The sequence below is a fragment of the Filicampus tigris genome, chromosome 8 (assembly GCF_054856515.1).
Source record: "Filicampus tigris isolate MCC_2025a chromosome 8, RoL_Ftig_1.0, whole genome shotgun sequence".
NCBI classification, from domain to species: domain Eukaryota; kingdom Metazoa; phylum Chordata; class Actinopteri; order Syngnathiformes; family Syngnathidae; genus Filicampus; species Filicampus tigris.
This window is the reverse complement of record NC_141224.1, coordinates 9,640,881-9,702,172: the sequence shown is the minus strand read 5'-3', so window position 1 is coordinate 9,702,172 and position 61,292 is coordinate 9,640,881. Positions and strand designations below refer to the sequence as shown.

General features: G+C 41.1%; 2 protein-coding genes and 1 pseudogene across 3 annotated transcripts; 2 read left to right on the top strand and 1 right to left on the bottom strand.

Moving 5' to 3' along the window:
* Positions 1 to 1,064: 1,064 nt before the first annotated feature.
* Positions 1,065 to 9,283, top strand: rab11al (RAB11a, member RAS oncogene family, like). Its single transcript, XM_086038762.1, has 5 exons — positions 1,065 to 1,350; positions 4,023 to 4,218; positions 4,495 to 4,688; positions 5,435 to 5,515; positions 7,218 to 9,283. Exons 1-5 carry the CDS (start codon positions 1,311 to 1,313, stop codon positions 7,355 to 7,357), a joined length of 651 nt encoding a protein of 216 aa, XP_085894888.1. The 5' UTR covers positions 1,065 to 1,310; the 3' UTR covers positions 7,358 to 9,283.
* Positions 9,284 to 10,231: 948 nt separating this feature from the next.
* On the bottom strand, positions 10,232 to 24,226 carry mex3a (mex-3 RNA binding family member A). The gene is made up of 2 exons (XM_086038760.1): positions 23,638 to 24,226; positions 10,232 to 18,678 (listed from the first exon to the last, which is right to left on the bottom strand). Exons 1-2 carry the CDS (start codon positions 24,140 to 24,142, stop codon positions 17,543 to 17,545), a joined length of 1,641 nt encoding a protein of 546 aa, XP_085894886.1. The 5' UTR covers positions 24,143 to 24,226; the 3' UTR covers positions 10,232 to 17,542.
* A 15,309-nt stretch (positions 24,227 to 39,535) lies between these two features.
* Positions 39,536 to 59,908, top strand: LOC147143459 (lamin-A-like; annotated as a pseudogene). The gene is made up of 13 exons (XR_015087850.1): positions 39,536 to 39,596; positions 42,364 to 42,728; positions 52,889 to 53,045; positions 53,507 to 53,632; positions 53,708 to 53,878; positions 54,072 to 54,199; positions 54,462 to 54,682; positions 55,790 to 56,120; positions 56,515 to 56,622; positions 57,082 to 57,201; positions 58,142 to 58,198; positions 58,285 to 58,452; positions 59,657 to 59,908. The product of XR_015087850.1 is annotated as a lamin-A-like (transcript).
* The last annotated feature ends 1,384 nt before the right edge of the window (positions 59,909 to 61,292 follow it).

Here is a 61,292-nt window from a genome sequence, read left to right as displayed (position 1 = left end):
TGCATTTGAAGAGTGTGCAAGGAGAGGCTTTTCAAAGTAAAGGTTTGTTTGTACTTCGCTATTCTTTCTTCAAACATGGCTAGCTTATGACGTCTGCTTGCCGGAAACTGAGCTACACTGTGTTTGTTTACAGATGAGGCGTGAGCAAGTTACACTGCTTGTCCCTTACCTAATATGTAAGAACCCCAATAATCACCCCATCATTTTATATAATTTAATTTTCCCTGATCATCCGTTTTTAGGCGAGGAGAAATCGTGGCAAGCTTTTGCCGCATAAAATGACACGGTGTTTGAGAGTGCTATTTATGTTGATTTATTTTAAAACGTTTCAAGCACTTGACCAACATATGTTTCCAATATTTCCAACTGGTTTGAACTTGAAAAAAGTTCTCTGAAGGTTTTTTTCATTCAGAAATGGAACAGTAGAAGTGGCATGGCTCAGATGGTTAGAGTGGCTGTTTCTCAACCTCAAGGTTGTGGTCTCATTCCTCAACCTTTGAGTTACTTAAAAAAAAAAACCTAACACTGTGCGCGTAGGAGTTACTCAAAACCTCGTTGTAAAATTTGGTTAGAATTTGTGAGTGAATTTTTTTTTTTCAAGTAAATATCACTCCATTTTTTTCAATGTACTCACACTCTGTACCCAAGTAGAGGTATACTTGTGTTAAAACAATTCAACTTTCTACTTTCTTTTCTCAACTCATTTTTGGTGGATTTACGAGTACCGGTAAATTGAGTTAGGTTGGTGACGGCACGAATTAAACTCGTAAATCATGGTACTACAGGGAGTGCCAGTAAAAGGTCGGCAGAAGAACAAATACAGTACTCAAGTAAGTACAAATACAAGCTGAAAACAGTGCTTGAGTACTTGTTTGTGCGCTCACTTTGGGCTGCTGCCTTGTTGGTATCACCTGTTGAGGTTATGAGCCACTACGTCATCCACAGGAACCCAAATCATAAGTGACATCCCAGCTGACCAATCGCGTCGAGGCGCGTGACAGGTGTCTGCCGGCCGCGGACCAATGGGAGCCGAGTAGAGGCGTGACGATCACGTGACGTAACGCCGCCGCTGCCGCTCCGGTTTGCGGCAACTAGTGGTGATAAGAAAACAGACAGAACGAGGAAGACGACGACAAACTTTGCCTCACACTTTTGCCTTTTTCCGAGGGCGAGAGAAGACTACGTCACCGCTGACGACGTGTAGTTTGACCGGCTTGACGTTCGCCTCCCGCTGCCGTTGTCATCATTTCTCTGGTCATAGAAGTTCGCTCGACTTGGACGACCGCGAGCGCTTCGAGTGAGCCGAAACTATGACGGGCCGGGAGGATGAATATGATTACCTCTTTAAAGGTGAGTCGCTCCATTTTGTCCCCTGTCCGCCCCCATTCTTCTAGCTGGCTACGTTCAGCCTACCTGCGTTCCAGTGACGATGAACTTGTGTTCTCCTACAGCTTTACATCTATCAGGGGAACCGCACCTGTTGTTACACTTAAGCACTTTTAAAGCCGTCCCCGGCACGTTGCTCCCAACGTAAGATCACTTTTGTGAAGCTAAGCTAACCAGCGGTGTGATGTGGCAAGTAGTCATCTTGCCCAAGCCGGTAATGATGCCATCTTTGGACGAGGTGACGGTCACACTGAGAGGCCAACAAAACGCAACAAAAAAGAAACATCAAAACTGCCCCCCTGTATTTAGGGTTAGGACACATCATGTGACAACTGTCACTTACCTATAATAACATTGATAAAGCACATTATATAATATTAGAAAATTAAAACTAACCAGAAATAGTCTCTATTGTTTTTTTGTTTTTTTAAACGCGTGTGTTATGTACAGCACTTGTTGTTTTTAAAGTGCCCTCTAAATAAGTGAGCCGAGTAACAAATTGCTGTCCATAATAAACGTCTGATATAAAACACTATAAATCATGAAATAAAATATTGTTTTTGAATCAAAATGTACTGAAATTTACTTAAAAAAAACTGCAGTGCCTCCCATGTTTCTGTAACAGTCCTCGTGTTGGCAGCATTAGATGAATCAGAAAGAAATATAGTCTTGACCGTTGTTTCCCTACCGTTTTTGAGTCAAGGCACATGTGTCACACTAGATTAAAAAAAAAAAACTCTCATTCCACAAAAATTGGATACACGGGTTTAAGAACATTTAATAGGTCTGCCTATGTGTCACTGGCATATTTGTAATTAAAAAGTAGTAATTTTTGGACAAATTAGCAAACTTCATATATCTTATGGGACTCTAGAAATCACTGGTCTTAGACAATGTTAATGTAAAAAAAACAACTACAACAACAATATTTTACTTTAAAAATGCAGGCGTTTTCCAAGTGACCACAAACGTTTGAATGGTATCTCATTTGCATTTAAGTAAAGAGCCAGGGAGTTCATACTATCACCATGACACACAGCACTATCTTAACTTTTGGCCCCTCTCACATTTCACTCACTCAGAATTTTGAGAATGAGCTTTTCTCGGATAAGGCTTTTTAATGCCTTTTGTTCAAATGCTAGCATGACCACAGCTGTTACTTGGCTTACGCCACACAAAAAAAATGTTGTCCAAAGGAACAGGCTGCCATTGGCCGGTGCAAACAGTCGTTCATAGTTGTACCTTGACATGAACAAGAGGAACTACAGAGCCTTAAACAAGCCAACGTTGTCAAACTGGAAATACCTGCATGAAGTGTGTGTGAATGTGAGTGTGTGTGTGTTCACTTAAAGCCATATAAAAGCTTTGTCACAGAGCAGAGAGAAGATGAGATTTGAGTCCAGGCCGACTAGCATCAGCAAAAATTATAGTGACCAAGTGGGGATGACAGTCAGGTGCCTTAGGTTTTATTGCTTTTGAACTTTTACCGCTTCTCCTTTTGTTCTTTTTTTGCACCTATGCTGTTTGCTGCGAGTCAAGCTGGACAAGCTGCACACTGAGTCACACTTCCACCGCATTTGGCCAACGTCAGCACAGGAAGTTGTCCACAGTTGTCCAATTCAAGGCTTCTTTTGCTGCTTCTTCCCGACAATTGACCCGACCTAAGAAAAATCCAAAGCGGAAACGCCACATTTGTCTATTTCCATATAAGTATGCGTCAATATGAACCTAAATGACAATAAAAAGTCATTTTAAGATCAAAAGCGACAGTGTCCCGCAGGGATCAATGCTAGAACCCTCAAAGTGCATCCAAAAAAACTGTCTGCTTCACATTGTACAGCTTCTATTTCTGTTCATTGACAGAAGTGACATTTACTGCCTTTTTAGTCATTTATAGTAGTTTAACAAGTCATTTGTAGAGTAATATTAACTGCTTCAATTTGTCGTACTGTGAACTGATTTAACCTTCTAATCATTTTCATTTTTAAAAAAAATCATAGGGGATTATATAGTGCAGGCTCCGATCAAATCCAACCAAACAGGTTCATCCTCCCAGAATTGCCTTCATAGCTCATGTGAGCATCCACAGGCTTTGGGGAAGGCTGGCACCTCATAAGAAATGGGTGCAGGGGTTGATGTTTTGATACAAGGGTTGTCTTTTGTCGGCAGAAACGTTAACAATGTGCTTCTGAATGGGTGTGGAACAGACATAATTGTATCACTCGTCTTAATGGTTGCCTAATGATTTTTCTCCTCCACCCAACATTCGGAACAATTGGTGGTAACTTTTCAAGATAAAGGAGACTGCTCATGTCTTTTACACCATATTTGCTCTGACTAACACATTGCAGCGGTGTTGAAACATGACTTGGTTTGTTTGTCAATGCAGTTGCTGCAAGCCGTAGCTCTAAACGTCCTATTTCGTAAAGGTGGTTTGGCATTAGGCTGACTCACTTGACAAAAATCTGAATATGAGGAACTTAGTAGTACCGAACTAAGTCATGATTGAAGCTTCTAAGAAATGTCTTCCTTTCCTGTGTAACAAAATTGATTTTTTTGGAATTCATAGCAGTGAACAGCAGCGGCCTATTTTGATGCTGATGCTAACACTAGTATTCCTCTTTGTTCCCCATTAGTGGTGCTGATTGGTGACTCGGGCGTCGGGAAGAGCAACCTGCTGTCCCGCTTCACCCGCAATGAATTCAACCTGGAGAGCAAGAGCACCATCGGCGTGGAGTTTGCCACCCGCAGCATCCAAGTGGAGGGCAAAACCATCAAGGCGCAGATCTGGGACACTGCGGGACAGGAGCGATACCGGGCCATTACTTCTGCGTCAGTGCAATGCACATATATGATATTTGATCATATTCATCGCACTACAGTGAACCCCAGTTTATGGCGGGGGCTATGTTCTAGACCCGCATTAGGAGAAAATCTGCAATATAGAGACAGTAAAAACTTAACGGAAAAATCTATAAAAGCCTATACAAAATGATCTCTATGTACCACAGATTTCCACAGAAAAATATTGTGATATTGCCAGGCCACAGTATAGCGGGAAAACACCAGCATGGGTGTCCTGAATGTCCTCCCGTTGGTATTTTCCAGGTACTACCGCGGCGCGGTGGGAGCGCTGCTTGTCTATGACATCGCCAAGCATCTGACGTATGAGAACGCCGAGCGCTGGCTGAAGGAGCTGCAGGATCACGCTGACAGCAACATCGTCATCATGCTGGTGGGCAACAAAAGCGACCTGCGCCACCTGAGAGCCGTGCCCACCGACGAGGCCCGGGCCTTTGCAGGTGCCTAAATCAGATCATTGGTACTTGATTGCGTCATTGTGTCAGGGCTGAAGATAATTCACTCACATCTGATGTTCTGTACCAGCGTTCTTTTTATTTATGCTCCCATCTTTTTTGTCGCTCTCAAACTTGCACATTTCTCCACTGATTCAAACATTCCAACTTCAAACTGTTAAGATTATATATGACATCTTGGTAAGTATTTCCATGTTCCCCAAATTCCTCCTTTGTTTTCACAATTCCATATTTTGCATGAAAATAACGGAGACGGTTTCCAAATTGAACTCGTATTTGACTTCATATTGAATCGATTCAAACCATCCAAATGTCAATCTGTTAATCTCATTGCAAAACGTCCCCCATTTTTCATTAGTCAATATTTTCCCTGATATGCCCAAAACAATGCCGACAGTTTACATATTTGTATTACTCCTTCTGAATTTCTGAGCCAATACAACCCATTTAAATATTTTACACTGTTCAACCTATTTGGTAATCCTTGATAACTATTCATATTTCCCAAATTCCCGCATTATTCATATTCCACATTTTCCACGCCAAAGTTCATGAATAAAAACATTCCAATTTCAACTCACATTCTACATTTCATCAGTTCAATGAATTCCACAGCATTTCTCTTCACCATTCACACACAGTTTAGACAGATATTGCATTCTCTAGTTTTGGTTACTATTGCAGGCTTCTGATGGGACTGTGTGTGTGTTTTTTTGTAATTGTTTTTATAGAAAAACATGGCTTGTCTTTCCTGGAGACGTCAGCCTTAGACTCGTCTAATGTGGAGCTCGCCTTCCAAACTATCCTCACAGGTGACTTTTTATGTATTATAGTTTTTGGAAGGTCCTTGAGATTTGTTTGGAATTACAGAATAAATGCAATGATTTTTGTGGTGGGCAGAACGTTGGATAAGCGCTTGGAATGTCTGCCTGTCAGAGTTTTGTAGTTCGAATCTGGGTTCCAGCCTTCCTGTGTGGAGTCGGCATGTTTTGCCGGTGTACCTGGGGAAAATCCCACACAATTGGGTACTCTCATAACAGAACTCAAGTCTGAATGACTTATGGCCAAAATTGAATGGCCATTTTGGCTCGATGCAGCCATTATGAGGGGAATTCCAGAGCTTCTATTTTGACAAACTCCAACTAGGGAATTTTCCCAAATAAGACCCAATTAAAAGCAAGTACCCAAGACAGATGGGTCATTCTAAATTGCAAAGACCCCCCCCCCCCCCCCCCCACACACACATATGGTTTATTTTACAACAAGCAAATGGCACTGATGCGACAGAATGGACTTGATTTGAAGAAAGACACATAAATTATCATGAATAATAATTTTTGCTTCAATTAAGTGAAACTGGATCATTTCACGTGCCACACCTGGTGACAGCACAGTAGTTGGGAATCACGACACTAGCCAAAATCCCCTGATGTCAGACACTATCTATCATCTGCCTGTAGATGGCAGCAACGACCACGTAATCGTCCTCTTGCCTCAATGGGCGCACTGGGGAGACCTCCAAGCACCTTTCTAGCTCTCTGTCGGCCTCCTGCACCTGCTTTGTATTTGTTCACATCAATGGATAAATGTGTTGTATAGCTGAGCTGGGATTGAGTTAATGACCTCCCAAAATGCCTAAAATGGACCACCTTGCTTCACTTGACGCTAAAGGTTTTGCTCCGCCTACTGTTTGAGAACTTTGTAATACCTCAACTTCAATTACAGCGTCCAGTCTTAGCTCTCTAGAATTAGAATTGACATCAATGTAGCAACCAGTAGCAGCTGATGTTGCTCAGGGGCTCACCGGAAGTTCAAAAGAAAACATGAGCGTATATTTAGTGGCGGCAAGGTCAGTTCTTTTGTTTTTGTTTCTTACCAAAGATATTTAGGTTTCAGATCAAAAGAGGAATATGAGACTAAAGTCCAGTTTGGATCATAAACGCATTCTTTTTTTCTCCATACTTTGGTCGAGGTTAATCTTGGGCTCATCATTCAATAAACTTTGTCCCTAAACTTTTGTGGCTCATCGCCATCAGTCCCTTTCTTTTTGCTGATGAGTGGTTTGCATCTTGGGGTACGGTCTGTATATTCTCTCAGTCTTCTTTGAACAGTGGATTGTAATACTTCCATTCCTGCCCTGTGGAGGTTGGCAGTGATGTCACAAATCCAAAAACCAGCACCATCTAATGTTTAAGCAATCACTCGAAAAGGCGACACGGGAGCAACTAGAAACAGCCATAAGTCAAATGGTCTAATAATTTTGCTCACTTGAAAAGTGTGTTAATTCAAACAAAAGGTGCTCTGTACTGAGTTGTTCAACACATCTAAACGTAAATACCATGAAATAAAATCTGGAATTTTGAACTATTGATCTGAAACCCAAATGTCTTCAGTATACAACAAAAACAAAGGAATTGACCTTGCTAACAGTCTCCAATCTCTCTCTCTCTCCCTCTCTCTTTTTCTCTTTCTCGCTTTCTCTTTCTGTCTCTCTCTCTCTGTGTCCACTCTCAGCCATCTATAACATCGTGTCGCAGCGGCAGATGTCGGGACGTAGCGACTCTGACTTCTCGCCTGCCTCCAACGTGGTGCCCATCACGGTGGAGCCCACCCAGAACGCATCCAACAAGGGCATGTGCTGCCAGAACAACTGAGCCGCACAGCGACAGTTAGATGCAGACAGACAGACAGATAGACAGGTGGGAAGACCAAGAGGTGGGTAGAGATAACCACTTCACTTCTTCACAAGGACTATTGTAGGGAGGAGGTGTACGTACATTATCCATGTTTAACCCTCCTGTTACTTTGGTTTGTCAGGAACAGCATTAATGTTCCTGAGTCACTTTGACCCATTGCGAAAAAAATACATTTTATGTGTAGGGTTGCAAAATTTCCAGTAATCTGCCAGACAATTTCCGTGGGGAGTTAAAATGGGAACTTTTAAATTGGAAACTTTCCATGGGAATTAATTGCGAATTGAGAGTAATTTGATGGAAAGGTATCATAAATCTAAACATTTTATTTTGTCATTATCAGACATCCATACAAAATATGAAGCTAGCTCTCCTTGCTCACCACAGTACCTTATTGCTCCTTTTTTTTTCTTTTTTTCTCCTCTTGGCTTGAGCAGTGTTGGTGTGGCTCGCATCAAGGTGCAACCATCGCTACCCCTAAAAGGGTTCATGATTATCTGCAGATGCCACAAGAGAGTGGCAATGCACAACTTTTGTCCAAGTGAATCTCCTCAACTCACATCACCATAGTTCCTTGGTAACGAGGGACCATAAAATGTCACCAAAACATTTTATGTCAATTAGACAAGGCTATGGCCTGGCAAATAGATGCTCGTCCCTTCACTATGATCCTTGGCTCCAAAATTCTGCAACATGGCGGCAAAGCCATATGCCTATTGGAGGGGTTCACTAATTTATTGACAGGGTATTGAAAATAAACCATTTTGTTTTGTCATAATCAGGCATCCATGCAAAATCAATAGCGTCTCCTTGCCCACTTGTAAGAGCATTACCGTCAATCGAAGTTAGGCTAAAATATGATTGTGTTTAGGCTCCAACTTTCAATTTTCTAAATTTTCAAAGGTTTCTAAGTTTGTTTTTGTTAAATCCCGTGCTAAGTTTCCAACTTTGAGAATTCTATGAATTTTGCAACCCTAGTTTCATCTTGTGGTTATGCACCATTGCCATCAACATTTATAGTTGAATAAACCACTACACTTATTACTTATTAAATATCTTTCCTTTAGAATGTCGGTTTGACATAAAATGAGGGTTAAATGGAGGAGAAACTGAGGAAAATGTGGTGCACATGAAGGTTAAAACTGGCAGATCTGTCAAAATTAAGATTACTAGATTAATAATCCCCACCAAAAATCAATGGAATTTCCCGCCACTTTCACTCAAACCTTCCCAAAGACTGTCGCCACTTCCCTCAATTACTAAATGTTTCATCCAGAAATATTTATTGAACACTAGGTTTCATCCTTTTAATTGCATTGATTTTAAATCCACGCTTATTGTTTGTGAGGACATCCGCCTCTCCATGAGGGGCGACATGGAGTCGTATTTCATAAATGCACACGTTGGATCCTGGTCTGACTTTTTCTGATTCTTTTAGGGGAGGGATGGGGGGTTCAGAGGCACACATCTGCCTTCTAGGTAAATGGATGGACCCCCCTCTGTTTTTTTTAAATTTTATGTAAATACTGCTTTCTGTCTTAACTGGACCAAGACTTCAAAAAATATATATATAAATATATATATATAAATATATATTTTTGCCTTGCAGAGGTCAACCCTCTCCCTTGCTTATCTTTCCTGCGGGAGGTATTTTAGTTTATTTTTTTTAAATGAAGGCAGACAGGTTGTTAGTGTTTGTTAGTAAGGGCTTGATTTAAATTGCGCACAATCAGCTGTTGTGTGTGCACGTGTGTGCTGTGTGGCCTTCGCAGGTCTTTAAACTGGGTGGTGCAGGATAAGGCTTTTTTTTTTGTGAAAGGAAAAGCAAACCATTATTCTAATATGTATATTGGACTGCATATGTACAAATAAATCTGAGATTTGTAATAGAGTGTCTCTAATGTGTTTTTGATGATCTTCGAAACGAGGCGCAGTCTTTTATTTGAGGTAATTGAATGAAGTTTGTTCTGAGCGCTAATAAGAGAATATTAACTTTGTAGCCAGACAATTTCACTTCATGTCTTCTCCTAATTTGATGACTTAACGTTTTCCACTAAACTGACTGATTGTCCTTTTGATCGCTTCGAGGAATGCACTTAATTTTAACGCTGCTCTTATCTCGTGGGTCAAATTGACCAGGTATGAAAGTAGATTTTTTTTTTTTTTTGAATGAGCTCATTCACTACTGCGAACTTTTATATTTGTTCACTGGAATCCAACCATTTACTGCCACTGAGGAATATATTCTTACCAACACACCGTTGAGCTATGCGCTTTTCATAGTCATATGACTGAAAATTATTTTCCCATCGAAAGCCCTTTCTCAATCTGGTTTTTGTTTTGTAGTTTGAGGTGTCACAAAAGCAAAAAATAAATAAATAGCCTAAAATTCGCTGTTCCGCTTGACATGTTTGTTTTCCCCAAAAGTTTGTTTTCTCTGCTTTTGGGTCAGAAAGGTTCTACTACAGGTCACTAAAGAATGCAAAAATATAGAAGCATTTTCTCTGGTTGGTCAAGAGTGATCAGTCAAAATGCTCTAAATTGACTGGCAATATGAGAAATTCTGCTTTGGAAACGGATGGCAACAAATGAATTAAAAGAAGAAAATATTTTCTGTTGGCCTTGTTGTTCAATGTGTAATACGGTATATATATTTTTTTTAATATTTAGGAATTTTCATGTTTAGTTTGAAGTATAAAATGTTGGTTAAATATGTTACACTGCTATTTTCTTTAACTGTTTAACTAATGTACCACTTTTGTTTTAGCAAATCCTTACAGATTCTTGTAGCAACTCTCAAAATGACAAAAGTACAACTCATCTCTACTACTGGGATCATTTTCATTTTGTTCTTTTTATTAGAAACATTTACAATACATTTTGTATCTTGGAAAAATAACAAAGAACCAGAACTAACATGGAGCAGATACATTAATAATAATAATAATAATTAATCATAAAAATGTCTTCCAAAAGATGTAATTCACCAAAAAAAACGTGTGCTATAAGAAATAAACCTGCAATATCACATGCCTCGTCGAGGGCATGGCACACTGTAACAGAGTGAAAATATTTTTTTTTTCCATTTTTCATTTTTTTCTTTTGTCATTTTTGTTCCCATCCATCAAAAAAAAAAGTTGACGGTCAGCCACAGAGCGCCACACACACGCGTGAGGGGGTGGGGGGTGGGGCGACCCTCTTTTCACCGTTTACAGAGAAACCAGAAACTAATGCCAGCTGGATGACGCTGGCCCGTAAACTAACGCACTACCACCACTATTAGACCGGCATGAAACACACACACACACACACTACTTGTGCTGCAAATATTGGAAAACGCTACCAAGAGACAAACTGTCGACCGCATCGGCCGTCTTCGGAGGAAGATTGCGAGCTTTGACCTCTGGTCCCGTCACGTGCAGCAGGAACTTTGTCAAGTTTTGACCAATAAATACATAAACTACATGAACTTCAAGTCGATTTGTTGTGAGGTGAATGCAAATACGGTATACTCGTCACCCAAAAGTATTGGAACAGTGAGGCCAATTCCTTTGCGTCTACTGTTGACCGCAAAACTCAAGGCCAGGGACGTCATTTTTTTGTAGCCTTCCAAAGCAAATCAAGTGAGTCAATTTCATGTTTCTTGCTAAATGGATTTCTTTTCATTTTGGCATAAAAATCTGTACAAAATGTGCAATTTCCCTTCACTTTTTACAAATGACACTAGTATTCTTTACACCAAATATACCATATTATAATATACCATAAGTCAACTCAAATTTATATGTCAAGTACAGGTCGGCATGGAAGAGCTCCCAGCTTGTCTTTGAAATTCAAGCTTGTAACCCACTGTAATGACTAATAGATGCCTGTAGATGGCAGCGGTGCATTGCTTTGGATTTGAGATCAGTGTTTTTGGTGATGCCAATCCATATTCTTCTGATAATTACTAGAGAACAGAAAAAGCTTGAAACAAACTATCTTTTCTTTAGGAAGGTCCAATGCTTATACTGTCACAGAAAACAATATTGAGACACACTAACGAGTTAACATAAACTGAACAATCATGTTTATATTTGATAGTTGGTTGTCACTCTTTTCCATGACTTCTGATCTCAAATTCACCTTGTAGTCAGTAATATATATGTATAACCATGAGCAGGGAAAATTTGAGTACACGTGGTAATATGCTGAGGTGATTATATAATTTTCAATCATACACGGCTCTCTGAGGGAATCCAGAACTGGCACTTGGCCATGACCAAAATGACTTTGACACCCCTGCTTAGACTGAAACATTTGACACATTGACATTGATTTTGATGTATTTGCTATTATTTCCAGATATTTAACAAATACACAAGCAGCATTTGTGATTATTTTCAGCAAAACTGAAGGAAGTGGTCTCACTGTTCATATATCCGACATGGGGACTGACCGTCATCAAAACTCGCCACCTTTTGACCTCCGAAAATGCTCCCAACTATGAAAATCTAGCCTAAGTGACCACACGACATACATGCAAACTAGTACAGTAATGAGCCTGTTGTGTGTAATGTGTGCTATCTAGTTACAGTACATAGATCTACTAACGCAGTGCGCCCTCTTGAACACCACCGGGCCTCAGTTTTGCCGTCGAGGGCCCGCCTAAAAATCGGCCTTTGTCAAGCTGCTCTGTCGCTGTCAATCAATAAAACTAAACAAAAGTGGAGTTGGAGATGTCCAAAATGAAAAGTTGTATGCAGTCAAGACCTAGACCTTGATTTTGGATTTTGAATCACAGAGGAAATAATGTAATGCAGTCAGTAAGTCAGTACCATGGGCTTACAGTTGAAGGCATATGTGTGTATGGGGGGAGCGGCAAGGGGGATTTACTAATGCAGGACATGAATAATAATAATAATAATAATTAATAGTCATAATAATAATATAATCGAGGCACAAGATTGATGCTCTGTGACTAAAATATCTCCAAATTCTTAAAAAATAGTCTATTCTGTCGTGGGCGCGGCACGAGTGTCGGCCGGCGTCCATAACTGTCATAAATAAAACTTTTTTTTTCTTTTTTTTTTTTTTTTTTACGTAGAAACTGACTTCCCCCATCTGGTTTAGAAATATATTAACTTCTTGTCATTTGAATTAAAAAACAAAAGGTCTTTTAAATAAGTTTGTTTTCTTAAATAACATCCAGATACTGACTTTTTTCCTTACCCCCCACTCTCTGCGTTCTAAGAAATAAAAACCAATGTTAGCAAAATAGATTTGACAAAACTGTGATGTTTTTTCTTTGTCATTTTAAGTTACTTTCTATAAATGTATGCGGAAGAACTCAAATATATTGAAAACTCGTCACAAATTCTTTCCCCTAAACTCCACCCAAAAAACAACAAAAACTTAAAGCTTGTAATAAAAAAAGGAGTGCATTAGGTTGAGTGTTTTCTTCATACATTCAAATGCATTACTTGCTCGATTTTTGTAAAAAGTTGGTTACAATTGCTTAAGTGCATCCATTGAGAATAAGGATTTCCTATCACTCCTTCGAAGGGATTCTATATAAATGCATAAGTCCATTTTCATAGCAAGAAAAACATCAACAATTCCTATTTTGACTAAAACAGAAAAAATCATAATACAATATTGTAAAAAATAATACTAAGGAAAAATTAACGACTCGAATGTCGCCGCGAGTCGTTTCCGCCGCCCCCTTTCAAGTTGCTCATGTCTCGATCCAAAGTATTTCATACCGGCCCGAGCTGCACAAATGAAACTTACGTACATTTCTTAATAATCCTATTTTTGTGTATCGATTCAACTACGCTGCAATACTGTATACCATTTTGAAAACCCCACGTAAGCCTTGAGGTCATAAAACGTTTTGTATGCGGATAACTCTTAGCTCTGCGGTACGATACCTTGCTAGCATGCAGTGAAAATTGTCACCCCTATTGTGGGGATTGGGACCCACCCATAACCAATTTTGGGGCATACCAAACCTGATATGGTTTCACAGATTCGCTTTCACAATGTACAATATCGCATTGATAACACTACTAAGTTGGCTCTGGTCGTACGTTGGTCTTTGGCTACATGTGACCGTGATACAAAGCAGAGGCGAAGTTTGGAAGCTACGCTGAAAGCTAAGACGCTCATTGGTGCCATTAGCATTGTTAGCATCCACTTTCGTCTTCTCATTGCCGCTCAGAAATCCTGAAATGAGTGCTTAAATATTCAACATATCACGCAAAGAAAAGACCCTGAAGAGCACAGCAATTATCCTGAAAGTTTTTTTTTTTCATTTTTATTTTTACTAATCAAAGAGCTGCGATGAGCTACCAAATGCTAATATGCTAATAGTAAAAGTAGTCTGAATAGAATATTAATTACCGTTTATTGCTTCATCTTAATGTACATAGAAACTTGTCTTCATTCAGGGGTTATTATTATTATTATTATTATTATTATTATTACACATACAATTCATCGGAACTTTTACGTATTTCGGATTTATACAGTAGAGGCTTCATAAAGGATATCATAGTAGCGTCTGATTATTCATATATATTTAGATGAAATACTAAGTTAATCCCTTGAAATAATATTTGTTAAAACGTATGGATCTATCTCATAAAGACAAATATTCAAGTCAAAAATGTGATGGGTAACACGTATAATAATAATAATAAAAGATTTTCTCTTCTTTTTTTTTTCCTGTGCTAAATTGGCGTTGTAATCCAAAAGCTTTGTGGAAGCAGGACGTCCGATGCGCAAATAAATGTGTTATTTATTTACAAAGAGTCTTTGAATACTCTTATATAAAGAGGCAGCCCTCTCTCGTCGTGATAGCAACAAGAAATACAACATAAACAAAATGATAGGGAATCCTTATGTGCATGTCTTAGATTCTAGGAAATATTTCACCATCAGTGGTCGGTTTGGTATTCATCAAATGCGCTTTTTCTCTTAGTAAATAAGGTGCTTTACTCTTCATATTTGTTTTTGTAAGTGTTTTTAACCCTGCTGTTAGGTTTGTTTCTCAGGAACAACAATAATGTTCTTGGGTCAGTTTGACTTGTGGACATGTAATGTAGCCAAAAGGGTCAGAAATGGAAAAACAAAAAAAGTCTTCATTATTAGCTCCATTACAAACATTTCATAGCCAATATGTGACCGATCATAACCCAAAAAGTACTTTTGTTTTTCTTTCATGTTATAAACCCATGACATAAGAGTCGGGTTAAGGGTGTCATTTCCTGAACCCCCTCCTTAGCCAAGTACGATTCACATTCTTTAACTTTGAAAAGTTGTTGTAAGGGGACGGTGCAATGGAAGGCCAACGCGTCAGCCTAAATGGCATTATTGGAATAAAAAAAAAAAAAGTAACATTAAGGCATAAAACAAAAATACTAAGATTTTCTTTTGACTGTGCTGTGCAATTTATGTATAGAATGATACTCTTTATTTCTACTATCTTGTCATAGAATGTAAGTTTCTTTATTTTGTAAGTATTCCACATGCTTTGCTTTGTGTTTGGCTCTTAAGAGGAGGCCAAGGGGGCTTGGGGGGGGGGGGGGGGGGTGGCTCTGTTGAGGGAAGGATTTGGCTGGGGAAACAATTTAAAACAGGCCAGACGTCTTCTCTAGGGGCGGGAGAAAATATCGATATCATGATACACCACATCATTATGATTTTATCAATAGACTAACAATAGGTATTCACACCTGCTACCTTAAAAACAGAATTGAAAACCGTTTAAATGCTCAAACTGAGGCGATACATGTTCTCTAGTATCGATATCGCGATACAGAGAATCACTATCCGAGTATTGATACTTGATACCTTTAAAACAGTTTGAAGCCTCAAGATGAAGTGATATTGCAATACGTTTCATCATCTTAGTGTGGATACAACGGTGGGTATCGATACCCAATACCTTTAAACCAGTTTGACGCCTCGAGCCGAGGCGATACATGTTCTCTTGGGATAGGATCATGTATTGATACATTTGCTCCATTATGCAGTATGGATACTCCGATCATCAGTTATCGATACTTTATATTTTACTCATCGAAGTACTACAGCCACCCACGTAAATATGCCCCTGTATGTCTGAAAGCAGCATGACAGGCGAGTAATCTGATTGGACATTGACAGTGAATTCTTCCGGCAATGCTTTGACAGCAAAAGTTGGAAGTTTTATTTTTAATTAGCGTCATTATTGTGCTGTAAATATCATGATGCATTGTGGCTATCGATATAGCCCTTTCCATATACATGTAATAGGGATAGTATCATTCGGCATAATATGGACTCAACCGTGGCCTCCCTTACCCGACAAGCCACCCTCCCTCCCCTTTAATTCAACAGCTTAAGCCCCCACCTCCTTACCCTAACCCGTTTGTCCACCCCTCCCCCCCCGAGCTTTGCCTGAGCATAATTTGATTCAGAGTGAGTGCTGGTTAAATGGGGCGTTTCCACCGCTTTCCTGTCAATTACAATTGTCTGATTTCATTCAAGCTAGGGCGGGGAGAAGTGAGGCTGGCGGAGGGGGACAAGGGTCTCCTATTGGCTGGGGCCTCAGTGTCCATGGTGAAGGGGCAGCTGCTGGATGTACCTTACAGTAGCCAGGGAGGGGTTGGCGGGTAGGCCTTTTTGGATCTGTCACGTAAACCCTGTTTTGAATTTCACAGTTGTTGTGTGCGTGTGTGCGAGAGAGAGAGAGAGCAAGGGGGGCGGAGGGGTATAATAAGGGGGCTAGGCTCGGGGGTCACGCTACACCTCGTGATAGGGCCATTTTTTTTCAACATGGCCACATGGTGTGGCTTTCAAATCTTGTATATTGGGGAGGAGGGGGGGGTTGCAAAAGACCGATTAGGGGGCAGCGGGGGCTTGAATTCTCCCCTCCGGTCCGCACCTGGACCGGCCCATTTGCCTAATTATCAAAAGAACGCCCGCCAGGCCACGCTGTCCGAGCGCTCACAGACAATAACGCTCCTCAATCCAAGAGACGGTCACACTGTAAGCCGCCCAAATAAGGGGAACATGTGGAGGGAGGCATTGAAGGGAGAGAAAACTGGGGGGGGGGGGGGGGACTAGTCGAGATATCCACACACCTGCTCCAGCCAGACGCCCGATCCCCCACAAAAAATTTCGTCTTATTTGCATGATGTTGGCTCACATTGTCTAGCAACGAATATAATAGTGAGAATAAAAAGACAGTGACTTGGAGGGGTGTTCGTAAAGGCCAACTGGTCCTATTTCAATGTCGTTTTCTGGGTGGGGGGCTGGTGGGGGGCGGTCCTGGGCGAGTGAAATCAGTCCTTTAAGCTACGAGGGGAAGGCGGGCATCACTGAATCTTTTCAGCAGATCACAGCAAGCCTTGCACAATCAATGCCCCCCCCCCCCCCCCCAATGTGATTCGCTCATTTTGGGAGCCGGTGGTCCGAACAATGGCACCGATAAAATGGCGAATAATAATGTAATGTCCCTCCCCAATAAAGCAAAATCAAGAGTATAACTGGAAGAAGTGCTTTGACTAAAATCCATTCACATTTTCTATTGTCAAAGCATAATAAAAGGATTCATTTACCATCAAAAAGTGTGATTGACAACCCTCTTTTAGACCCGAGATGATTGTATGGTGCGGTGTGAATTGAACCATCCTCCTTCCATATAAACACACTTCATGATAATGTGATAATACAAAAAAAAAAAAAAAAAACTTGTAATAATAATAAAATATTCACATTATGTCGGCCTACACTGTGATTCTGCGTTTAGGAATAACAGCAGCAGTCCCATCGTAAAAAACAAAAACCAGAAAAAAAAAAATCTAAACCTGAAAAGGTACTATACTTCTCTTATAAACAAAACTTTTATAAAATATATATGCATATATATGTATATAAAAGAAAAACTGAAAAATATTTCTTATACTTTTTAGTAAAGCAAGCAGTGCCTTCTAAAATAGCTGCTTGATTGTTTTAAAATTTTTCTGAAAAATGAAAAATGTATCGCAATAATAGGAATAAGAATAATAATAACAACCGTAATAAGAGCAACTAATTAGCCGACCGACAAACGAGAGACCAAAAAAAAAAAAAACCAAAAACAAAAGAAAAAAACGAGCTGAAAAGGGACGCGGTTCCTTAGGAGAATATTCGGATGGCCTGCGAGACCTGCGTGTGGCACACGGGACACTCGGGGTGGTTGAGCTCACAGATTCGGATGGCGCATTCCATGCAGAAGAGGTTGTGGCCGCAGGGCACCAGGGCGGCCGTCACTTTGCTCTCAAAGCAGGTCATGCAGTCCCGCACGGCCGGCGGCGAGTCCGGCACGGGGAGCCGCCCGGCGAATCCGCCCTCTCCCGCCGAGGTGGGCTCGCTGTGGGCGCGGCGAGCCTGCGCGTGGGGCGACCCCGACACCATGCCGCCGACGGACGAGTTGGCCGGCGGCTCCGGGAGCCCCGGCGAGAGTCTAGTGAGGGGCAGCGGGAGCCCTCCGAAGCTCTTGGATCGCTGCTGGGCATAGAAAGCCATCTGCTTGGGGTAGTCGGGGTCACCCCAACTCTGGGTGCCCTCCGAGCCGAAGAAGGAGCAAGGCTTCTCTCCGGAGCCGGAGAAGTTTCCCTTATTGTAGATCCCCACACCCTCGCCGCCCCCTCCTCCGCCGAGGGCGTCGGAGAAGTTCTGGCGGTAGCTGCTGGTCAGAGGTTTCCGCTGGCCCCCCTGGAGCCCCCACACTTGCTGGAGTCGACTCTCCAGGCCGCCGCCGCCGCTCCCGCTGCTCCCCGCCGGACTGCTGCCGCCGTTGGGGCCCAGGCAGTCGTTCTCGTTGTTGTGGTCATGCAGGCCTCCCGTCCGGAAGGCGATGTGCGCCTCGATCTCCTCGCGGGCTCGCTCGGCGTTGCTGGGCGAGCCCGTGATCTCGAAGACGGGGTCCCGGTCCCGGCTGGGGGTGACGATGTACGTGCAGGTCTGCTGCTGGATGCGCTTGATGGTGGAGCCTTTGGGGCCCACCACCAGCCCCACCACTCGGTACGGCACCCTCACCTGGATGGTGGTCTGGCCCGGCAGCGGGGTGGGCGGGGAGCCGCTGAAAGACACGCCCAGCTTGTTGCGCGACGCCCTGAGCATGGAGAAGTGCTCGGCGGCCGAGATGATCTCGCGGCGGGCCAGGGCCACGTCCTCCTTGCGGCCGGTGATCAGGAACACAGGCTCCTCGCCTCGCACGGGGGTCTTGATGTAGGTGTTGGTCTTGGCCCGCAAGGCTTTTATCTTACAACCTGCAGACACACCGACAAACACTTTAAAAACTGCTTGTGGATATTCTCATTCATCCAGGTCAGTCCCTTGTTGTCTTGCTGCTGTATCGGGATTTGTATATACTGTAGTTGACTGTACAGCCAAAATACGGTCTAAAGCCAGTGGTTCTCAAACCTTTGAAACCAAGTTCCACCTCAAAAAATATTTTGCTCTCCAAGTACCACCATAACTGCCGAAATAAAAATACAGTGGAAAAAATAGAAGCTCAGTTTTTAGTCCTAAAAGGACATTTACCTTACCAACGTTAAATACAACTGAACTATACTTAACGATTAGGTTGTTGCACAGGTGCAACCTTTACTCAAATATCTTTGATTGTATTTCATGTTTTTAATTCAGTGATTCTTTTACGTACCACTAGAGGGAGCACACTTACCACTAGTTGTACCGCACCTTGACTACTGGTCTGAAGTATGTTTGTTAGCATTTGAATTCCTATGAGCCTCTTCCCAAGTATTTGGGGATCATAGTTTGTGGTATATTTATCGTTTATAATATTAATGTAGGCAGTTGTCACAAAACAAAACAAAAAATCTAAAAACAAAATTCCATCCCTTGGATGTGAACAAAGACAATAAAATTCAACAAGGCCTGAGAGTTAAGTAGAAATCGATGGTGATGTTTACTGAATTTATGAGTTTGGGGTGCCTTTTTGTCGCTGGAGCCCTGTTTTTTGCTCATTTCCATTAGCCTCTGTATGGCGTTTTACATTCTATGTTAGCTTTAAGCTAGATTTCTTTCGTTAGATGAAATCACATGGTTTGGTTGAACTTTTTGGTCTTTGAATATACGTTTGATTTGTTTTCTAGCAATTTTACAGTAAACTTTACTTGGAAATGATGAACAAAAAAGGCATTGCCTTTTATTTAGTCTTTTCCTCTGTGATGTGCTCTATGATCGTCTTCCAACAGGCACTCAGGAATACGTTTTAAAATTGTCTTTTAATAAGTTCAATTGTCTTCTAAAATGTGTTTTAACCCATGTGGGAGGGGTAGAACTATATTATTGTTATTATTTAACATGGTCTCTCTATATTGTGAATTTTCACCAATTGTGGGTGAGTCTGGAACATATCCCCGGCGATAAACAGTACCCCGTACCCTTCTGTGCTAGTCACACCGAAGTCATCCAGAATAGACTCTAGGTTACCCTGAACAGCATACACATTAGATTATTTTTTTTTGTACTTTTACTGACAGCAAACAAGCTAACTTTATGATTGTCAGGTCAAACCCTTTGAGGTATGATTATTGAGAGCTGCCGTGTTTATTTGTGCACCTCCAAAGCAAACGCTTCCTTAACTACTGATGTGATGGTCCTGAGGAACCACCGCAGATCTATTTGCAGAATCATGGTCATCCTTCGAAGTTTTGACCTCTCCTTGAACTTGTGACCGGGCCATTCGCTGCTTGCTTTTTGGGCCCAATTGTTACTCTACGTTCGCTCCTTCTTTTGAGGATTCACACCTATTTTTTGAAGCTGTGGTGAGGCCGGACGGATGTTTTCATGCATCCACTTAGCCGGCCATTGAGAAACAGAGGGAGCCAGCGCCCCGTTTATTGACCAGTCAGTGAGGCCTTTCTTAAAGGGACCTGTGCACGAATCAGCAGATCTTTTTATACGCCAGAAGGGATGGGACGCTTTGGGTATTTGTTCGTTTTTTTTTCGTTCTTAACCCGACATCTGCAAACACCCGTGGAGGCAGCCCTGCCGGCCGCGCTGGTGGTTTAACGAGGCTAATAGACGCGGCGGTGTCGCAGAGGATCACGGAGCAACACATTCCTGCGCGCCGCCTTTTAATCAGTACAAAATTAGTGTCCCAATTAGACAATTACAGGGGCAGAGATTAATCAAACACACAACAAGAATTTACAGTTGCCCGAGATGCAACCATGGGACCGTTCCAAATGATGCAAGTGGGAAGTATGCCCTGCTAGGTGATTCTTACGTTGACAACAACATACTAGTAAAAAGTAGGTTGCTCAATTTTAAGTTTTGACTTGGGAAATTATCCATGGGAGTTACAAGAATGTATTTGAATGAATGGGTTTAAATAAGGAATTTACAACTTCGAAGGTTGTCTCTTAATAGAGCAATATAAATATAGAGTGGCTGGATAATCCATTTTAGCATAATTGACGAAAACAATATTTCCAAACGTAAATAACTGAGACGTTTTCTGGAAATTTATTTGCGTGATGAGGACAATAATAACTGAAAATGCTGTAATATGCATGCCAGACCAGTAGATGGCCATGCACATTGACACTTTGTTTGCCTTAACTTTATTTACAATTTTTTAAATAACTTCGTAAATGTTATAAGTAAAAATGTATGTTCCACCCTTATTGTTTTAGTTGCGACAATCAATTGCGTGATTTGTATTTTTCATGTTAAAAATGACTGAACATGTTGAAACGCGCATGCCCGGCCACTAGTTGGCAATATAAAGAAACACATGTATCGCATTTTGTAAATACACATTTAGCAGCAAAAAAATCGACAACAGCTCTGTCATTATTGTTTTGATTGTAATGATCTTTGGCTATTATGGTAATCATTCACTAATTCCCTAGTTGTCTTACTGCTGTATCGGGATTTTTATATGCTGTAGTTGACTGTACAGTTCAGTCACATTAAAAAACATTACCCATTCTAAACCAAACATTCTCTGGAAATTAATATTCCTCGACATGACCCTGACCACCATAATACAAAAGATGTTAGCATATGGTGCTCTATTGCGTTGTACAATTCTGTTTGATTTCCAAATTATACGACGCGAAAGAGCACCATGTGCCAACTTCTTGTGTGAGGTGACAGCTGGAATCCTTTTTAGCAATACTTTTTACTAAGATTGTCGTTGGATCCGAATGGATAGAGGGAGGCACCCGTGTGACTTATTTTGACTCATTTAACAAAGTACAGTACAATTATCCTAATAACTTCGGTTGGTTGCCGAATTTTACTGCATTTTTGTTGTTTGGGGGATGCCAAAATCACTCAGACTTTTTTTGACTAATTGCTTGATGTATGGAGAATCCCAAAAGGGTGGTAAAAAAAAAAGATATTGAGTTTCATAGCCACATGGCATTTAGTTAAATCAACAGAAGGATGCCCAAAAAACACAATTGAGGCTTCTTTAACTAATCTCTTGAAGTATGGTGAATCATAAGGGTTAAAAAGGTCCCATAAAATGTGTAGTGCTACTTTGCCGTTGAGTTACTTGCTAATATGGATTTTGTTTTTTCACAAAAGAAGTCTGTTTTCTGGGTGTTGATTGTCCCAACTTAATTATTGATGAATGGCATTGTGCACTTCTAGGCCGTGACCAGCAGAGGCGCTGTTGAATCGAGACTAGTTTGCTTAAGAAGAACCCAACATCAGCTTTTGGAAGTTGAGCTCCGATGGGGTTAGTTAAAGGAAGTCAGTTCGCTAAAATTTTGTGCAAGGCCGCCAAAATTCTAAGGAGAGATATTCCTCCCCAAATTGTAGAAAACTTTCACATTCAATCACCGACAAGACCAGATTTGTAATGTTTAAAAAAATAATAATACATTCACCACACCTGTTGGCCCTTTTGGGCCACTGTACTTAAAGAAATTAGTCTAAAGAGGTCCCAAGATTTTTTGTGGTCTGTGTCCCTCCATTCGCTGAAATGAAGCCCTGGTCATTGTGGCATCCTTAAAAATAAACCGTGTAAACGTACAAATGAGAAACCAACATTCTCGCCTTTGTTTTTTTATCCCACCTTTTGGAATAGCATGTAAAAGTGTAAAAAGGGTGTGTTAAAATAAGTTGTAGACATTTTTTTGTGCTACCATACTTAAAGAAATTAGTCAAAAGTTGTCCTCGTGAGGTCTATATAACAAGGCACATTAGGTTTGTTTGGGGCATTCATTAGCCTAAATATCGTACAATTTGCAGACAGTCTGAAATTGCACAAAACTTCAAAACTGCCATTTTAATTGTTTTACTAAACAAATCTTGGTACGTTTTGGGCCACTGTACTTAATGAAATGACTCCTGGTCATTGTGGCATCCCTGAAAATTCAAACACCACACTGTAAAAACCACAACTTGTATTTTTTGGGGGGCTAAAACAGAAATTTAAGTTTCATCTTGAAAACATTAACTACTGACATTTATGGCAAAAATAGCACAACAGAGCAAGCAAGTTGTTCGCTCCAAAACAATTTGCTGAGTTGTTTTACTTATATCTTTAAGTTGGGGGACAAAATAAAGGACAATTAGTTCTGTAAACTCAAATTCTCATGGAAAATAGCAATAATATGCCATGTCTACCCTGGCTAAGTGACTGGCTGGCTTGTTTCTTTTGTTCAAATGTGTCAGTGGGCCATATAGGCAAGCCCCCCCCAAAATATCCAAAACATCATCCCCGCCAGAACCTGGTGGAAGCCAGACCTCCTTTCTCTACACTACCAGCCCTCACCCCACACCACCCCCAACCTTCACCCACTCAGCCACCCACCCTCTCTCCCCACCGCCCTCCTCACAACAGCACGTTGCCTTTTGAACAGTCTGGCGCGTCCCAGACGACAAAGGAAGCCAACGCTCTGGTGACATTGATGGCGTTGGATTGTGGAATCATGCACCAGATTCGGGGCATCACTACACCAGTGCTTAAACAAGGGAATCAGATCAAATTATCAAATCATGACCAAAAAAAAAAAAAAAAAAAAAAAAAAAAAAAAGATCCTGGGTGATGATGGAACTTGTGAGGCAGGAAAAGTGGGAGGCTGATGCCTCATGGAAAAGGAGGAATAAGGGGAGGGGGGTACCAAAAAAAAACACCACCACCACTCCCTTTTCTTTGTTAAAGGTAACATCGGAACAAGAAAAGTTTGCAAGGAAAGCATGCTTCTTTTTGATTTTTTTTTTTCACGGGGGGGATTTACCTTGCCTGCCCACTATCTCGGCCACATGCTCGGAGCTGGGCACCGGGACGCATTCGGTGATGTTGCAGCCGCGTCCTTTGGGCTCCCCGGACGAGCTCTCGTACAGGGCGCATAACTTGCTCTTGCCTTGGAGGATCGACGCGTCCCCTCCGCCTCCGATTCCACCGATTCCCCCAATTCCTCCTCCTCCACTATTGTGGTGGTTGTTGTTGTTGTTGCTCCGGTCTTGCACTCCGCTCGTCGGAGCTCCACCGCCGCCGATAACAACACTACCTCCACCACCTCCTCCACCTCCACCTCCTCCTCCTCCTCCACCGTCCTCGCCCTCGCCGAGCCCCAGGAGCGACAGCTGGCCGAGCGCGACCCTCAGGGCGCGGGAGTCGTCCTCGTCGTCGTCGGGGGGCCCCAGCAGACCCGCCTCGCCCCCGAAGCCGGAGCCGGCCAGATCGGCGCCGTAGCCCCCGTTTTTCTCCATGATCCCAGCGAGCACCAGCAGGCTCGGCATGGCTAAACAAAAGAGTGGCGCGAGACAAAGACGACGGGGAAGAGACTGGAGAGAGAAACAGCCTCCTCGCAGCCGCCTCCTTCCACCGGCCCCCCCTCCTCTTTTTCTGCGCTAGTCCCTCCCATGGACCGACCCACCAGCCACCCAGCCGACCCTCACTCCCTCCCTTTCTTACTCCCCCTCCCCGCCCCCCCCCCCCCCTTTCCCTCCTCGCCTCCTGGACCCCCACACTACTACAGTACTTCCAGTACGCTCGCCGAGGAGCTCCAGGGGCGGACGGGACACGCGAGGAGAACAAGGCCGGCGTCTGCACGCTCTTCCCGGGCTGGACTTGCCCGTGGCTGGGGGGCCTGGGTGGATGGGTGGATGGGTGGATGGGGGGGGGGGGGGGGGGGGGGGGGGGGGCTGCGCGACGCTCCACCCAGTCTGGCTCCTCCAAGCCGCTCCCCTCCTCATCCTCATGCTTCAGAAGAACCATGTGATGCACTGTATTATTATATGGATAATCAGCATTTTTGTTCTCTGGAACAAGAGAATTCAGGTGCTTGGGAAAGACTGACGTCATTTTCGGACTATTATTTTAATTTAATTTAATTTAATTTAATAAAAGCAATACTTAGTGAGGGTGAATTTGGGGTATAGGCCCAAAACAACCATGTGTTATTATTTGGATAGTCTTTACCTTCTTTGTTGTTTTTGTTGTTGTATAGAAAAATCGGGAATCAGCTTCTGATGTCCATTTAAGTACCCCTCATATTTGGACTTTTTTCCCTCTTACAATATAAATAGATAAATAAATAAATAAATTAGTGAGGATGAATATTCGAGTAATATAGTTTTGGCAAATCCACTTTTTAAAATAAAAGAATTAGAGAATCAGCTTCCATGCTCACGGGAAAGGATGACGTCAACTTTAGTCCTCACGTTTGTACTATTATTTTTCTTAATAGTAATAATTAGTGAGGATGGATGGTGGGTTTGTTGAGGAGATGTGTGGGGGGGGGGGGGTACGCCCACCTCATGTAGCCACGCTTTGCGGCACCACGTTGTCGTCTCTGCATGAGGATGTTATGTATAGACTGGTGTCTGGCACAAGAGGAGGGGGAGGGGTTGAGGAGGGGGCGTGGGGGTGGTGGCGTCTGTATATATATTTATATAATATATACTAGGGGGGAAGGGAGTTGGCAGACTGCAGACCCTATGTAGGAGGCGGGGGCGAGTAGGGGGTCGTATACGGCCATCCGTACATCCAGTTCCCTAGAAAAAAAAAACGCGCTTTGCAGCAGTAGAAACAGCAGCCGTGCCGGTGAACAAAAGAAGCGCACCCGTTGCTTCAGACTCCCCAACAAGATGTCCTCGCACACAAGCCACGCCTGACGGCATGTTGGTGGGAGCACACAAAAGACCCCCCAATCCCCCTTACACGGACACACACAAAAGCCTTTGCACGTACAGTTTTTTCTAGAAAAAGTAGCTGCACGTGCTTTTTTTTGTCCCCCACCTTTTTGTTTTATTCCTCAGAGTTAAAGTCAAGGTTGGCCATGTGTGTGCACAAGGATGTGAATGACAAGGCAAACTCTGCATGAGCAATATGACACTCTCACAAGCCTTGCTCCCTCCCTCTTCATCCTCCTCCTCCTCTTCCCTAAAATGTTTTCCATCTCCACGCGCGTTAAATAAAAAAGGTTTTCCTCTCGCTCTCAGCGCAGCATGCTGTTCCAAAAAAAAGAAAGAAAAAAAGAAAAGGAAGAAGAAGGATGGTGAACAATTCTCCAGGGCGGCAATGTGTGATGCCGCGTTTCCACATTGGGAGCTGAATTTCATCTGGAGGATTTTATTTTTTATTTTTATTTTTTTGCACACGCAGTAATTTTCACTTGACAATTCTCTTGGGTTTTTCCACGCGATGATGGTCTTTCGAAGTTTTGCAGCCAAACACACAAGCTTCCAGATGACCATTGAGGGGAAGACAAAAAACAATCACCTGACGTATAAAATTTGGAAAGTCATCTGAATTTTAGCAAAAAATATACAGAAAAAAAGGCGCATATTTCAGCATTGTCATCACAAATGAGATTTTAGGATTTTAAAAACATTTTTGGCAGGCTACACACAACAAATAAAGTTAAAACAGTGCTTGTGTGTTAAAAAATATGATTTTTTGTAAGCTTAAACATTTCATACTTTTTACAAAAAAATATATTTTAATGTTTGTTTTTAAACGTTTTTCTTTTTAACTTTTTTAATCACTTATTTTATTCTTTGGAATACTGTACTATGGAAATGATTTACACTTGTGGAGCTTTTACCTTCAAAAGAGAAACACAAACACATACATGCTTCCAGTTGACTCTTGACGGGGGGGAAAAAAAATCAGGCACCTAAAAGTCACCCAAATCCTTAGGAAAAACATCCCTTTAAAAAATCTGCACAAAACTTAAGAACTGCCATTGCACACAACATGTTGTTATTTGTAATGCTTTAAAAAGAAATACCATAAATGTATAATGTTAACTTAAAATATAAATACCCACACCTTTCTACCATTTTGGTCCACTGTACTTCAAGAAACTTGTCAAAACACAATTAAAGACTTAAAGATCGAATGGCGAAAGAGGCTCCTGTGAGTTGGTGGCCCATTAGAACAGCTCTGCTAGTTTTATCCTCAATTTCTACTTTTCAACCCTTTTTTGTCATTTAATGTTCATTGTGCGTTGTGCTAACCAGTTTTGGACTGTGTCAGCATTTCTGGCCATGATACTATTTGGCAGAGAGATTTTTGGAGCCTGTTACAACAGCTCCGTTACTTCCTCCCTTGTCACGCTGGGACATTTGCAGCCTTTTGGCCAAGGTATTTTATATGACGGAGAATATCGGCGTTACTGGACTTTCACCGCTTGTCTACAACGCTACAACCGTGAGGAGCTTTGCCCCAATGTGGAGCTGCCTGACTCCATTCGGCAAAGAAAATGTCAATATCTCGGCCATAGCATCCCGGTACCCTCATACCGGTCGTTGAAAACTTCGATGTTTGCTCCTCTCTCATCTACAGCTTCACACAACAAGTGTTTACTTATTTTTATGGCTTTCCACATTTTTCTTTGGCTTTGGCTTAGAGAAGTTGAAATAGCTAGAGGGCAACGTCTTTTTATACTTGACCGACAGTTTATCCCCAAAAAAATTTTCACCAGCAAAAACATTTGAATACCTTCCTTTCTTTTACCCCTCTGGTCCACTACAATTCAAGTAAAAATGAATCAAAACAGGTTGTAGGGGGCATGTGTAACAAGCTACAATGGGAGAAAAAAAAAAAAAAAACACGGCTGTAGTGAAACTCTAACTAGATGGCAGTAAATGGCCACCAACTCAGAATTATTTATTTATTTATAAATATGACCGATATTACTTACCCTAAGACACAAGTGTCAAACTCCGGTCCTCAAGCGCCACTATCCTGCATGTTTTAGATGTTTCCCTCCTCCAACACACAACACACCGCACAGACGAAGGAATAAAAAACGTACAGTACTTCCGGCGAGCAGGTCTTGATTTAGCGTTATGGTTACTTATCTACAGTATTTTCATGCGCTTTATATTTGTTCTTTGGTGTCTTATGTTAGTGCATTTCAGGAGGACGCTGCTACTTACATGAAAATGTGTCTTTAAGTTTACTATACCCCACTTTTTGTGTTGTTCGTATCATTCATGCACTTTATAACTGTTCTGCGGGGTCCGTTGCATGTTTAAGCGTGACCATAGTGACCATATTAAAGTGTTTTTGTTAACCTTGTTATAGTGTTGGCGCCAGGGCGTGGTGGCCATCGGGAATTTCAGGAAAATGTGTGTACTTCCCAAACGGCTGGTCCACGAACCGCCTTTGGACCGAACCCCCAGGCCCATCGCCACAACAAATCGATGAATAGTTTAGTGAACCCCACATGATGCCGCCGTGAAAATGAATGGTAAAAAAACCCCCCATTCTTTTACTTTAATTAAAACAACATTTAAGTGCCTTTTTTTTTTACCCATTTGGGCCACGAGTGGAATTGAAAACAAAACAAGCTACAATGGTTTAGCTAGCAGCAACCTGAGGCAGAAAAAATGGCAATGTCGAACAGGGACTCTAACTAAATGGCAGCCAACTCCGAAATGAAGATTATAAGCGGAAGTTCCACTGAGATTGCATTGTGACAAGAAAAGAAAACGTGTAAATATGGAGCAGGTGTATAATCACAGTCTAGACGGGGGCCAAGTGGGCGGAGCCAATCGGGGAAAGGCTTCTCCTAGAAGGCATGTGTGCGTGTGTTGGCGTGAGGCCGGGATTAAAGGCCCCTCCTTGTAACCCCCGCTCCTCAAAAAAAAAAAAAAAAAAAACAGCAGCAGAAGGAACGCAGAATGGCGTGATGCATGCAGTTGCAGCGGGCGGAAGGGGAGAGAATCCCACCATTCTACCCGCAATCCTCAAACTCTGGGATTGGGCGGTGGGTGACGTGTCGTTTGAGAGGTCGCGTGACTCTATTAGAAGGAAGGGAGAGGGGGGGCGTCCACTGGGATAGGAGAGACCCGATCAATACGGAGATCCATGATCAGGTTTCTGCCTTGACTACAACGACTGTGTCGTACTAGTAAGATTTTTTCTTCCACTGCTAGTGCCACTTTTGTCATACTAGTATAACTACAGAAAGCCATTGGATCATTTTTTTACCGACATCCTTGACGCCCCGCTTAAGGTCCATGTGCTAGTAGTACGCTTTGTCCTCACCTCCACTCACTGTGGGTCATTTCTGCACATTACCAGGCCAACTTTGGCACACTAGTAAGACTTAACCGCGCAGCTTGTGGCATACCTCAGATGAGTGCAGGCAGGGGGAAAGAGGGAGGTCTGCGCTGCTGTGGGAGTGGTCACAGCTGACTTCAATCAGGACCAATCAAAGTGATTCCTTCCATTCACCTTAAATGGAGCGCGCTTAAGTCTTGTCCACCCCCGAAATGATTTTTGAAAATACAATACAATGATTCAGAGTCGTTGATGCCCACTGTCCACATATTCATAAAATAAATATTACATTAGACCAGCTATCTACTCTGTATTGCTGTTAAACGTGGTCTGAGCAGGCGTAAGGTTTGGATTGACTTTCTGCCACCAAATTGTCGCCCTCTCACGCCCGCCTGACTTCATGGAGACCAGTCTGCCAAACTGGCCAACACCAGCAGTGAGTTGCAACGAGTGCAGCACAGTTGATTACGTGTATGGTTATGCTTATCGCTATTAGCATACTGCTAGGCCAAAAGTAACACTAGTAGTGCAAAAATCATAACTAGGAAGACGTTCTACACTAGTATACCAAAAGTTGCTAGTGAGGACAGTGTGCTAGCAGGCTATTAGTGTGTGACAGGCATTAACTAGTTGGACCTAGTAGTGCATAGTTTCATAGTGAGTTTTAATTGCATACTAGTAGGCCAAAAGCGACATTAGTGGTGGAAAAACGTTACATTCATAGATTCTATTAGTGTGCCCTAGTTGTACTCGTGTGCTGAATCGTCTATCTATATCAAGGATATGGAATAAACGCTCAAAGGGTATGTGTGTGTGTGTGTGTGTGTGTGTGTGTGTGTGGGCGCGTGTGCGCGTGTGTGTGTGTGTGAGTGAGTTACAGGATACTTGTGAAAGTACAAGTGAGGTCATGTTACTGATTGGGACCATCTGGCCGTCAGAGTGGTCCCCACTGTCCTTTCCTCCCCCCTCTCTGATGATGAAAGGCATCTTTGGGTTACTGTGCCCCCCCACATTTGCACACACGCACGCACACACACGCACACACACACACACGAGGGCTTTCTTTGTCCGTCCGTCCATCCACGCGGACAGTGGCCGCGAAGCAAAGACACGTCCCTGAGCCCACGAGTGTTCCGTTTGAGTGTCCACCAGCAAACGTCATTTAAAAAAAATAATTAAATAAAAAAAATCTTGTAAAAAGATGTACGCTACACAAAGGGACTCACCCGACCAAGCTGCACGTGCTCAACAGGCCGATGATGTCAGGCTCCCTGCAACAAAGAACTGCGCTTGGTCATCGTCAAGCTTCTATTTCAGCTTTTTTCGGCGGAGTCTTTGCAACATTATTGTCGCTTAGCCCTCACGCAGATGTTGTTTTTGTGTGTGGCAACACGAGATACAGTTAAGGAGTCCGGACCTACTGTACGTGGTGGGGGGGAATACACTCATGGGACATTTGATTAGGTACACCCACACAAAGAGATGTGTGACTAAAATGTCAAATCACGCTCACTTTGGATGGCAGCAAAATTATTTTTGGCGGACTCTGTTTGTATGCAACAAATCAGAAAGAGACGACATATACCTGATGGCTAATTCTAGAAAATTATTATTATTATTATTATTCCAAAATAATTATGAATATTTCTCCTATAATTTTTAATTTCATTTCACATTAAATAATACATTAAAAAATGTAATTAAAATTCAATTAAATTACCATTATTTCTGCTTATTTTTTGCTTTAGGATGATCTTAGGTGACCTTAATGTTCACATTCAAATTAACGTCACAATCAAAGTTAAAATTACATTAAAATTGAAAAGAAAAAGTGTTCTCCATATAATATTGAATCGTAAATTTATATACAAAGGGCTTTCAAAGTGCTGTCCAGATAAGTAAAAAACAAGTAGTCATAAAAATGCAAACACAATAAAATATTTCATTAGACAAAAATAAAAACAGCAACAAAAAAAAATAAAATAACACACCATTAAAACAGGGAGTCATCTATGACTGTAAAATAAACTAAATACGCTAATGTATTATAATTATATATCGTAATAAAAAAAAAACATAACATCTTAAACGAGTGTGAGTTTTTTTAATAAAAGTGCAACATCAATAGTTTTTCTTCTTTCTAGGGAACGTGTGCAACAGTAAGACTTTGAGCAGTGGGAATCGTGGTGCTATAAAAAGACTAAAGATGTCACTTTTTTATTGCTTTGGATCCATGAAGAGCCCCATAGAGGCTGCTTAACCCCACAATTATGTTTGCTGTCACATGGACCCATTTCAAGTGCAAAAAAACCCAAACAACCAATAAAATGAAAAAAGGACTTTCACATTTGGATTATATCATTAGTTGTAACATTCTTAACATAAAATTTAGTCTTTCTATAACCAACTGTGCAGGCAGCACACCGGAGTGCTTATTTTTGCTCAGTCAGCACTTTTTGGAATTATTCCATTGAATTTGGCTGCAGCGTTTTGTTCTCCTCACAAAAGTGCATTAGCACCATGCAGCAGCAATGGTATTCTGTATTTAAAGCAAATATTGATGCTTCAAGTAACAGGTTGTGATGTGACACGTGTATTCACTCGACCCGAGAAAATAAAACTACAATAAAATATTTTTTTTTTGCAGGGGGGATACAGCTTACAATACAAAAATAAATTTAAATACAATAAGAACTACATGAACTTACAATAATACATACATATGGACTTCTACAAACTTACAATATATATTTTTTATAATTTACTACTTAAAAATCAAATGGGAAAAAATTACCCAACAAAGCGACAATGGATAATATATATAAGGTATATATATATATTTTTTTAAATTAAAAAAATATAAATATATAAACTCAATATATCACTAAAAATGACATACAATGCAAAACTAAATCTAAAAATAAACATAATCAAATACGCCAATGCATAAAAAATACCCTCCAAAACTATAATGAAAACATAAATTAAACAGAAATAACAACAAATAAAAATAATGATAAAACACCATAAACCATGATCAAAAATGTGTTTGTCCACACACAGCACTGGAGCTGATGTTGCTGTCATGTGGCAATATGAGTCATCGTGGATGACTTCATTGCTTCTTGTGGCTATTAGGTCACTGCCACCCAGACCCCCCCCCCCCCCCCCCCCCACACACACAACCTCCCCTCAATCCAATCCTCCTCCCTCCCTCCATTGCCTCCAATCAACATGAAGATGATGATTAAGGCTCCTCACCTCAACACTTGCTTCCTGGATGCCGATGACCTCATTCGGGTGACATCACTGACAACCTGGGAGGAAACACACACACACACACACACAAATCCACACTGTAATATATTTGGACGTGATGTAACAACTAAAAATGGTGTTGACGTCCATGGTGCACAGGTGGATGTAAAATAGTACAAATAATGCATTTCTGTGATATGTGCTACCTATTTTTCTGAATACTTTTTACTTTTATTCCTAAATTCTTCAAAACAAAGCTTCAAGCTGTTCAAAGCCATTCCTGGTTGAAGTTTACTGTAAGCTGAAGCTGAAGTTTACTGTATAACTAAACAAACAGAGTTACACTTTGTGTAATTAAAACAATCACATGACTTAGACTTTCAGTATTCCATCTTAATGCTAGTGCTAGATGGCATTTAAGAAAGCGACTTAACACAAACAAGGCAGCAACACGTACACAGTAAATATAACACTACTCAGTCATATATTTTTTACACTCGGAGAAGAATGACAAAAATTGGTGCCGTACACTGATGAGCTAAAAGGCGTTGAGACATACGAATGACACATCCATTTTTCAGACAGCACAATGGCCAACTGATGCAGTTGGACAAAAATTGTTTCACTGTTTTGAATTCTAATTATGTCATGACTATTTTTACGAAGCACAAATTTCGTACAGTGTTATTTTTCCTTTTTGGGCGGGAAGGCGGGAACGGAAAAATGTTATTTCCATGCATTTCGATGGGAAAACATTATTTGAGTTTTTTCAAACACGAATCAAGTTTAAAAAATTGCTTAACAGTGATATGTTTTATGCGGCCTTACTTGTCTAAATATTGTGTTTGTGGAATATTAATCAAGCAGCTAAATCCACCTGTTTTTATCCATCTCAGGCGGCGGCCTTTTTGTCACTTGCTGTACTGAAAATGACATCACAGTACCTATGGCCGAACGTCACATGACCAAACCCAGAAAACAGGTGAGGCATAACGTTGCAAGCTAAGTTTTTAGGCACTGTGATGTCATTTACAGTCAACAGCAAGTGGCAGTACAAGGCGAAATGACCGCCCCCTGAGATGGATTGAAATGGGTGGATTTTGCTTCTTAATTCATATTCAACAAATGCAATATTAATCAGAATACTGTCTTTAGACTCGTGGGACCGCATAGAACATATTACTGCATAGAAAATGTTTTACTGGCTTCCCTTTGAAGTTGTGAGCTTAGTCACTAAATGAATTAAACTCATATTTTCAAGACACCACTGTACAAAATGCCCTACTAACCTTCAATTAAAAATGGATGCTTTTTAATTTTAATGTATAATACATAAAAATACTGTACCGGCCTAAAATACCTAAGAAAAAATATAATGACATGTATTTTTTAATGACGATTTCATAATTTTAAATTTAATTACATTGGATCCCCGTACTTGTGGTTTGTCACTCCACCTATTTGCGGATTTTTTTTGTCAATATTAAAAACATTTTTAATTTATTTTAATTATTGTTTTTAGGTTTTGGGGGGAGCAAGGGCAACCCCTGCTTTTCAAGGCACATTGGAGGTTTCTCAACCTTTTGGGGGTTTGAAAATTTTAATTACTTTACAATAAAAAAACAAAACAAAACAAAAACAAATTATACGCAATATATAATCATTTCAATATAACAATGAGGAAAATACCCTACAAGTTTAAAATACAAAATACCAAAAGTTTAAAATATGTAATAAGTTCACGTAAGTGAATGAAAATCGACCTGTAAAAAAAAAAAAGTCTAAATTTGTCCTAGTGGTGAGTATTGAAGAATGTACTAGTTGCTAAACTTCCAGCTGGATATTCTTGATGTGGAATAAATGTGCTCACGTCTTGAAAGCCGTTTTGGCATTTATTCCACATCAAGAATATGTAACAAATGCGGAAACGTCCTCGCATAAATACTGCACTTGTTCCCCGCCCCCACGTAACCTCCCTGATTGCCAATTACGTCCGCCAGGTGGCACTGTGCAATTAAGCAACGCTAGCGAGCAGGCCCACTCCCATGACACACACTCACTCCTTGCGTGTGAGTGTGTTCAATTTTGGCAGCCAGTGTACATCAAAGCGGTTCTTCTTCCCTGGATTCAGTGCGTGTATTTTTCTCGCGCGTCTGTTTTTTTCCTGCTATGTGACAGTGGGCCCACTGCGGCGTTAGTGTTGTTGGACGCAGAACACGCGTGGCAAGGACGCTGGATTGGACAACGATAGAGGAAGATTCGAGAAAAGTCAGGTAAGATCGGTTTGGGACGTGGAGCGGCTTTTAAGTGTTTGATATTTGTTTAAATTAGCAGATTTTGTTTTGTTTTGGTGACGTCATGAACTCTGCGACCTCATGAGTGCGCACATAATGTTGGAATATCGTAGTTGGGCGTTCCCACCGCTAAGTGGCGCCAGCGGACTTCTTAACGGGTCTATTGGTCGTGTTTCGATCTGCAGAGGGCGTCATAGATGCACCAACAATTCATATAAATTAAATGAAAAAGGAGAAAAATAAGTGATGAATGAATATAATAAGATAAAAAATAATGTCAAAATTATTAATTGAAACCCTAAACTAAACCCACATAACTAAACCCACATAACTAAAACATTAAAAACTAAATGACATGTAAAATAAATAAATAAATAAAATAAAAGGTGACTAAAGTAAGCAAAATATTTTCATTAAATAAGTTAATTTAATTTAAACCTAAACCAAACCAACATATCTAAAAAATCCAACTAAACAATGTTTTAAAAAACAAAAACAAAAAAATAAGTGTAAAGTAAAATAAAGGCGAGTCATTGTAATGAACTAAAATAATTTCATAAAAGAAATTCCCTTTCCAAATCAACATTTTTTTAAATAAAATTAAAATGTAAACTAAAACATGCTATCAAAATGAAAAATACACAAAAATAACTCACTAATACGAACACAAACCTAAAATAACATTCGTTCAAAACTGTTCTTTCTTTATCTGAGAGCTGTATGTTTACACTCAAAATGTATAAGATTCCACAAACATATTTCAAATGTAAAGAATGGACCCTAAAGAAAAGCCGTTTTCTTCTCTCACAGGTCGCAATGTCGCGGTTGTCATCATCATCATTATTGAGACATTAGCAGTAAAACCCAATGTACACATTGAGTGTTTGCACTGCATGTTGAACCTTCCTCACTCAGGTCAAACAATGATGAGCATGCCCAAAACTTCTTTTGACCCATACCTTTGCCTATTGATACCAGAACGTGATTGTAGACCACCGTAAACTGTCGAAATATCCCATTTGGCTTTCAAGCCTTATCTAAAAAGATGACACACTGTGATTTTGGGAGCTTGTTGGCCTTCCCTGTTGGAAAGGAGCCTCGCCGTGTGTGTAACTGAAAGTCTGCGACTTTGTCCTCAGCGGCCCCACCCAGGAAGGGAAAATGACACTGCAATGATAACACATGTCACTCTGTTTGTGTGGTGTGTGTGTTTGTGCGTGTGTGTTGTTTCTATCATAACAATTTCCCTAGAAGCGGATACAATTCTTTGACTCATTAACATGTGAACAATCAGCTTTTTGTTACACATTTGCCCACTGGCAAATGAGAATGTCAGAGGTGTTGAAAATACTCGCACTCTGCACGTAGGTACACAAAAAAAAAAAAAAGTAAACGGTTTATTCAGTACCCAGATGTGGTTCTTTGACTTGGATGCATAGGAGAGTTTGTTGTTATCAAACTGCTAGCAAGATTTGAAAGTAGCCTTCACTCAAAACATGTATATACTTTGTATGATAAATATAATATTGCCCTTGTCCATTGACCTTGAAAAAAATATTAAATCGCAATATTGTTCAGTCCTCCTTTGAACAAAGCAACATTAGCCACGGCTGCTACATTGCTAGCATGGGTTATTCGTAATACTAACTATAACACTAAATACTGTATTATGAGTGTGAAATTTGTTTTTTGAGTGTACACTAGGGGCGGAGCCAGAACGTGGCTAATGGGTGGGCCTGAATATTTCTCTCACTGAGCACAATACTCCTATCCAGACACATTGTATATTTAAATAAAATGACCGAGTTCAGATCTTCCTTGGACAGCCAAAATTATGCCATTCTTAATATTCAATAAAATAAGAAAAAACACAATGAAACACAAATTCAAAAATAATTTCATTATAATTTACAAAAAATGTAAAAGTATATATTTTTTCATGAATCTCACTAGGTGGGCAGTCTGTCAATCTGGGTGGGCCTGGGTGTGCTCCGCCCCTGGTGTACACTCAATTAAAAATGGTTGTTCTTCCTTGGGCGTGGTGGTTCCTTAAAAACCAAATTAGAGGTACAAGATAGGGCCAGAAGGGTATGATTTTTTTTTTTAAACAGATTATTTAACCTATGTACTACTGTCAGGTCAGAGAGTTTAATATAACAAAAAGTCATTTTGTGGGGCGGAGGAACTACAAACTCCTCCTTTAATGTTCCCTTTTAATATCCAGAGAACTCAATCAATGACAATCTCATCCACGGATGAAAATGTAATGAGCCCATTTTGACAAAGTCAGGAGACAAAAGTACACATTTTCAAATGTAGGGAGAAAAAGTCATCCCAAAAATAAATACGCTAGTAAGTTACTGATACCTGCAAAAGGTGATGCCACCAACTAAAAGTATTTGTACTTTGTTAGCTCCCACCACTGGGGCATGTTCATCACTGTACTTTTGTTCCCGGAGTCTTTATTAGAAAAAAAAAAAAGTGGGAAGTCAGGTTTCCAAACCGGAGCGGGAAGCCCTGGCTCATTAAACACTCCCCCCCCCCCCCTCTTGTTCTCCAAACACACATTTACATTTCAGGCTGACATTCCTCTGTGTGTGAGTGTGTAGTGCGTCAAAGACGGCAGACACACCTTTTTTCTTGTGTGTGCGCCTGCTTGGAATGTTACAGGCGCGACTCGCGTTCGCCTCTTGCCTCGTCTGACGTGTTACATCACAGCCGCTCGGCACCCAACCACCTCTAATCAAATCTTTAATCTAGAAAGTGTTAGGAGAGCTGGATTGTCATCACTTTCTAAGAGTTTAGATTAGGAAGGGACCAGTTGCGGGCCTTAATCACTCAACTATTACGTCGCAAGCATAGAAATTATTCATACAATGCAAAAACACAATAGCACAGCACACAACTGTGCCACGTCCATAAAGTGGAGAACTTGAGTATCAATATTTATTATACTTGCAATATTTAACGATTCGAACGGTTTTGCTCTGAGCAACCAATCCGGACGGATAAATGCCGACGTGAGGACAAATTTGAAATGCGCTAATATAGTTGAAGTTACAAGGGCCAGCACTATTGATTGTGAAAGCCCGGGGTAGATTAGCTAGACATGGCAACACAGAGGCTGAAATCTGATTGGACGCAGCCATTTCGGCCATGGCGTTAATGTTTGATGATCATCTAACTAACAGTTAGCTTGTGATGTGTGATGTGTGAGTTAGTAGAACTTCCATGGAAAGACAACTTAGGGAAAAAAGGAGGAGGAGGAGGTTGTTTAAAACTGTGACTGCTGCTTTCCACTAGGCCTGCCACCACCAAACCAAACCGGGACTCACTGTCTTGGTCCATATTTAACTGCGCACGCACGCACACACACGTATATGGATGTCTTTGTATCCTCTCAATCTCCATGGTTCCATTAACTCCACCCAGAGAGAGAACACATATAAAAGCAAAATCAACATCTCCTCGTTGAGACATATGAAGATTTCCCTTGTGAGGGATTGGATCTATGATTGGAATATCACAGATTACTGGATTTTCCCCCCCACCTCCCTCTGTTTTCGGTTTCAATGGACCACCAGAAGCTCCTTCACAAATATATAGATGATTGCGCACACAGGATGTCCTTAAAGAAGTGAGATTTCTTTTTTTTTTTTTTAATGGCAACAGAAAAAAGTGTGCTTGTGTACCTAATGTTGTGACCAGTGTTTATATTTAGATTACTTTACAGTATATTGCATGCATCCATCCATTATCTATACCGCTTATCCTCACAAGGGTCGCGGGAGTGCTGGAGTTTATCCCAGCTGTCATCGGGCAGTAGGCGGGGTACACCCTGAACTGGTTGCCAGTCAATCGCAATATATTGCATGCATTAGTATATAATGTGTTGTATGCCACACAAAAATATTTGTCATTTATTTGATACATTTTGATTTAGTTCATGATTGATTATTTTGTGGTACAAATACATCAGGGGCCCTTATACATATCCCTGTGGGACACCATACGGAAATGGTTTTCACTGCTTTGTATCAATACTGTATAATCAGCCAAAACCATAAGTCATATGTCCCACTCTTATTACACATGCAGTGAGAAACAATATTGACACACATGTATTGATACTGCATCATAACACAAATGATATAATATCAGTAGTTTGTTTCACCAGTAGCTATATGCAGTGTTGACAGTTCAGTATCACAGTGTGACAATATTGATACAACACACCTGTAACAATACTGTTTCGTGTGTGTGTGTAGTCGTAGCTTGTGAGCGTTGTTGTATGCTCTTTTAGTGTGTGTTGCTGCACTGTGTGTGTGGAAGTAGCAATTCATTGGTTTAGAATTAACCTAATATCCGTGCTAATTAGTGTTCCGCTTCATATGTTAGCATTAAGCTAGCAAGCGTTCATTAGACCAAATGCTATGATTTGGTTGGATATTTTGGAGTGCTTGGTTGCTCTATATACGTATCACAGATTTTCCACCTTTCGCGGGTGGGCCTGGAACGCATCCCCGCGATAATTGGAGTTTCACTGTAGTAGTCATTCGTAGACTTTCACTAGGGGGCGTTGGCTTGGTGTCACACGTCTGCGGAGGTCTCTGTCTGTCTGTCTGTCTGTCTCACACGTCTGCCGAGGTCTCTGTCTGTCTGCCTGTCTGCCTGTCTGCCTGTCTGCCTGTCTGCCTGTCTGCCTGTCTGCCTGTCTGCCTGTCTGCCTGTCTGCCTGTCTGCCTGTCTGCCTGCACTCTGGGTGAGAGCAGATAGAGCTCAACAGCTGCACTTCACACGCACGCACACTCACGAAGTCTAGCCTGACTCCTCCTAGTTGCCTCCCTCCGTCCCTCCCTGCCTTCCTTCAAGCCGGAAAGCAGTCCAGTTTTCCAGGCGTAGACACGCACATATACACACACACGCGCGCGCGCAGACGCACACACACTCGCATAACCAGTAAGCGAGTACTCTTCTTCTTCTTTTTCTACTCCTCCTCCTCCTCCTCGACACACACCCGTCGCGCAAGCTTCAGCCTCCATTTGCAGCTCTGAAGAGGTAAGGTCTAAACTTCTCCGTCTTTTTCTTCCTTTTGGTTTGGAGTGTTCCATGTGGCCCGGGAGAGGTAGGGAACAACTTTTAGATGGAAAAAAACACGGCATCATTTTTAAAGTAGGCGCTATTTAAAAGCTCCACACATGAGTGAAGAGTATAAATGAGCACTCTGATGTATTAAATGAGCGGTTTTGTGTATTAATGAGCACTTTCACATGTTGAGTGAGTGTGGAGAGAGCTCATGACTTTGCTGCTCATGTGGGCGTGTGCTTATGTCAGTGCGGCTGGTGGGTGGAAGTGTGGACGGGTGGGTAGCAAGAAGTTTGGCCCGCCCGCTTAGGTGTCCCTCTGAGTGGACTTTTCCCGACAGTGGGTGTCCTGGTGTGTAATGGTGATAGCTCTGATGATAGTGTGCCTGAAGGAATCGGTTTGCTGCGGTTGCACTGCAGGGTAAAAAGTGCAATTCTATCATTTATCTGGAATATATTCTTTAATGGTGAAATATGTGTTGAAAAAAGAGCACACATTCCTCAATACAGAGCAGTTGTTAAATTGTGACAATGTGTCCTGATCAATTTGTTTCATAACTTATTATTAGGGCTGCAGCTATTGAATATTTTTGGGATTTATCGATTTGTTTGAGTAATCAGATAAGAATTGATTCTGCATTATTAAACATAACAATGCATGTGAAGTGCAGGTATTATTTGCGTCCACTTGGGGTTACCATCGTCACGTTCCACTGTAGTATCTGTGGCTTTTGAGCGTGTATGGCTTTAAAAGGCGGGGCTTGTCCCGGTGAGTGACGTGGGTTTCAAATTACGGTGTAGTGTTGGCTAGCTGTGAATGTTGCATGATTGGTTTTCAGCTGTTGCCATAGAAACTCGTGTATGATTGTGCTTGTTCCTTGCAAGGTTATTGTGGTTAACAATGAAACGAAAACTAAAATTGAAAAAGCATTTTCGTTAACGAAATAAAAACGAAAGTGTTTTTATAAAAATAATGACAAACCGAAACTACATTTTACATTTATGAAACTCACTAAAAGTAATTAAAGTGAAAATATCCTTTGTTTTCATCTTTGTCAATTCATTTAATAAGTGAGCTTTCGGAGTTGAATTTAAACGCATTTATTTTGGTATTAGCGTAATCTGTACAATAAACAAATTATATATATATTATATATATATACGCACACAGGTGACTGAAAATGTGTGACATATCCAGGAAAAATAATCCTGTTGATCAAGACTGCCTGCTGGCAGGCTGTGCTAACATTTGAATATCCAGTGCAGTATGTCTGCCATTTTGGTTGAAAGTGGCCATATCCTGCTATGTAGTCACTTAAATGGTCGATGCACTACCAGTTTGTCTTTATAAACTGCACCACTTGGCATCATTTTCCTTTTACTATCAAAGATTTCGCATTGTTAAGGCATCTCTAGGAGGAAGTCCTAATTTGGGTGTCATGTTGGGCGCTTATTTACATTTATATATAAAATCTAAAATGTGTCATTTGTAGGGATGTAATGATTGATATAAAATTGATTTAAACTGCTGAAAATATGTGCATTGATGAAAATGTTTTTTAAAATCGATTAATCGTGTCAAAGCGCACGAGTGTTGGGTTTATGAACTCGGACATCTCATCACTCACAAGCCCTATACAGCATCGCCTAACAAAAGACATACCTAGGTTATTAGAATATACAAATTTAGAGTGCTAAAAAATTGTTTATCCTAATCTTTAAAGTTTTTTTTTTTTTTCCCATTCCAGATGCATACCACATTTTGAATGTGTAGATCAAATGATGCGCTTGCTCCAAACATCATTGCATATGGCGTTTGTGGATGGCTGCAGCACCACACTAGCGCACAGAGACAAGCATGGTAGCGATTTAAAAAAAAAAATAAAAAAATAAATCGAATCGGGGCTTGAGTGAATCGTTACATCCCTAGTCATTTGAGGACAAAATGTTTTCCCAGGTTGAACAGGAAGACTGGAGATGAACGCTTGTTCTAGTGCAAATGAGCCAGGAAGTGCGTCCAGCCTTCCTCAATAGAGGTTGTAAAAAAATAAGAATAACAGGCACTGACGTCAAATGATTTGGATAGAGAGGCTTGTGGAAAGTTTTTACTACTACTACTAAAAAAACCAAAAGTCTCTCAATGTCAGTGCAACAAGGTTCATACTGGCTACATGCAAAATTGTTCACTCATTCTCTACTCCATAATCACTGTAATGGGGATTTTTAGATGGTGGACCTTGATTGTTCACGAAAAATTCCACTACAAATCCTGACAGTGATTAAGGGAAGTAGGGAAGGGAATGATTGCGAACGCAGTCCCTGCTTGAAGTCCAGGTACCGCTGTATTGTTCAAGTTTTTGTTCACGGCAGTGAACAAATGTTTGAATTGAGCTCAAATGTTTGGCTAAAGTACTTTGATATACAGTTATATATTAATAAAGGATAGAATTGACTACTTTAAAATTAAACTGCAGTACTGTTTTTTTTCGTCGATTACAAAACATATGGCTGCGAGTATTATTTGCCTCAGTTCCGACTATTTTAATGGCTATCCGATTTTTAATTTGCCGATATTAGCTCTTTGAATTTTCTTTTTCACAAACAATATATTTCAACAAAGGGCAAAGATGATGACATTCAAATATTAGTTGCTTAAATGTTAATCACTGTTTTTTTTGTGCGAGTGTTCAGTCGCCAACTGTGTTTTATTATTTTTTGATGATTTTCCAGTTCAGTTGTGTTCAGAACCGACATATTTGTTGCCTTCACTAGAATATAACACCACGTCCTTTGTTGTTAACCCTGCAGTGACCGGCCTGATCCGAACCCGCCATCGCCATGGAAACGTCGAGCCAGAGACGGAGCGGGCGCGGTGCCAGCTCTCCGGCCCGAATCACCCGCCTGCAGGAGAAGGAGGACCTGTGCAACCTCAACGACCGGCTGGCCGTCTACATCGACAAGGTGCGCTCGCTGGAGGCCGAGAACGCGGGCCTGCGCCTGCGCATCACCGAGTCCGAGTCGCACGTCACCCGAGACCTCAGCGGCATTAAGGCGGCGTATGAGGCCGAGCTAGCCGACGCCCGCAAGACCCTGGACCAGGTGGCCAGGGAGCGGGCCCGTCTGCAGCTGGAGCTGGGCAAGGTCAAGGAGGAGTACAAGGAGCTCAAAGCCAGGTAAGGAGGCTTGGACGTTTCCTTTGCCGTTTGGAGGGATTTCCCCAAACTTAAAGCGGAAAATCAACGCAAACATATTTTTTTTCAAGAATATGTTCCCAGCAGGCCCACTAGTTGAAACACGGCATTCTGATTAATATTGCGTTTGTGAAATATAAGTTCAGCAGCAAAATCACACCCGTTTTTAGCCATCTCGGGATGCGGCCATTTTGTCATTTCTGTCGGCTGAAAATGACATGACAGTTGCTCGGGGCTCAGGTAAAGACCAATCTTGGCTCAGCTTCAGAAAACACGTCAACCGTGATTGGTCGTTACCTGAGCCCTGAGTAGTTGTGATGTCATTTTCAGTCGACAGAAGTGACAAAATGGCCGCCCCCAGCGATGGCTAAAAACGAGCGGATTAACTCCTATCCTACAAACGCAATATTTATCAGAATGCCTTGTTTCAACAAGTGGGCTTGCATAGAACTTGCAGTGTTCTTTAAAAAAAAAAAAAAAAAAATCCTCAAAGGCTCTTTAACTCATGAACATGAAGTTTGGTCAACCATCTTGGTTTGAAGCGGACATTGTTAAATGATTTGATAGCACCCAAAGCCACTTTCACTTAGCACACACAGGAAGTTGGCCATTTTTTATTTTGAAGCAAATATTTGAAGCTCATTATGCTTCTAATTTTGAGACTTAATTTTTTTAGAGGATATACTCAGTGTAGCCATGTCACCCCCAGTTGGGAAACAAGTGAACACTACAGTCATGTATGTAATAAAGTTTTCTGGAGGCTCGCCAACAGCGTGCGGGGTGTCGTCAAATTAACGTCTCCCGTGGGTGACTTGGTGCTAGTTTGTTGAGCGCCTGAGATGCTGCAGGTAGTGCTGGCATCCAAGGAATGTTTTGGAGCAGTTCAAGCACGAGTGGAAGAAGGGTGGAGGTCCGAAAAGGAAACTGCTGCTAAATATAGTACAATGGACCCTCAGAATTATTTATTTTTTTTAGCAGCTTTATATTTCCAGTGGCGGTGTTTCTAAATGCTAAATGATTATCAGCTTCAATCTCGTGATGCACGATGGGCAGTCGCAGCCTGGAATCACCCCATTCGTACAGCTAGCAGCGCTTTGTGTTTGGTTGCCACGGCGACCGGGGAGCCTCAGCCGTCCCTCGTGATTGAACGGTGACTCAGCAGGGCAGATCCGATTGGCCGAGTTTGGAATGAGTGACTCTGTGTGGGCAAATTGTAAAGTGTGCGTTCCCCTGAATAGAAGGCGTTAATGTAGAACTACTACACGGAGCACATGCACCATGGCCCCCACCGCATGGCCCCCCTCAGGCAGAAGCTCGCGCTGTTGGTGCCAACGGTTCCTCACTGAACGTTGTTTAATATGGAAATAAGGAAGGAGAGGAGTGCCGATGGGGCTCACTGTTATACAGAAATGTTGCCTTTTTTCTGTGGTCGATTAATTTCACTTTAATTTTATAAATAGAAGTATTTTTATCCAAGTTTTTGAAGATTTTTTTTTTTTTTTTTAGACAATTTCACTTTTTAAATATATTTTATAAAATATTAAAGATGTTTAACCATAACTACTATTTCTATAAGCATTTTTTATTGCACTTAATATGCAAATTAAAAGGATAAGAAACCTTTGTTTTTACAGTTGAAAAACATTTTTATTCTCAAATTAGCAAAATTTTTTATTGATGTAGATCGATATTTTAATCATAAATTGTTTTTGTAATGTTTGAATCTCTCTGTTTTTTAAATATTGTTTTCATTTCTGTGGTAAATTAAGTTTTTAAAAAAATTTGAAATATGCTCATTTTTATGGATAGTTTTTTCCTTTACCTTTTTGTGTTCAAGTCATTTCAATTCTTTTTAAGTAAATACTCCTGAAGTTTTCCTTTCTATCTTAATGTGCACCCTTTAATAAGTATTTGTTATATTCAAGTTTAAAAGGAATGAATTCACTTTATTTTATTTATTTGAAGAATATCTAATTATGAGCCTTGTTAATATTTACTTACTTTGATATTGTGATGCATCGTAGGTTTTTTTTTTTTTTTTTTGCTTTGCTTTTTCTGCTTGTAATTCTGTCTATTTTAGTCAAAGCAAACCTCTCATCGGCTTCTGAATGGTTATCAATTGGCCATCCACCAAGAAGGATTTACCTGCCAGTTGGGTGAGCAGCGGTTTTAGGGCGCGGCGGCAGAATGGAGGGCGTGAACAAGATTTATGAACACGACATGGCTGGACAAGCTTGAATGTGAAGAGTGTGACTGCAATGGCAACAAAGGAATAGTTCCTTTATCGTCTTGCACATTTTTCCTGTAGCTCACGTGGACAAGTATTGTAAAGCTTACCATTTACCCCGATGGAAACAAAATCGGGTGGACATGTCCGTAATAATAAGATGACACAGGACCCATTGATACCCTTTTAAATTGCATTTTAGATATCAAGTCATGGATGGCAGATAATTTCCTACAGCTCAATCAGGACAAGACTGAGGTTTTAGTTATCGGTCCCGAAGGTCAGAGAGAGAAGCTTTTACCAAAACTACACATTTTTAATCCCTCACACTGTGTGAAGAACCTTGGCGTCATTTTTGACTCTGAGCTCAGTTTTATTCCTCATATTAAAAATGTAACCAAGATTGGTTTTTATCACCTTAAGAATATCGCCAGAGTCCGCCCGTTTCTCTCTCAGGCTAACACGGAAGTGCTGATGCATGCCTTTATTTCCTGTCGTTTAGATTACTGTAATGCCCTGCTCTCTGGCCTCCCGAAAAAGAGCATTTCACCACTGCAACTACTGCAGAATTCAGCCGCTCGGGTGCTGACGAGAACCAGAGGGCGGGAGCACATTACGCCAGTTTTGAAATTGCTGCATTGGCTCCCTGTGTGTTTCAGGATCGATTTTAAAGTACTTTTATTAGTTTATAAATGTGTTAATGGTCTTGGGCCATCTTATTTATCTGATTTGCTTTTATCATACCAGCCCTCGCGGATCCTGAGGTCCTCTGGCGCGGGCCTTTTATTTATTCCAAGGGTGAGGACCAAACTGCATGGCGAGGCTGCATTCAGCCGTTTTGGTCCTCACCTTTGGAATAGCCTGCCAGAGGATGTCAGGTCTGCAGAGACTGTTGATATTTTTAAGAGGAAGCTCAAGACACACCTTTTTAGTTTGGCTTTCAACAACTTTTAAATAATTTATCTTTTCTTTTGATTGAAGATAATTCTATGTTTTGCTTTGAATGTTTTAAAGCACTTTGAGTTGCATTCTTATGTATGAAAAGTGCTATATAAATAAAATGTGATTGATTGATTGATTGATAAAAAGCCTCAATGACCAATGCCAAAAAATGAATAGGAAGTTGTACATTTGGTTTTAAAGCAGCCGAATCAGGCGAATTCTGCGGCTCAGACTTAAATTTCAGTTTATCCTTGAATTAAACAGAAAGCCCGTTTTGGTTTGAAGCCGCTATTTATTGCGAATTTCATGGGTTGTATAATACTTTGACAAAGTTCTATTGCAGAATTTGCTTAACGAGCTCCAAGTGGGAGCAGTTATCCTAAAAAGATGAGTGACACGCGATTGTGAAGCTTTTTTTAACATACGCCATCTAATGTGGGCGGAGCATGGCGACAAAGTTTGATCATTTTGACGATGCTCGGAAAGTTGGCCAAGTGAAACTGGTGTTGGGGCCAATTTTTCCCCCAACACCAGTTTCACCTAGCCACACAAAATTGAGTGGACACAAAAAAAAAAAAAAAATCTCAAGCACCCATGTCTGAGCCCTAACAGGAAGTCATCCATTTTGATTTGGATCAGCCATTTTGGACAAAATTCTTGCCTTGTTCTTTGTAAAGTTAAGAAGAATTAGCCTCGTTACGCAGTTTTACCGTTTGACATGAAGTTTGTTTGTGTCAGTCAGAACAGCTTGCAAGAAAAAGTCTCATGACGCGTAGGGCTGCTCGATTAAGCGATTTTGGACCGCAACTGAAATTTCTGGATTCAACTATTTTAATAACGTTCAAATCGGTACGTTTGATTTTTATTTTTAGTGTATCTAAGCCACCGTAGTTTCCTCTGCATTTCCGCTTCCTCCCACGAGCGCGCAGTCCGAAACGACGACAACATTCATGGCTACCGCCGATTCTGCTACGTTTGCTGAGGCAAGTGAGCATTTAGTTAATAAATCGGGCAAAAATAGATCTGTAGTGTAGTGTTTGCCCCGCATGTGCAATACAACCCGCGAGCAAGTAACTCAACGTCTGAAAGGCGTCACTTTTTTTCTCCTCTACAACGGTCCTGCCGGACTATGCATCAGTACTTAAGCTTGCCAGTCCATTGTATTATTGAGTGACAGTTTTGCACTAATCATTGATTTATGTTTAAGTAAGACAAGGGAGAAAGGTGAAAATCTAGTCACTAGCTGGTTGGCAAAATGACTTGCTGACAGACTGTTTGGTTTACAGACTGACTGACTACCTTTTCTCATGATTGATTTCGTTTCAGATGGTATATGCAGTTTCTTCTTTCATTATTGGTTTAATTAAGAACAGATCTGAAGTCAATCGTGTACGTAAATCCCAAGGGATTGTTCTGTGTGTATTAAGTTAAATTGACCGGCATTTTGAGTTCAAAGAAAGAAAAATAAAGTTTAAATAAAAGACATTGAAAATACTTAATTTTTCCTCTTCCCATTTGTATCTTACAAAGAAATCGTTATCGGAAAATCGGGTGTGAGAGAAAATAATCGGGATTTTCTTGCTCGGCAAAATCGAACAGCCCTAACGACACGTTTCATAAATGAAACAAGAATGTGTCCTTTTTTGTTTGAAATAACCATTGCAGGGAGTTTTACGTCTTTTACTTTGCTCTCCTTTGCCCAAATGAGTCCTACATAGATGCTAAATTGTGAAGCTTTTTTGCATACGCCATCCAATATGGTTGGAGCGCGACGTTAAAGGTTTGATCATTTCGAGGACTGATCCTGAAAAAGTGGGCGCGAGGACCTGTTCATCACTGCTTGCAGCTCCCATTGTCTTGTTTTTCTTTTCAAACTTAACAGTAAGGGATTGTTGTCTACTGTGAGAATGTATAGCAGATGTGTCCAATAGCTGCTCTCTTTGTAGGCCTTTTTTTTTTTTTTTTCTTGACGTAGAATAAATGAGACGACTCGGTCTCCGCAACTTGGTGACGAGTGAAGTTCTTGGCAGGATTGTTTATATTATGCGCCTGCGAGAGTTTATAGAAGTTTCCATGGAAGTTTGGAGTCAGCTCAGCCCTCCAGTCACCGTAAATCATTGCAAGATGGCGGATGAATGTTCCCAGTGGGCCGTGGGTAAAAAGCTGGTGCATTTCCATTCAGTGTGGCTTCTTGCGTAACGTGTAAAAGCGTTTTGATTTGAACCATCTGAATGTTTTCATGTTTGGACGACAGGAAAGCTGCAGCAGCTTTGACTTTTTAGCACAATTACCTGCAATTTTCTTGACTAACTGATTAGGTTTGTTGTGCATTGAATATATATTTCCCATCCAACATTTGATCGAAAACATTTTCTATTGACGTGTCACGACACATATTGATTATTGAATTATTGCCCAGCCCTATTGACCTTTATTGTATGAGCTAATTGCGTGTACAGTAAAAATAATCTAATTCCACCTCGGGCTCGTCGGACAATAGCAGGAAAGTCTCATAAAAAATCAGCGCCACATCTTTTTTTTTTTTTTTTTTTTTTTCCTGTGTTGATAAAACCTGCCTGGCTCCTGTGTGGAGAATTCAACGGGATACAGTTAATTATGAATAACATTTTTGTTGTGATATGGTAATCATAACAATCCGACTAAAAAGAGATCATGGTGATTTAATGAATGTGGAAAAAGTAGTGCGGATTCGTGACTCATTCTCCACTGAATCGTAGCAAAAACCACACGGGATGGCACCTCGTGTTACACGCGCGCGCACACACCGTTGAGTGACTGTGTGTTTGCCAAGCGACGGTGTTTGCATACAAATGCTGAAGTTGACTGAGTTTCTCATGGTGACGACCCAAACAAAAGGCGTCGCTCCGCCTCTTTTGTCAACAACCAGACTCCTCTAGCTTCTCTCTTTGGCCACCCCTCTTTTTCTTTATCAGCCTCCCTACCCACTCTTTGCAGCACCCTCGACCCGCTCTATTCAACGGCCCACCACCCGCTCTCGACCACACCCTGCAGCCACTCTGACGCCCCCTCAACCAGCTCGGTCGCGGCCTGCGAAAGCCCGAGGCGTGCGGTGGTTGTTTGAAACTGGATACAGCGACGGCGTTTGTTCTCATCATGAACACATTTTGCCTGCCGCCCGCCCGCGCGCACGCACGCACACAATGCTGCGCATTGTCCTCCACACATAAGTGGTGGTCATGTGACTGTCTCCGTTTTTGCTACCTTTTCTGCGTCAGAGGCCTAACGAGACATTTGAGCTGCGATTGGACCAAAGAATGTATATAAATTCGGGAAAACCCTTATTTTTTTTTTTTTGGTGCTTTGTTTGGATGGTGACTCATTGGAAAATCCCACCCACGCTCATATCAAAATCACACACATGCTCACCAGATGTGTGTGTGTGTGTGAGTGAGATGCCTCCCTTCCACCCAATTTCAGTGCCCCGGTGGGCAGCTGCTCACTACTACCTAAATGACGCGAACAAGACAGCTCTGTGTCGGCCTGGTCCAGCTGTCCAAGCAAGAGTTGGCGGCTGGTGGCCCCCGTTTGTAACAAATGGTCTCTTCCATAAAAATACAAGCAGTCACCAAATTGGGAGCTCGGAATGTCCCAACCGCCCATCTTAGTTGATGTTATGCAAACAAGCTTGGCAGTTTTAGCTTAATTAAATGGATTGATTCAACTTGCACTCTGCTGTACAGTATACAGATTTTGTGCCGCACGCCACACGCGACGTGAAATGCACACATTCGGGCACGCGAGGAGAAGTGTCAGAGTGAAAAGTGCAAACGGTGGTGCTGGGGGAGTCGGGATGGTGCCAGACTAGCATGTGTCCAACCACAAGCGGGACTTCAACCAAATGATTAGCATCTCATTTGTGTAGCATGTCTGCTTCCAACTCAGAATAAGAATAGGTCTTTATCGGCCAAGTATGTTAAAAAAACAACAACAACAAAAAAACCCATAAGGAATTTGTCTCCGATATTATGTGATAAGTCTGTGACTTATTTGAGCAAGTTTCGTAGTAGGAGTTTGTCCAACATGGGTGCTTTCAACCAAAATGGCCGACTTCCTCTTCAATTTGGGCCATGAGTCCTTGAGACTTTTTTTTGTTCCATCCACCAAGTTTCATGTCATTCTGTGAAACTGGTGTCTGAGCTATTTTTTTTCATAATTCCCAAGGGATATTAGTGAAAGAATTTTCCCCAAATAGCTGCTTTAAACCAAAATGTCTGACTTCCTGCTTAATTTGGGACATTGGTCCTTGAGATTTTTGTTTTGTTTTTGACTTTAAGTGAAATGACTGAAGGATTTCAGCGCACCCGATTTGTGTAGATCAATGAAACTGCTGGCCTGGGCTCATTGTGTTTTTTTTTTTTTTTTTAACTTTCAGGGAATCCTCAAAATGAAACTTTGACAAAACATATCTAGTCATTGTACTAATATTCAATGAAATTATTTAATACATGTTTTGACAAGTCCAATTGACTTTGTAATGATATATTTTGTTTATACGAATGTAGTTTAAGTATAATTTGTTTATATTTACTTCATATTGGTAGAATCATTGCAATATTTAATTCACATTTTTAATTGAATATACATTTTAAAAATATTTTTGTTTTGGGAAAATGTTGGGGATGGCCATCTTGTGTAACAACTGCGCTAAACAAATCGCGCAGGTGACTCGCCGTGGCGACCCCTAATGGGACGAGCCGAAAGTCGCATGCTCTGTATATTTATAGTCATTCAAATGATTATATTTTTATTTATAATAACTGTAATACCTTTTACATACTGTATCTTAGCCTTCAGCTTTAAAAAAATACATATGTAGAAATCAAGGCCTCGCCCTTAATGAGTGCCCTACCCTGAGACTCTCTTCCCTCCGCTTTGTGTCGTGGTGTAGAAATGATGATTTTCAAGTTGTAGACTGTATGTAGCCTCTAGCTCATGCTAGCAGGCCTGACAATGAGGCCTGGGTCGCCCTGGCAACGCCAAAGCAAACCTGGTAGAAGCGGGCAGGCAGAAGGGGGAAGCAGGAAGGTTTTTTTTAAAAAAAAATTTTTCTTTCCTCGTGGCGAGCTTCATTTGTGGCTGGCGCGGCAGACAAAGATAGCTGCCTGTGAGTCATCGCTGAGGCTGGGAGGAGAGCCAACACATTCCTCCTCCGCCTCCTCCTCACATTTCTCCTTTTATTCTTTCCCCTCTTTCTGTTCACACTCTCCCACCTCTTGTACCCTCCCAACGGTGTCACATATCAATCACTCAGGTTACCATCATCAACCACAATTTACGGTGACCCAGTACATACTGTGACTTTTCACTGGCAAAGATCAAAATGATGTTTGACGCCATGCTCCGCCCGCATTGAATTCCGTACACACAAAATTTTGCATCCATCTGTCTGTCTAGGATAACTGCTTCCGATTTGAGCAAATTCCCTCGTAGAAGTTTGTCCCAGCCTTCAGATTTGCCCCAAAATGGCTGCTTCAAGTAAAATGGCCGGCTTCCTGTTCATGTTTGGGCCTGGGTCCGTCAGAATTTTTTGTGCGTCCTGTTATGATAGAAATGTCCCCCTAATTTCATCTTGACTGGTCAAAATGGTTTTGGGGGCTAATTTCTCTTAACTTTCCAGGGGGCGCTAGTGAGTGAGACAATCCTAAGTCATTTATTCAGAGGCCCTCATGTTACACAAATCAGACTTAGATGATATAAACAGGCTGTCTTGCCTTCGGGAAGTGCTCACACACACACACACACACACACACGCGCGCACACGCACGCGCCCACACACTGGTGAAGATGTAAATAGTACAGGACATCAATGGACGCACACGCACACACACAGAGTAACCCAAATGGCACATTCTGTTGGAGATTGCAACTGACACGTGTACATATTAACATGACATCACTTTTTTTCCATAGGAAGTAATGAATGAATTAGTAATTAGGTGTGTTTTAGTTAACATTTTAGCATCCTTGACTCTCATACAAGTGCAAAGAGAACTGAGCACAATTACAGTTTGTACAGTGCGCTCAACTCTTACAACCATATAGCACTGAGCAGTTGTTAAAGTCACCAGTTGCTTTTTGGAAAATGTCTCGCTCGAGGGCTGAGGAAAAATTGCTAAACACTGCGACAAATCGTTAAATTAGCAACAAGTAGCCCTTCTCTGTTTTTTTAATTTTTTTCGTCAGTGTAGGAAGTGCACAGCAAAGTGGTGGTCCGTAACGCTGGTGGACCAGCCAGGACAACTTTTTCTATTAGCGCTAGCGTCATTGCTAACGTTGCTGATCAAAATGGCGCAAACTGCTTTTGTGCAATCACACTAAAATGATCAAGCTCTGTTAGCATTTAGCATATCATTTGATAGCTTTGCTTCTTTAGCTCCTGGTCATGTCTGCCCTCTTTTATTTAAGTCACGGTAATAAGATACAATGAAGAGCTTCCCCTCGGAGCAAATTGAATTACAGCGAGCTTGTTTCCGTCTTCTTTCCTGCTAACTGCCAGAACAGCTGAATCTGCACGCATGCGGTAAACATGAATTCTCCTCAGCGAGGAGCTGGAGCTTAATGGCCGCTTACCGCCTAATTTAAGGCTAATTGCAGCGTGTTGATGGCGACATGTGGAACATGTGTTAAAATAGCTCTGTGAGGCGTTTAGGGGCATGCGGTGTAAAGCAAGCACATGATTTTGAATAGGGTGGGGGGGGGGGAAAAGTCCTTTAATCATCAACCGCATGCACTTTTTGCGCATTAGAAATCATAAACGGAATCATTTGGGACAATTTGAGTTTTGAATGTTTTGGGGGAATTTTTCCACAATCAATTACCAGGATGCACAAGATGTTTAATTAGTAACATTCTGTTTAATTGTTCGTCCGATGTTTTTTTTTTGACGTCATCACCATTGTGACTTCCTGATCTTCTTGTTGGTGTCGGGCAGGAACAGCAAGAAGGAGTCTGACCTGGACGCCGCGCTGGCCCGCCTGCGGGACCTGGAGGCTCTGCTGAACTCCAAAGACGCCGCCTTGAGTACGGCCCTGGGGGAGAAGCGCACCCTGGAGCTCGAGATCAAGGAGCTCAAGGCGCAGCTAGCCAAGGTAAACAAAACACTTGGGCACATCTGACTTGCTGGCAGCTGATTTTATGAATGAAGATAAAGTTGCCTAATTGCGCCACCTACTGGTACTCTTCATAAACAGTTTTTTCATAGTTCTGTCATTTTTGCCCATTAGGGAAAAATGAACATAGAAATAATTGGTTATAAAAACTATAAATGGATGGATTGATGCAGCAGTTAAATAGCGGAAATGCTGTAAATTATGAAAGAAAACACAACTGTAAAATCATTTTACATCCCCTTCCTTCCTTTTCTTCCTTTCCTCCTGTCGTTATATTCCTCTTCTCAGAGAACAGTTTTTAATTGTGACAGGGTCCACAACCTGCTTTCTGTTACAATTTTGCTTTTGTTTGGGGTTCTTATTAGCTTTGAATGGCAACATTAGTGTTTCGCCTTGAAATGCTAAAGAAATGAACTCCTTGGTCTTGTCTTACCCTTCAGTTGGACGGTGCCCTGGCAGACGCCCGTCGTCAGCTTCAAGACGAGATGCTTCGTCGCGTGGATGCTGAGAACCGTCTGCAGACAGTGAAAGAGGAGCTGGAGTTCCAGAAGAACCTCTACAACGAGGTGTCAGCTTTTGGCCGATCGAGCGCCAGCTTGTTGTTTTCTGTGTGACCGACCAACGCACATCCCGCGTCGCAGGAAATCCGCGAGTCCAAGCGTCGTCACGAGTCTCGCATGGTGGAGATCGACAGCGGGCGGCAGCTGGACTTTGAGAGCAAACTGGCAGAGGCTCTGGCCGAGCTGAGGGCTCAGCATGAGGAGCAGGTTGGCCTTTACAAAGCTGAGCTGGAGAAGACCTATAATGCCAAGGTAAACGGCACCATGGCGCCACCTGCCGTCCAAGCCTGGACATTTGTAGGACTTTACGGCAGAATGTGTTCATGCACAATCCACACACTCATCAGTCTGGTTTAATGCTAATTCTTGGCCCTAGCCTTTGACCAGCGCGTCAAACTTAGCTACAGTGGCTAACATATATCAACTCTTGTCCCGTCTTGGTCAGCTGGAGAACGCCCGTCAGTCGGCCCGACAGAAACAGCCACTTGGTGGGGGCCGCGCATGAAGAGCTGCAGCAGACCGCGCATTCGAGTGGAGGGCATGTCGGCTCAGCTCAGTCAGCTGCAGAAACAGGTGCGCACGCACGCACGCACACACACTGCTCTTGAAAATTAAAACATATAAATAATCCATTCCCGGGTCAAACTGTTCATCATCATAGAACTTGTAGTGCTAACAGGCAAATGCGCAGCCACAACCTACAAGTGTACTCGCACAGTTACTTTAATGTGATCATTCCATGACAGTTATTCTTCACAACTCACGTCGGGTCACTTGTATCTTGAGGCGCCGCCGTATATCATTTTAATCCGGAAGCTTCCCTCTCCCTGTCCAGCTGTCCCTGAGCGAGGCAAAGGTGCGCGAGCTGGAGGACACGCTGAGCCGGGAGCGCGACGTGATGCGGCGCAGGATGGAGGACAAGGATCGCGAAATGGCCAAAATGCAAGCGCGCCTGCAGCAACAGCTGGACGAGTACCAGGAGCTCCTCGACATCAAACTCACCCTGGACATGGAGATCAACGCCTACAGGAAGCTGTTGGAGGGCGAGGAGGAGAGGTGAGGACGGGACGTTGGGATGGAAGCTATGGCCTTGAAATTAAAAAGAATAAATTATTGTACTGTGGCACCTCTTCATACGAAATATTCAAGTTACGAAACGCCTCAACAGGAAAATATTGCCTCTAGTTACGAAAGAAATTTCAGGATACGAAAGGTAAAAGTATGGGCTGCTAATCGCAGCTCCGGAGTTTCCTGAACGCAACATGCTCTGCCATTGGCTAGCCTAGCGTCTTCCTGGCACCCCATTGGCTAAGAGGGACCTCTACCGTATGTGTCTATGTGTGCAGATAGACAGGATGATAGATATGTCTATGCAGCGTCCTCGTCATTGGCAGCTCCGGCCATGAGGTGTTCCGGTAGTTTGACGTGAATTAGAAACGAGGAAAAGAAAGGAAAAAAAGGAGAAAATCGTTTTTTTTTGTCCATACAAACAAAGCAAGAGATAATAGAAAAGTATGAAAATGGGATGCGTTTGGTTGATCCCGCCAAAGAATATGTCAGTCGCCACGTTATCAATAAATCAGTTGTTAACAAAGCGCCAGGCAAAAATCACTTCTGAGAGAGAACATGAACCAAATAGGGCAAAAAGCGATGAGGACAGCAATTCAAAGGTAAACGACCATCATTTTTATTCCTTACTCTATTCTTTGTTTTTTACATTATGCACAACTCTAATTTATTGTGCAATAATCTAATTGTAACATGTATTTGTTACATGTTTTCATGCATTTTTATGCTTTGTAAAATATTTCTGTCTGAATATTGGGGGACTTGGAACGGATTAGGGCATTTACATGGAAAACGCGTCTCTACTTACAAAATTTTCTACTTAAGAAATTTCTTCCAGAACCAATTAATTTCGTAAGTAGAGGTACCACTGTATTTTATTTTTTAATTTTATATTTAAATTTGCCCCAAAATTTAAATATTTGTACATCAATTAAGCATTTTCAGAAAAATAAATAAAAGCTAACACACTTCCTCAAAAGACTAATTAAAACTGTGACTGAATTAAAAAAAGAAATTAATAAATGATCATTTTAATAAAAATTAAAAATAATTGAATGGAATACAAATGTCAAAAATGTCCGCCTCCTCCCTCAGGTTGCAGCTGTCGCCCAGCCCTCAGCCCGGCCGAATGACGGTGACGCGCAGCTCGGGCTCGTCCCACAGCCACAGCCACAGCCACAGCCACAGCCACGGCCGCCTGCTTCACGCCACGCCCGGCGTGGCCTCCAGCAGCCGCACGTCCTCAGGGGCGGCCAAGAAGCGCCGTCTCAACGACAACGACAGCGACACATCCAGCGTGACGGCGGCCGGCGGTACCGTCACCAAGACGCGCATCATCCAACACGCCGCAGCCAGCGGACGCGTCACCGTGGACGAGGTGGACCAGGACGGCAAGTTTGTCAGGCTCAGCAACAAGAGCGACGAGGTGAGCGCTCGCCATGGCGACTGGCGCTGAAATTTCGAGATCAACCGTGAATGCACTTCAGTAAAGCCCGTTCATCATGGATTTGGGATTTCATTTATTTATTTTTGCACTCAGCCCGATTTCCCTCCCTCACACTCACTCGACTCGAAGACGAAAGAGGCAATTAGATGTCTCAACAATCCCAAACCTTTAAACAATTGCTACTTGAACACATACTGAGTATACAAGCACATCACTTAAAAAGCCGTATTACAACGCGAGTATGAAAGATAAACCGCGATCTAGCTGAGCTTAGCTGGAGTACATTTGAGGTTCATTCGGAAATTTCATCCTGAAAATTTTGGGGGTTGTGCGTGCTAATCACTTGACTTGACTTGTGACGGCTCACCCGCAGGACCAATTGCTGGCTGGCTGGCAGTTGAAGAGGCAAGTGGGCGAAGGCGTCGCTATCATCTACAAGTTTCCCCACAAGTACACCTTGAAGGCCGGAGCCACCGTCACCGTAAGATTTTTTTTTTTTTTTTTACCCAAATTCACCTTTATTGAAAGTTCTAAAACAATATAAGGCTCAAAAAAGGAAATGCTGGATTATTTTGAGAATTAAAGGGCAGTATTCAGCCTTCACTTGACTCCTCCTGATGAACTCTCCCTTATGTATGCTAGTCTAAACACCGTATTATGATTTCTATTGTGTTATTTAGATTTTTTTTTTGCCCAAAAAAAGTCTTGATTGCTATTTTTGTTTCTGCAATCAGTAATTTAGCACCGACATTCAAAAATCTGTCTCATCTCGTCAACGAAAACTCGCATACGTCACATTATATTTTAGTCATCAAACAGCCATGTTTAGCTCATCGTCTTGTTATCGTCATGAAAAAAAGGGGCGTTAATGAAATATTTTCATCATCGTTGATGAATACAACACTGTTGCAAGCAGAATTGACCTTTAACCTTTGCACAGGTGTGGGCCGCGTCTGGCGGCGGAAACCACTCCCCCCCGTCAGATCTGGTGTGGAAAGGTCAGGACTCGTGGGGCACCGGTGACGTCCTGCAGACCGTCCTCATCAGTGCCGCTGGAGAAGTGAGTCGCAAAAGGGACACACTTGCACACTAAATTAGTTGACATTGACATGGTAACATGTTGTTTTGTACTGCAATTGTTAACTTTGAGACTTTCATTTTTTTAAATCTCAGATTTTTTTTCTTCTGGTTAAAATTTTAGGCACTTTTCTTTTTAAAAACAAACATGGATGTTTTTTCTTCCATTTTCCCTCCTATTAAAAAAAAATTAAATTTTCCTCCTTCAAATTCTGCTATTTTAAGTTTAGTCCTCTAAAATTTTGATTTCCCATATTTTGCCTTTTTTTTCCCCCATAAGACATTTTCTAACTTAATGTCCCCCAAATTAATTTTTCTTTGGGGGGAAAAAGCAGTTTTTCCTCATAATTCTATCTTCAATTCAGATATTTTTCCCCCAGAAAACTACTTTTTTTTTTTTTTTTCATCCAACGTTTGGAATTTTTCTCTCAATTAACTGAGTAAATTAATTTCACTAAAATTTGGATTTGTTTTCTTTGACAAATCCAGTTTTTTTTTTAAAGACATTTTTATTATTATTATTTTGGAACTTTTTTTTCAGATAATCGTTTTTTTCTTCCAGAGAATTTGGAGAAAAAAATCTATGGGAACATAGGACACTTTTTTTTCAAAAAGTTCCTGCTTTTTTCCTCTCCCTGAAATTCTGACATTTTCCCCAGTAATGTTTTTTTTTTCTTGAAAATTAAATTTTTCCAAAGTAATATTGTAACTTTATCTCAATTTTCTTAAATTTTAAGTTTTCCTTTTAGATGTATAGCTTTTATTTTATTTAGTCAGATCATATTATATAGAAAAGAAACCACCAAAGCAGGGAAAAAAAAAACCATAAATGAAAACCCCAATAAAAACGTGTGAGGTTTCCAAGTTCCCAGTGTCCTTAAACGCATCATGAAGGCCATAATGACTTTTGTGTTTTCCCCCAGGAAATGGCCAGCAGGAAAGTGACCCGCACCCTCTTCCAGGAGGATGAAGACGACATGGTAACATCTCCCTCCTCCTCCTCCTCCTCTTCCTCATGGTGAAGTTTAAACGTGCACTTGTGAGCGCGGCCTACTGCCCCCCGCAGGGAGCTCACAGCACCAGTGGCGAGAACGAGTACAACCTGCGCAGTCGCACGGTCATCTGCGACTCGTGCGGCCAGACATCGGATCGCGGCCATGGCGGACACGGTGGCGGCGGGCCCGAAGGCCTCGTGGGACATTCCTTTTTCGTAGCAGACAACCTGCCCAGACAGGTAACGTACCTATACTTGCTTATTGGCAAATATGGACTTTTTCCAGATAATATATAAGAAAATTCATAAAATTCAGATATCTTTTTTTCCCTTCCTAAAATTTCTGCATCTTTCCTCATCATGATGCTTCTCATGATGATGCAATGTTGCACATCAAATAAATGTTTTTTTCTTAGAATATAATCCCCCCCCCCCAATGTTTTTTGGTCATTTTCTGTAACATTTGTTTAAAAAGTACTTTAAAACTGAAAAAGAGGACATTGTTTAGACTTAGACTTTGCAATTTAAAAAAAACCTCACAGAAGAATAGTATTCCTTTCAAATATTTTTCTATTTGTCTTTTCCTTTTTGAAAATTCTTCCATGAATGTCAGATTTTTCCTTTTTTTCTTGTAAAATTACATCATATTACTTGTGATTTTGTAACTTCAATTTTCTTTATTTTTACATTTTTCTGGAAAAAAAAATCTTTCCTACTTACTTGTAACTTGTTTGAATATAAATGCCTCCATGTGTGACTTTTTGTCACTATTACATTATTTTCATAAATGTAATTTTTCTTGGAATATTTTATTCCTATAAAATTTCTAAATTTCTTCTAAAATTTTGAACTTTCACCTGTGAAAATGTTGAAGAGATGAGACCATTTTTCCAAGTAAAATGGCATTTTCCTTGTAACTTATCTTTTTATATTTCCCCTTTCAATGTTTTTTTCTCACTTAATTGTAACTGTGTTATAACTGAATTCCTAAGTTTGACTTTTTTATCATTGACTTTAATTTAAAAACGGTGCCTCTTTTAGAGCTAGTAATAAAATAACTATTCATGTAAAATGTATATTTTTCTTGTATTTCTAACCTTTTCTCTGAAGCATTTGAAATTTTGAAAGAGAAAAAGTTTTACATTTTCTGAAAAAAAATTGATGTTTTTTCACATAAAATTTGAGATGTTTCATTTATTTACTTTTTTACATTTAATCTATTTATACATTATATCCTGAAATGTTTGTCTGGAATTGTGAAATTTTTCTCACAAACATTTTTCCCTCATAATATTCCAACACTTATTGCACTAAGGAAAACCTGCAACTTGTCTTGTAAAAAAAAAAAAAAAAAAAAATCATAAAATCTTGTTGTTTTTCAATTTTTATGTTTCTTGGGTCCATATGTTGTTGTAGTAAGTCGTTTGCTCTTTTGTCTTTCCAGAGTCGAGTCAAGCCTGAGAACTGCGTGGTTATGTAGAAGCAGACTTGGCCCCGCCTCCTGTTGCGCAATCATGAGCATCACCTCTGGGATGTTTTTTTTCCCCTTCATTACCTTCATTTTTTTTTTTTTTTTTTATACGCACTATAAACTTCTCTGCTGCTTGAAGGTTGCCTGAAGGTCACAGGAGCTTGCTTGTGTATATCCACTTAATGTATGTTATTGCATGTGCGCTAACGCTTGTGCTAATGCTAACAGACACACACACACACACCCAGGCAAATCCATCCACTTGGGTTCACGATTAATGCTGTCAAAAATCAACACGCACAGATGGTGAACCCCAATGTAAAACCATCCGTTTTTCTGATGTTATTTATAAACTGTAGGTTAGAGTAAAATAAACATTTTTGTTTTATTCGATGGACAAAATACTATAACTTCGGAATTCCAAATTGTCATTTAGAGCATTGATTTGCACAAAGTGAAAAATTGGTTGAGACATTTTTTCCAGAACTATACATGGTTACATATTGTTAGCCTAATAGCATAGTTGTTTAAGTCGTATTTGAATGTTTTGGGAAAACAAGAAAAAAAAATATTTTTTAGCATTTTTATTGATATTGTTAACCTACTAGCATAATTGACAGTATTTTTTTAACTTGCTGTGACAATATTTGTACTTGCAAAAAATTTTTTTTTTTCTTGTTTTCTGAAAACGTTCAAATCCATATGCATGTAAACATAAGAAAGTGAAGCCAATGATGCTTGTTTGTGACATTATAGCTTGTGGCTAATCATTAATGCAAACAACCCCCTTTTTTCTTTTATTTTGTAACTACGCCTAGATAAAAAGGTTTGTAATCTCAGGGCAAACATTTTTCTATGTGGATTTTTTTTTCCTTTTTCTTTTGGTAACCCGCCCCCACCAGCCCGGTTTGGCTTTATTTGCCTAAAATAATTTTTAAATGGCTGTTTTTCTTTGTACTAGATTGCCAAAGATTGGCGACTTTTGGATTGGCTGTCCTTGTATGTGCCTGGTGCCACACATGAGCGTTTACAATAGTTTTGCAATCATTGATAATTTTTGCATGCCTTGATGCTTTTTTAAACGCTTTTTCCTGCAACTTTTGCCTTGATGGAACATTTGTACTGTAGTCGAGCAGCTTGTCAGCCAAAGAATGCATAGCCAAGCGCTTTTTGGAAAATACTTGATGGCTTTCTTTTTTTTTTTTTGGTGATATTTTGTTAGCCAAAAGTGCCTTCTAGTCCTATTCAAAGATTTGGAGTTAACAGAGTTGATGTGTGACATAAACACTGTTAATTGAAATGTTTTGAATGTTTGGAAATCTGCCAAATGAAATGCTTGCTGTTTTGAGATATCATGTCTGTCTTGATCAAAGACATTTCGTCAATATTGGATTATTTTTGTGCTTCTTTTCCAAATAAAAATGTAAAAAAAAAAAAAAAATGTTTTGGTTTATGAATATACCAACTCCCCCAAATAACAACCACCAACTGGACACCGAGGCCTGATGAACCTAAACAACGATACGCTGGAATGGATTGCTAAAATAGAGCAGGATCTGATGACAGACCTACGCAAGAGAGATGAATATCTTTAAAAAAAAAATAAAAT

Bases quoted from the DNA above. Each gene is read 5' to 3' on its own strand.
- rab11al (XM_086038762.1), top strand. From the start codon at position 1,311: ATGACGGGCCGGGAGGATGAATATGATTACCTCTTTAAAG. The intron at 4,219-4,494 runs GTCAGTGCAATG...GGTATTTTCCAG, and splicing joins TACCGGGCCATTACTTCTGC to GTACTACCGCGGCGCGGTGG. The intron at 4,689-5,434 runs GTGCCTAAATCA...TTGTTTTTATAG, and splicing joins CGAGGCCCGGGCCTTTGCAG to AAAAACATGGCTTGTCTTTC.
- mex3a (XM_086038760.1), bottom strand. From the start codon at position 24,142: ATGCCGAGCCTGCTGGTGCTCGCTGGGATCATGGAGAAAAACGGGGGC. The intron at 18,679-23,637 runs GTAAATCCCCCC...GTGTGTCTGCAG, and splicing joins CGAGATAGTGGGCAGGCAAG to GTTGTAAGATAAAAGCCTTG.